The following is a 72,089-nucleotide window of genomic DNA, read 5'->3' on the forward strand; positions in this document are numbered from 1 at the left end:
CTGAAATTACGGTGTACGTTTCTGTAATTATAATGTACCTACAGTATTAAAGCACGTACGTGTAGGGAGAACATATGTTACATTGTGATAATTGGGCATAACAACCAGATACGCAACCTGCAAAAAACTGTAAGCAAACCTAAGTTACGGTGTTAACAGGTATCTCTATTACTGTGCCAGGCATAAATCATACGTTTGGTGTATTTACACGTAAGCTTTTTTAAATTACTGGTAAAATACACTCTTGTTCCATGTAATTACAGGGTAAGTGCGCCATCTGCGGGCTGTAAATTAAAGTGGCGATTGTTACCCCCTTGTTCAACGAAGTTACAGAGTAGGTACAATACATATACGCACAATCTGAAAATATATCTAAAATATATCTGAACATATTTTTTAAAGTTGCTAATCTCACTCCTACCACTAAACCTAACGTTAACTATGACTGTACAGTAATAAAAATATAAAAGACAGGAAAGTGCAATCATAATCATTTATTTATTGCAAAAATGTCAACAGCTGTACAAAAAAGTAATCCAAATAACGATGCGTCTGCAGCCACAGTCCTCTCTGGCGGAATACTGTAGGTTTGAGGTGCAGTAGGATGAGAGCAGAATTTAAATTGTTAATCGCTGAAAATATTATTCAGATTATTGTCTTGATCCACTCCTCAAAGGCGCCCACGCATCATTTCAACACATTTCACCAGAAAAACGGCATGTCGTAATCTGTGACGAATGCAGGCGAGAGCCAATGAACGTCCGATTTTCCTGTCGCAAAATTCACTACAGCACGGGTTTATGGCTGATGCTGCTGGACTCGCTGTTCGAGATGCAGATGAAGATCGCCGGATAAAGACTTGAAATTGGGTCTGGTCCTCGCAAATCGTATGGATTCTGAAGATCTGGGTTACAGCACACGAATAAAATTGTTTCATTTTGTAATTAAGATGCGTGTTCCGTGTATTTTATGGTTCTGTTATTAGTCACAGCATGTCAGAGAAAACGCCTTATGTGTCCCACCACGGCAAACGAAGTTAATATTACATGAATGATTAAACGATTGCAGAAATTTTATGTATTTTAAGGGTTTAAAGTGTAGTCTTGATAACATTATGTAGACCTATAGTTTAGTGTCTGTAAAAACGTAAATAAATGTATGTTTTGTAGAACCACATTTTACGTAAAATACATACGAATTATTATGAGGTCACGTTGCTATGTATTGTGTACCTACCCTGTAACTTCTTTGAACAAGAGCGGAACAATCGCCACTTTAATTTACAGCCCGCAGATGGCGCACTTACCCTGTAATTACATGGAACAAGAGTGTATTTTACCAGTAATTTAAAAAAGCTTACGTGTAAATACACCAAACGTATGATTTATGCCTGGCACAGTAATAGAGATACCTGTTAACACCGTAACTTAGGTTTGCTTACAGTTTTTTGCAGGTCGCATATCTGGTTGTTATTCCAATTATCAAAATGTAACATATGTTCTCCCTACACGTACGTGCTTTAATACTGTAGGTACATTATAATTACAGAAACGTACTGTACACCGTAATTTCAGTATACTTATGTAGTTCTTTGCAGGTTGCATATCTGAGTTGTTACCCCCTAATTACCCAAATTTAACATATTCTTCCCTTATACCTACATGTACGTTCTTTAATAGGTACACTATAATTACAGAAACGTACACCGTAATTTCAGTATAGTTATGTAGTTCTTTGCAGTTTGCATATCTGGTTTGTTACCCCCTAATTACCCAAATTTAACATATTCTTCCCTTATACCTACATGTTCGTTATATATAGGTACACTATAATTACAGAAACTTACACCGTAAATTCAGTTTACTTACTTAGTTCTTTGCGGGCTGTAATCTAAAGCGTTACCAATGGATTTTCAGCATTAAAAATCGCTTGCAGTAGCTCTGCTATTAAATTAAAAAAATATGTATTCCTGTACAGCTATGATAAGCTGTTTCTCCAACTTGGCAGTGCTTTCAATGTTATTAAGGAAAAGGATGAAGCTGATTGGTTGGTTCCACTGATCTATAATAGAGAACTGGATTGCTCATGACGTCATAAACGTGAAGCCACTGCGTCGCCACATTAGTATTCCCTAGTATTCGCATACATTCCATTGAATGAATAGGAAATTATACGATTTTAATGAGAAAACATCACATAACAAGTCAGCGTTTTTTTATATCTGAAGTCTCACTTCACAATAAAAACGTCCTAAGCATGTAAATGGTTATTTTTTTGATGTAGGGAATTCCCTCTGCTTATAAAAAATGTGCGTTCGTATAGCCTACATTACAGTCACGTACAACATAAACATAATAAACACTGGACGTTCAACATATGTTTACAAATTACAAAGCGTTCATTCAGAAATCTGAATGAAGATTTATGCTTTGTATACATACCTTAATTCACCTTGTACAGTTATTCACTGTTTATGTAATTTTGTTATAGCCTGTTTTTATTTCGTACAGTAGGCTAACTGCATGTTTCAACAATACTTTCGTTAATAGTATCCATTTTGAAGCAGGTATAATTTGTTTGTTAAATTAATAACTAATACAACATAATACATAACATTTTACTCACATCGAAACAGTAATGTTCCTAAACCATTACAGAATTTGCGTGATCTTTAGGAGTCTGAAATAGATGTTGTTTAATCAGGCACATTAAAAATATACACACAGTATAACTCGGAGAATATACCGCTGACTATTTAAGATATGGACTAAAAAACATAAAGCTTTATTTCAAAGATTTGGATTTCAATACAATGAGAAATATAGTAACAGAGGCTTGTATTGTATTATTTATTGTATATTCGAATCAATTTCAGATACTAATACCAGATATATGGTTATGTTTATTGTTTCCTGCATAATTAAGTACATAAAGAAATATATTTTGTGTTGGATCAGTTACCTGTTTCTGCAAGTGCGCAGCTGACACACCCACCTAAACGATTTCAATATATCGCTTATCCAGCCCGAAAAGACCATAAACATTCCAGATAACAAATTAAGTAAAAATGAATTTACATACACGTATCCTAAAAACTAATCCAGTGTGAATGATACGCTTCAACTCGGGTGATTTTAGGTCAGTGATTTGCATATAACTAACCCTAACCCTAACGGCAGTTTAGAACGCAATGAGCGATCCAGTCATTATATAGATCAGTGGTTGGTTCATGTCACATGAGCTGTGTTGCGCTTGCGGCATTCTGAAAAATTGAGATGTTTTTATCTCTATGCGGCGCGAACGCGCCTGGAAAAAACGAGCGCGTCGAACCGTGTGCACATCGCTTCCATTATGAGCGCGCATACCACGCGTCTACATTTGAAATAACGAACTTGAGCGCGCAAAAGATGCTACATGTGAACGGCCCCTAATCCAGCCACCCCGTCTCCTCCCCCGGCGGTAATGGTACGGACCAACCGAGAGGAAAATCAGAATAATGAGTCATGTTTTATGTTTGTTAAAAAAAATCTTATACAGATGCCACAACCTAAACTTGTAGAACAGAAAATTGAACAGAGAGACAATTATCTGTTTTTGAGGTATTTGAAAAAAACGAAAAAATGAAAGTTTGAAGTCAATTTTTATCTGTTTAATTTTGATGGTGCAAATTGAACAAAGAACTGCAAACTGTTACACGGACCGTCACCATACTTGTGCCTTGCTCAAGGGTCCACCTCAGTCGTGGTATTGAGAGTGGAAGAGAGCACTGGTTATTCACTTTCCCCACTGACAAACCCTGATACTCAAACCCACAACCTTCAGGTTACAAGTCCGACTCTCTAACCATTAAGCCACGACTTCCCCCTTAATTCCCCAAAAGAACCATTCATCTCTTTCTTACCTTAAAGTAATCTGAAGAACCTTCTTTTGTCACAAAGAACCTTTTGTGAAACAGAAAAGTACTTCAGATGTTAACCCTTTAGAACGTACGATCACACCGGTGTGATTTGTCTTGGCTGGTCCCTGGAGCGTACGATCACACCGGTGTGATTCGAACGTTCGCCGCATCACGTGATCAGCTGCTGAATTCAAATCTGTTTTGGCGCTTTTGCTGGCTCTGAGCCAGATCGGACGCGCTGAGTGCTTGTCATATTATCACAACTATTAAGTGTTTTCAACCATATAATGCTTATTTTAGGTTTCAGATATTTAAATACACATAAGTACTAGCAAAACCATGCATTTATAGTTTGTAAAATACACACTGATGTCTATGGAAGCGGCAATAATGATCCTACAAATATATTCTGACAACATATTTTATTGATATCATATACAGATTATGTAGGTAACTCTAAAGTTCACTCTCCTCTTCTCCCAGCTCACCAGAGACTTACTTTAATGTCTTTCGGGAGGAGAGGATGCATTTGCGTGTGTTAAATCCCACAGCTCGGATTCAGCGCGAACAAACATGGCGGCGCCCATCACCCAGTATAGAATAACTAACATGGTCATAATAAAAGTGTTTGGACTTTTAAATAAATTTACTTGCACATATTTCGAAATCGGAATATCAGATATTTCATAATATAGCGAGCATGCTTGTAAATATTAATGATAAAAAAGGGAAAACGAAATAAAAGCGATCCATGTGTCTTACAGTGCTGTTGTGGCTGCGGTGTGTCACATGACGCGTCGCCATGGAAACAGTAATGCCAACATTCTAAAATAACGGTCGCCTAAAAAAAACTCACTCTTTGGGGTTAGATAGAATATTTTAAACTCACGTGTGAAAAGGTTAAAGGTCCTTAATGGAACCATTTAGACAAAAAAAGTTCTGCTATGGCACCGTAAAGCACCTTTATTTTTAAAAGTGGACTTGGAACAAGTTGATTGGTTCATGTTGCATATGCATCCAATAACCTTGATGCTTTACATTCAAATGGCTAGTTATCATTTTCTAGAGTAGAGTTCCTCTATAGCCCTCCACCTTCCCCAGCTCCACCTGTATAGAGATGCTATGAGTTATTATACTGTATATGCTATTTGTGCAGCAGCAGTATGTCTTAAAACTCACAGTATCAAGTTCCTTTGCTTTGCAGCACCAGCAGTAATAATCTACAACAACAGCAAACTACAGCAGCAATTCATCAACGTAGCAGATCTGTTCTGCCAAGACCAAATACATTAACCCTGTCATATCAATTACAATGCTAAAATCCTCAGAGAGCTGTCACGGTAGAACTTCCTTTATGTTCAGCAGAAGAAACAAACCTATACAGATTTGGAACAACAGTGTGAGTAAATAATGACAGGATTTAAATTTTGGGTGAACTGTCCCTTTAAGCAGAATTACAACTTAAAGCTCACATGGCATTAGCTGTTCCAGGAAAAGCAGATATTAGTGACGTTATGCACTGCAAATCCCTTCATGTCAATTTCTGAACATGCAGTTGAGGCCAGTGGCACTAGTTCTATAAAAATTGAACTTCGTTTAGTAAGGAATTTAGAGATGCATGAATGAAAAGTTTCGAAGTTTGAAGTTGTTGTATGGTTGACTGCAGGCTAGATTATCTTCACATTTATTGTAGGCATACTTTAGGTTCAAATGTGTTATTATGTGTTAAGATTGAGGTTTGGATTTATTCAAAGAATGTGTATAAGTTTGAAGTCATTTGCATAAAATACATGCAGATTAATATTAAATTAAACAAAACCATTCATGGCCTTGGGTTGGTGTGCTTTTAAACGGATCTGTTGAATTTTTCCACTCCATTCAAAGATCAATGAATGTATCAAACTTGATGTGTGAAAGAGCCTTGGGCAATACATGATGTTACCAGCTTTTTAATCAAAGTCAGTGTCATTGTTTGCATGTCTAAAAGCTGCATTCAGTGACTTTTAAATACGTAGAAAGAAAAATGTCAACATTTCATTTTTTAGAAGTTTTCATGCATTCATTTTAATAAGTAATGCAATAAGTAATGAAAACAACTCAGAAATTGGGCTTGACATAGAGAATAATACTATGGTTCCATATAGGTTGTATTCCTATAGGTATACATGGATCACCTGAGCATCACTGAAACTCTGAAAATAAAATACTGATACAATGACCACAGCTACTGAAAGAGCTTATAGGTGGCTTAAACCAAATGTCGTTCCAATTGATTTTCCCTACAAGGAGTTTAAACGGCATGGAAATGAGTGAAATCCATGCTGAGAAACTCCTTAAGTGGCTGCGGCATCATGACAAGCATCGGCATGTTTACATCCTGCCAGGATGGCATCTAGCATTTCTTGTCTCTGCCATTTGTAAGCTCTTTCAGTAGCTGTGGTCTACTAAAAGCCTCAAAGGCATCAGTGCTAAAGTTGAAGACTCCTCTTCTTATCGCCAAAAAAGCAGTCACTTCTCTACATCACTTCTCTTGTGGCCCTTTTTTACTATGCACATTGTGGGATTGTATCAGTATTTAATTTTCAAAATTGTATGGCGGTAAAAATTGCAAGAGGTAGCGGCAGTAGCTAACTGAGTATAGCCTTGTCATGTCATTTAAAGAATGGTGCCCCCCATAGTCCAAAATATGCATAAAATGATGTGGAATTTTGTAAACAGTGTAAGTCTTTCATAGGTTTTCTGCCATATATTTCAGTAAAAGACATCATTTATGTTATATTAAGCCATACAAGTCTTAATACCCCGGGTTCCCTCTAAGAATGTTCAGCGTCATGTCAATTTCCTCACTTTAATCCTAATACATCATTGTTTTGTTATTTTTTATTTGCAGGTGTGACATGAATACAAATTTGTAAATGTATTAAAACTGTAGTGAGACAAAAGGTCAATAACCAATAGGAAACTCTATTGGCTGAGTGATTTTCCTCTGACCTGTCCTCAACGCTGATGTTTCAATAATGAATCATTTGCTTAATCCCAAAACCAAATCTTCTAAAATCCATCAAACAAGCAAGTTGTTCTGCATCTAACCCACTGGAAATAATCCTGTATGTAAACAATATGGAAAACTAAAGCGCTCTGGAAAATGAACAGTGGGATTTGACAGATGTACAGAGAAAACTCTGGTAAGACTCATTAGATGTAAACAGAGGCTCGTCAAAAGGAGTGAGAAGGATGAATGGCTAATTCAGACAGAAAGAGAAAGGATAAACTCACTGGCAGCAGACAGACATTTAAAGACATAAATATGCTTAAGCTTGATGAAGCCTGCATCACACAATGTCTCGATGAATCTCTGTAGAGCACCAGCAAATGAAACACATCAAAACCAAAGAAGGTTTTGTTCAGTTCCAAATATGGCTGAAAATCGATTTGACTAATGTAGCTCATTAAAGCCAGAACGAGGTGCGACGACACTAAGCTCTAAAGGTGGAGAGTTGCAAACGCTGAGAAATATTAATGTTTTGTATCTTCTTTCCCATATTTTTTTAACTGGTGCATAGGTTTGTGTTGAAGAAGATATTGCACTTATTACACACTGTCTTGTGTTTATCTGAAATTCAATAAACACATTCCCTCGAGAAATATATTTATTTGTCTTCCTAAATTTTCTGAACTGAGATACAATCAATCTGAATGACTTTTCTTATTTTTTTAAAGAGAGCTTATTGTTTATAAAGCACACTGCAACAATATTTACTGCATTTGAAGTCATTTAACAGATAAGACCTGCATAATGGAAAGAATGCGCAAAAGGTCTTCTAGAAATCTTGGCTGCTTTAATGCATGTTTATTTATCGGGACTAATTTGCAGGGATGAGCGAGACAACGCTTTACCCACCCTTCTCACCAGATGGGCTCTGTCTGACAAGCACAGCTGAAAACAGATCATCTGAATTTCTGAAATGCATTCCGGTTTATTTTTGGAATCAAAGATTAATATTTGATCAGGTCAAATACTTCAGACAAGACAACAGAAATATGCAACGGAGCTCAGTGTTTGGGTTATGCATAATTCATTATTTTCAGCTCTCATTTATGAAGGCATTGCAGAACAGGAAGGGTGGAAAATAAACAGAGATGTTCAAATGATGTGGTATGTGTTCTGTCTCATGAAATGAATTAAAAGTAGGGTAAATATTTGCTGGCTAGTCAGGACTAACTAGCCCTGACTATTTAACAGCAGTCTTTCACAGATATTTCCTTACTGCATGCAAAATTGCTGAACGTACCATGTAGTACATTTTTTAAAGACTAAAGTCATTATTTTGCATTTTTACATTTGTGCCTGACCAAGAGCCAACATTAATTGTGAAATAATGGTTTGACTGGATACCTTGGCCTCAATTACAAATGCACCCACCTTGTGTGACGCAAAGTAATTAGATCTTCTCAACAAAGAGAATTGCAAAAATGTTGACTCAGTTCATTCTAAGGCACCACAACATCATGTGTGATATATTTTAGAACAAATGTAACTAAAAATGATAATAAAACAAATTATAAAATGACAAAGATTATATGACACCACTTATATTTCCACAAAAAAAGAGTGAATGAATGTTTCATTTTAAGGAGAAAATGAACTCTAGATGTAATAAAATCAAAGTTACTCAACCTTACAACAAAAGCAATGATAAAACAGTGTAAATAGATTTGGAAAACAGCAAAAAAAAAAAAAAAAAAAAAAAAAAACACAACCTTATTAATTATTCATGCCCAATAGTTAATGATGGGAACAAGAGTATCAGAAAAGTTGAGTATGTTTTACTTCATTGTATAATGTTGATATTTCTACAAGCTAGAATTGAGTACTAACATAGAATTTATTTTTTAATTATTATTCTTTTTTTAATTATTGTCCGAAACTTTTTTTTTTTTTTTTTGGTAGTATTTACGTTACCACAGAATAATTTTTTATCAGTGCAGCGCACATAAGCCTTTTGGTATATTATAGGCAGCAAAACATACATCTACCTTTAATAGATAAAAAAGGTCATCTTTGGAATTTACGTAAACACCACAATGACATACTCTTTCCTATGTTTACAGTCTGGGAATAGAGTATTTTTAAGACTGTAGACAAACAGTGTGTTCCAAATGGCATAAATTACGCACAGCACTTAAGAGGAAGAAGCAGCTGTGTATAAATGCTGTTTCAAAGATGCGTCAAAAATAACCACATTAAAGGTTGTTCAAAACAAACTACTTCTTAAAAAATGCTTCTCACCCAGTGTTCTCTGTGGTGCTTCAAAAGTTCTTAGTCATCACTAGGTAGTCAATGCGTAGGGTGTACTGGTTCCTGTGAAAAACACAAAATCATGTCTATGTCTTTCTCAAGCATCCATCATAAAATCCCAATCCTCCACTGGGCCCTATTCAGCCTTATTCTTTGGACACATGTCCATCCATGAAGTTTTGTACATAAATAATTATGCATAAATGAACATATACAGTTGAAGTCAAATGTAAAAAATATGGATCATACAAAATTCATGTTATTATTTATTTAGTACTGACCTGAATAAGATATTTCACATTAAAGATGTTTACATATTGTCCACAAGAGAAAATAATAGTTGAATTTATTAAAAATGAGCCTGTTCAAAAGTTTACATACACTTGACTTTTAATACTGTGTTGTTACCTAAATGATCCACAGCTGTTTGTGTGTGTGTGTGTGTGTGTGTGTGTGTGTGTGTGTGTGTGTGTGTGTGTGTGTGTGTGTGTGTGTGTGTGTGTGTGTGTGTGTGTGTGTGTGTGTGTGTGTATGTGTGTGTGTGTGTGTTTTGGGTTTAGTGATTCCCTTGTTTGTCCTGAACAGTTAAACTGCCCGCTGTTCTTCAGAAAAATCATTCAGGTCCCACAAATTCTTTGGTTTTTTAGTATTTTTGTGCATTTGAACCCTTTCCAACAATAACTCTATGATTTTGAGATCCATCTTTTCACACTGTGGAAAACTGAGGGACTATGCAACTATTACAAAAGGTTTGAATGCTCACTGATGCTTCAGAAGGACAAACAATGCATTTTAATTTGAAGATCAGGGTAAATTTACCTTATTTTGTGTTCTGGTGAACATGTAAGTATATCTGTAGCTTCTGAAGGGCAGTACTAAATAAAATTTAAAAAATTATATTTAGGCAAAATAAGAAAAATATACACATCCTATTCGTTCAGAAGTGTACACCCCTGGCTCTTAATGCATCTTTTTTACCTTCTAAAGCATCAATGAGCCTTCAAAACTTCTGTAATAGTTGCATATGAGTCCCTCAGTTGTCCTCAGTGTGAAAAGATGGATCTCAAAATCATACAGTCATTGTTGGAAAGGTTTATAATACAAAAAAATGCTGAAAAAACCCAAAGAATGTGTGGGACCTGAAGGATTTTTCTAAAGAACAGCAGGCAGTTTAACTGTTCAGGACCAACAAGAAACTCATGAACAACTATCACTAAACAAACAAACAAAAAAACAGCTGTGGATTATTTTAGGTAACAACATAGTATTAAGAATCAAGCGTATGCAAACAGGGTCTTTTGTATAAATTCAACTATTATTTTCTCTTGTGGACTATATGTAAACCTCTTAAAAAATCACATGTATTTTGTATGATCCCTCTTATTTTGGTAAAATAATTACCATTTTGCAGATTCTGCAAGGTGTATGTAAACTTTTGACTTCAACTGTATATGACCCATGTTTCATGCAATAAAACTGCTCTTCATGAATCTGCATATGGTTTACCAAGTGTAACAAATGAACTGCTACTGCAAACACACTCTGGTTCTATAGGCAAACATGGTAAAAACCCTTCATCTGTGGTTTTATAAAAGCCTTGTTCATTATTATGAACTTATAAAATCCTTAAACGCCAGGCTTTTTTGTTTTTGTAACTTTTATAGCTGTTGTTATTATGATGTAAATCTGTTTGATCTGTTATTCCAATAAAGTAGGAGAAAAACGCAGTATTAAAGAAGCACATGCAGCAATTTTCTAAAAAAAAATATATATATATATATATATATATTTATTTAATAAGAAACATTAAACATCTTTCTTCTTTCCCTCCATTTCATTAACTGATTACTATGATAAATTATTAATTAATCAATTATTATTTAAATAAAAAGAAATACCCTTCCAATGAATAGGGCATTAGCATGATTGCTTCTGAATGTTACACACAGGCAGATTCCGTCTAAGCAGTTATTTCTTCACATGGCACAGCACAGAAGACGAGGTCAGAGGGTGAAAAAAAATAACGCACAGCTGCGAGCAATAAATGTCCATTTACCGTTCAGCCCCATGGCTGAGACAGCTACCCAGCTCTTGACCTGACCTGAAAACAGAGTTGGAAGAATGGGTACCTTTACTGAATAAATAATAAAAGAAAAGCTGGAACAATAGCACATAATTGTTTTGTGCGGCCTTGTGGCCGACCTTGTGATCGTGCTGCACATGTGAGACATGCGAGTTTAATAATGGCTGCTCGATAGCGGTGCTAAAAGAGAAAGGCGGCAGGGGAGTATAACTTTTTTTTTTTTTTTTTTTGCTTCTATTGTGCATTAGGAATAGATTTCCAGCTGCTCTGTTCCAACTTCATGTTCATTTGCATTTTCAGAAAGCCTGGCTGAATCGTCACTGATAAACTGAATGAATGAGTAATTCAAACAGTGCCGCAGATGAATGTCATCATTTACGTCCAGTGTTATAGCCTTCGATGCATGGTGCATAAAACAATCGGCAGGCTTATTCATTTCTGGCTTTTGCAGTGGACCTCTACTGATAACAAATCAGGAGCTTTTGTTTTAAAAGACACTTTCAATGTGATTCTAATTTTTGCATGTACTATTTAAATTATTGTGGATAACTATGGCTCATATTTACGTCAGCCGTTCAAGTTTAAGGTACCTATTTCTGGACTGTTGCAATTCACAGTGTAAAATCCATTACAGATTCAAACTTGAGACTTCCATAAAAGTGCCACTGCACAAAATATAGAAACACGTGTACTACTCTCTAAGTCACAACATCCGATTTGCATTTCCTTTTCTGGCTCCACCAGACTTTATGAATCTTTTTTTTTTTTTTTTTTTTTTTTTTTTGCATTTCCAGCTTCTCAGAAGTGAAAGTCATCATAGTTGGGTAAACTTGGAGGTGAACAGAAACTACAATAAATATATTTCTTGTGTATTATAATTTCCCCTAATAGCAAAGAAAAAAACAACAACACAATAGCTGACTTCCCAAATCTTCTTACCCATCACGCCCTTCGCTGAATTAGAAACACTCATTAACCAGTTTTCAGAAATTTAATGGCAAGGTAATAAGACAAAAAGTGTAGTGTATATTCTTGGTTACATGGCTTGAATGTTCCTGTTCAATGTTGGTGATAAATTTCTCTCTTTAAATCTTTGTATATAAATTTGGTTTTAAAAGCCGGCTCTCCTCTACACTTGCTGTAAAGCAGAACCATTTTTTCTTTGGTTTATCCCTTGCCAGACAAAGATTGAGTTTAGCCCTGACCCAAGCTTAAATTTGATACTGATTTCTCCACACAATCCACGGCATCCGCTATGAGACTCCCAATTACAATCTCTCCCTTCCTCTTTCTTTCTTTCCCACTTCTCGGAGATATCCAATTTTCCTCCCCTTAATGGCCCTTCCTCGCTTTATCTTCTGGGACACACAGAGATCTCACAGATTGTCGGAGGCCTGCAGTACCTCTATGGCTGATGCTTGAGATGACACATTGAACAATAGATTGCACCTGTAATTACACTATGATGCTGTTATATATTATAGTTCCTAGTTTTTGGTGACATACTATCTGTAAGTAACATTGCTCTCTTTTTTTTCTTCTTCCAATTTCTAATGTACAGGAAATATGTTCATGTAGCTCAAATGGATAGAGAAGGGGGTTCTGGTAGCCAGGATTGCTTTAAATTTAGATTTGGAGGAGAAAATGACTGAATTTAATTTACTTTTTGTGATGCAAAATGATTATAAAGAGATTCAACATAGGTAATGCATGTTGGGAAAGTATTCTTTCATCCTGGTCAACAAATGAAGACATCATATATATATATATATTATATATAAAATAAAAAAGAGTTCGTCTGGGATTTTTCTTTTATTTTCTTTTAAATAAGCATTTTTATCAGGCTTCAATAAAAACAACATTGGATATTTAAAAAAAAAATATATATATATATATATATATATAAGTAAAGAAAAGGCATTCAATAACTGACTAATAACCTTTTCATTGACATTAAAGTGAAATTACTGAACCTAGAGCTGCATTAAGAAAAAATCTCAAACAGTCAGAGGTTTTTGCATCTTAAGTCTTTAAATGTTATTTAGAGTGTCTATTTACACTAAATGTAAAGAAATGAATTTATTACAAGTGTAAATAGCCTGTCTTGTTGACAAAGACCAGTTTATTATTATAAATATAAGTAAATTATAAATAGCCTTAGCATTATTTACTTTACATAGCATTTAGCATTTAAATATAATCGTTTACACTATACTTTTTTATATTGAAAAGCCCCCACTAAAGCTAATCTATGAAATATGATAAAATATCTAAACTAAATAAAATTTTCAGTCCCACTTTATATTAGGTGGCCTTAACGACTGTGTACTTAAATCAAAATAAATACACTGTACTTGTTGTGTTTATATTGTATTGCAAAACACTTTTTCTGCTATTGAGGTGGTATTCGGGTAAGGTTAGAAACAGGTTTAGTGGTACATGCAGGTATTTTTTTTTTTAAATATACAGTCAAGCCTGAAATTATTCATACCCCTGGCAAATTCTGACTTAAAGTTACTTTTTTTTTCAACTAGCAAGTTTTTTTGAAATGACACAGACTTCTCCCAAAAGATAATAAGACAGTGTACACGAGGAAAAAAATATTTCTCAGCTTTTATTTGCATTTGAACAAAAAGTGGCATGTCCAAAATTATTTATATTACAGCAATCTAACTTGCTCCTATAATTGCTGACCAGCTTTTTGCATGTCTCCACTGGTATTTCTGCCCATTCATCTTTAGCCATAAGCTCCAACTCTTTCAGGTTGGAGGGCCTCCTTGCCATCACCCTGATCTTTAGCTCTCTCCACAGATTCTCAATTGGATTTAAGTCAGGACTCTGGCTGGGCCACTGCAAAACGTTAATGTTTTTGTCTGCTAGCCATTTCTTCACCACTTTTGCTGTGTGTTTTGGGTTGTTGTTGTGCTGAAATGTCCACTGGTGCCCAAGGCCAAGTTTCTCTGCAGACTGCCTGATGTTGTTGTTGAGAATTTTGATGTATTGCTCCTTTTTCATGGTGCCGTTTACTGTGATTAGGTTCCCTGGTCCATCGGCTGAAAACACCCCCAAAACATTAGGTTCCCACCACCATGTTTGACAGTGGGGACGGTGTTCTTAGGGTTGAAGGCTTCTCCTTTTTTACGCCAAATGAAGGCTACATCATTGTGGCCAAACAATTCAAATTTTGTTTCATAAAACAGAAGATCAGAAGTCTTCTTCTTTGTCCAGATGAGCATTTGCAAAGGCCAAGCGTGCTTTTGTGTGCCTGGAGAAGTGGTGTCCTCCATGGTCTGCGTCCGTGGAACCCAGCGGTGTGCAGTGTCCGTTGGACTGTCTGCCTTGAGATGTTGCCACCAGCAGAGCCCAGATTCATCAGGATGGCCTTGGTGGTGATCCTTGGATTCTTTTTTACCACTTTCACTATCCTCCTGGGCAGCCCAGGTGTCACTTTTGGTTTCCGACCACGTCCTCTGAGATTTTTCACAGTGCAGAACGCCTTGTATTTTTTTAATAATACTTTGCACTGTAGCCACTGGAGCTTCAAAGCATTTAGATATGGTCTTGTAGCTCTTTCCTGACTTGTGAGCAGCCACAATGCACAGCCGCAGGTCCTCAGTGAGCTCCCTTGTCTTAGCCATGACTGTCCACAAACCAACAGCAGAGAGCTTCTGTTTTTCACCTGTTGAGTTGATTAAAACAGCAGTTCGCAATGAATGAGAGTAATTAGGATGCTTTAGAAACAGGGGTGGAGTGGGGCACTAAATCCCCCCCCCCCCTTAATATAATACTAAATCTTTTTTTTTTTTTTTTAATCTGGATGAAGACCCAGATTATGTTATGTTTCTTTTTGTTTCTTTGTGTCTACGCATTTTGTAAGGATTTACTGGATATATGAACCCTGGCCACTAGATGGCACTAGACAAATACACATTATTGACAATAAAGTGTAGGTTTAAAGCTTTTATGGGGTTTCCATTAATAAACAGAAGCTGAAATATAACATTTGTATACATTTGCATTATCTGTGTAGGGTCATGCCATTAGCACCGAGCTAAGCATTATAAGCATTAGCTCATTTATTTTAAATAGACTTGACCTGCAATCGGTTCATTGGATAAACGCATTCCCAAGAGGTTTTGCTCCATTCTACATTAGATAGATAGATAGATAGATAGATAGATAGATAGATAGATAGATAGATAGATAGATAGATAGATAGATAGATAGATAGATAGATAGATAGATAGATAGATAGATAGATAGATAGATAGATATACTTTATTGATCCCCAAAGGGAGTTCAAGAACAAACCATGACAAAGATATAGAGAGTGAGCAACTGATATAAATATTGGTTGGACGTTTAGGGGGGAGTATGTGCGAGTATTTGGCTGCTATTCGCGGAGAATTTAGTTTGATTCTATTAAGCTCAGGCGGGTCGTGTTCGCCTGGTGCCCGCTCAATTTGTGATCCGCTGTGTAATCCTTCAGCCGGCCTACTGGGAAGAGTCCCGGTCGTCCCGATTGCCACTCCGCCCCTGTTTAGAACAGCTTGGACTATTTGGAATGGTATAGAACTTTGGATTTTCCCATAGACTGTGACAGTTTGCAAAGGGTATGATTAATTTTGGACATGCCACTTTTTGTTTAAATGTAAATAAAAGCTGAAAAATATTTTTCCACAATGATGCCTCTTGTACACTGTCTTATTGTCTTTCTGTCTGCTAGGTTTTTAGATCTTTAAATTGCAATGCAAATTAACCAAGTCACGTTGCATCTTGTCATTACTTCCTGCTTTTGGTTTATTTAGAAGTAGCCTATTTGGTCCGTGTTGCGTTCATATTTTGTTCAAACCACACCAGAGTTTGTGTGGAAGCGGACTGAGACCCATCTTTTTAGCAGTCTCTGTCCACTTGTTTGGTGCGCACTAGGGTTCGGATGGCAGCGTTCACACTTACTCAAATGAACCACACTAACAGAGCAATCGCATGTTTTGTTTTAATCAAACTAAACATGACAAGTGTGAACATTTTTTTAAGATACAGTTCTCAAGGGAATGCATGAAGTGGTAAAAGCTTGTACCAAATGCATACCTGTGTAATGTTAATGTATAGATGTACATTCTATTTAATAAAATACCAAGGTTGTTATTCACAAAAGGTGTTCTTTGTGAGAAGTAGAAATACAAACAACCTTTTAAATCTGCTTAGGAATGTCAAAACAGTCTGTTAAGTGTAGCACTGCTTGTTCAAAAATGTGTCAAAATGCATGAAATTAAAAAGGGAATCCCATTCATATCTTGTCTGCTGCTCACTGTGAACAGATCAGTGTATATCAGCCCTGTTCTTAGACTTGAAATATTACACTCTATGCATCACCTTCTCATCATCGTGTTCCTGTCACACTCTATCATCTCTTCTTTTTTCTTCTCTGTGGAGGCCCATCACCCTTCTATTGTGTCCTCTCTCTCTCTATTCCCTCTCCTCCATATTTCCTTTCGTCCTCGCTGCCCCTTGAGTAGGCTTTCGGCTCTATCTAAAGGGGGTCATTTGATCTTAGGGGCAGATTTTCACTATCTACACTATGTGACCTTGCCATGACTTTGTCAGCGACTGTGTGAAAACAAGCACCTTAAAGCACAGTTTATCCATCTGCTGGATGAGAATTAATCCCCCTATGATAGGTATTAGCTAGGAAAGTTTAATTAGCTGTGATTAAGCACGACACGGAGTATTTAAAAAGTATCATTTTTATTGAGGCACAGGCAGAGACAGCTTATTTTCTGCAGAAATATATCTCTGAGAAGTTTTCCATGATTAAGAATTTGTCCTTATTAACTTGATGCTGCCAAAAATGTATACTGTCTCTCAAGGAAGATATAGGAAGATCACAGAGTGAAACTTCTACTTTAGGGACTCTTCATAATGTTCATTCAAATCACCTCCAAGTGAAATCTATTGTCACATGTATTAGTGTTATATGCTTGAACCGCTTTAGAAACATTTAAAGAACCCCCATTTTAAAATAATGTACCATCTGCACTACACACCTAAACCTATACCCGATAGCGATTCGTACCCAAGGATTCTGAATCCTAAGTCCAATTCCATGTTGGCTGAGCTACTGAGCAAGATTGTTATATCCAGAAAGCGAAACATACAGAGCTGTAATCATAACTGTGACCAAAAACGATTACAAGTGTTCGCTGTTTTACCACCTCTAGTGGGCATTTCTGTTGGAAACGGCAGTGATACATGTACCAATTGTTGCATATTTCATGTCTCACGAAAATGTTCCCACAGGTATGTTTTTATCATTAGATCAGGAGGACATTAACTTGTGCATCTTACACAATAACACGCAATAATAATGATGAATGATTCAGTGACTCATTCATACATACAGTGGATGCGTCAGATAGTTCAGGGGGTGTCCAAACTCGGTCCTGGTGGGCCATTGTCCTGCAGACTTTAGCTTCAACCCTAAACACACCTGAACCACCTAATCAAGGTCTTACTAGGCATACTAGAAACTTCCAGGCAGGTATGTTGAGGGATTTTGGAGCTAAATACTCAATCATTGACTGTTTGCAGCATTCCCAGTGAAAGTTTTGTTCTGGAGTCGGTAGAGCCAAGATACGACCAAGATTTGCCTGAGGCATCACATTTGAAAGACCTGAATTTGTTGATGTCCATCTTTAGAAGAGTCCAAGTCTCTAATCAGCTATAGTAAATGATTCAGTTGGTGTATCTCAATCTAAAAATCTGCATAGGTCCTAATGTTTCTTGGCTAGAGTCCTCAGAATTAAAGAATGAGTAGAACAGGATGGTCTAAGAACTCTACATGGCAACGAGGGTGTTTCTGTACTCTTGGTCATAGCACATTAATAATGTTTAAAATTAATTTGTGATCTTTAAAAATCTGATATTTCTAATAATATAAAATGGTGAATAACAACCATCTGTGGTCTCCCAGTACATTACAGACAGTTTAAGTCAAGTCAAGTTAAAGCAGTGTCAAACAGGAAAATAGTTTGTAGATATTGCAAGAGGACAATAACAAACAGTCCAGTTTTCAGTTAAAGTCAGTTCATTGTTGATTCAGTCATCATCCAGTTCAACTCTCTTCCAATAATGTCTGTGCAACCAAGTCAACAATGTTGCCAGTAATTGAGCATTATGTGATTAATTTACAACAAAAGAAAATATGCCCTAATCTACAAAAACAATTTTGTATTGCATTTCATAATGAAATTGGACACACTCATTTTCCATCAGTTCTTTTTTGTGAATTGAAATGTGTGCCAGAGGACTGTGGGTAATTGGTGGATGCAAAGGATACACTTGATACATCCTTCACAATATTCCAAATTAAGGATTCAAAATGAAGGCTGCCATCCAAGGACTTCAAACTGAGTCCTTCGGTGTAGCTTGGAGACATAGCAGATAAAGTATACAGCCTTTCTAAGATGCATCCTATTTGTTGCCACCTACAGGTGTAATAATGCAAAGTGTTGAAAACTAAAAATCTATTTTTAACACTAATGGGTAATATTATATTTAACACTATTGGGTAGGTTTAGGGTTGGGTTTGGTATAGGGGATATTTCCAACATGATACAGCATTAACCTTTAGCAACACTCCCCAGATATTTGAATTCTCAATAGCCGCAATACGTACCTCAAGCAGCATAATAAAAATGCAGCAAAATGTGTCTGTACCAATGTAATAACAGCACGCCATGTATTTTCATTGGCCTGGGTTGTGAATTAATCAGTGTTTTGAACAAATCAGCTGAGTCTATCTCTCTCTGATCCTTAGCTAGCGTTATGTCGAAGACATCTTTCACAACTTGTCTCCATGCTAAACAATTAGTGAATAGGGTCTTGACAATTCTTGAGGTCGTCTTCAACTTGCTTTACCCATGTCTTCTTCGGCACATAGCAGTGTACCTTCCACATTGGTGGTCCTCAGCCCCAGAGTAGTTTGAATGGCAGTCAGGCACTGTCTACTCGGCACACATGCCCGAACCACTGGACCCTTGGTCATGGTACAAAAATAATATTCAAAATTAATTTGTGAAAAATACTTTATCTTTACAAATCTGACTTTATAATCATGTAAAACTGTGAGTAACAACCATCTGTGGTCTCCCAGTGAAGCACATTATGGACAATTTAAGTCAAGTCAAGTCAAAGAAGCTTTACAGTGTCAAACGGGAAAATAGTTTGTAAATATTGCAAGAACACGATAACAAACAGTCCATTTTTTAATTAAAGTCAGTTCATTGTTGATTCAGTCATCATTCAGTTCAGCTCTATTCCAACAATGTATGTGCAAACAAGCCAACAATATTGCCAGAAATGAAGCGTTATGTGATTAATTTACAACAAAAGAAATATGCCCTCATCTCCAAAAACAATTTTGTATTGCATTTCATAATGAAATTGGACACACTAATTTTCCATCAGTTCTTTTTTGTGAATTGAAATGTGTGCTAGAGGACTGTGGGTGATTGGAGGATGCAAAGGATACACTTGATGCATCCTTCACAATATACCAAATTAAGGATCCAAAATGAAGGCTGCCATCCAAGGACTTTAAACTGAGTTTTCTTTCGATGTAGCTTGGAAACATAGCAGGTAAAGTATACAGCCTTACTAAGATGCATTCTATTTGTCGCCACCTACAGGTGTAATAATGCAAAGTGCTGAAAACTAAAAATCTGTAGGCTCATTGGAAATAGGTGCCTCTATATACATTTCGGCAAAACTGAAAAAAAACAAAACATACCTATATGTTAGCCTGGGTGTCCCCATGCTGCCTTCCGCGCAGCGCGATTTTATTCACGCTGGAAGGTAGCATGGAAACCATGGACCAAATTTTCACCTCAGATAGGGAACCAATCACAGAACGGGGAGGGAGCAGCAAGATGATGACGCCTTCTATGCGTTGCGACTCACCGAAGCAGTATGTTTATAACTATGGATCCAGCATGGCAGCAAGTTATCATTCGATGCAGCCGTTCACATGACGCGCCTAAAAACGCGTGGAAAACGCTAGGCGCGTCGCTTTCTCCTTTCCAAACCGCTCTGTAGCTTGCGCATGGAAAACGCGAGCGCGTCACAAACGCGTCGCTTCCATTATGCGCGCGCATACCGCGCGTGTCTACATTTGAAATAACGAACTTTAGTGCGCAAAAGACGCGACATGTGAACGGCCCCTTAGATAGTGTTCTAAGTAGTTTAGAACGCAAGTTTATTTTGAAAAAAGAGCAACTTTTGGCGTTAAACCATCGCTCTGTATACGTCATCCGGTATGATTGAAACGATTGGCTATGAGCTACGCACAGGCGCATTTGATAGACATTCGTAGCGCCCAATAAACGGCTCTGGGCATTCGTAAACCACGCCTCAAATATGAGAAAATGAACATGTGGTTCATGACGAAGTCATAACGTGGTCTGGTGTTAGCCAGGCTACCTATATGTACAAATCACTGCAGTTTTCAGTTGAAATGAACACTAGAGGCAGTAAAACTCTGACAACTTTTATTCCTTTTCACACAAATTATGATTTACAACTACAAAGGTACTAATTTTCACACAATTACTTGCAGATTATGTTATGACTTCAAAACTGTTTTAACATTCTGCACAATTTGAAAACTGATACTTTTGAACGTTGTTGTCACATATATAGCTTCATATGCATGAGTTTTCTAATTCAGTAGGTTTGCTCGGTAGCTCACGCAATACGGCATTGCACTTGAGTAACAAGCTCCGGTACGAACCCCATGAAATGACAAAACAGCTAACAACCATCTGTGGTCTCCTAGTGGAGCACATTATGGACAGTTTAAGTCAAGTCAAGTCAAAGAAGCTTTACAGTGGTGGGAAAATAGTTTGTAAATATTGCAAGAGCACGATAACAAACAGTCCATTTTTCAATTAAAGTCAGTTCATTGTTGATTCAGTCATCATCCAGTTCAGCTCTCTTCCAATAATGTCTGTGCAAACAAGCCAACAATATTGCCAGAAATTAAGCATTATGTGATTAATTTACAACAAAAGAAAATATGCCCTCATCTCCAAAAACAATTTTGGATTGCATTTCATAATAAAATTGGACAAACTCAGTGCTGACTCATTTTTTGTGCGCCAAGGATTGTGGGTGATTGGGAGGATGCAAAGGACACACTTGATGCATCATTCAAAATACTCCAAATTAAGGATCCAAAATGAAGGCTGCCATCCAAGGACTTCAAACTGGCAGGCAAGGTATGCAGCCTTACCAAGATGCATCCCATTTGTCGCCACCATACGTTTCTTCATACGCAGATTAACCAATCAAATTCAAAGTATGGAACCTACTATTTGCAATAAATAAAATCTTACACATACTATTGTTCCTATGAAAGGAATTTCAACGAAAGAATCGTTTGCTATATCTCTTCTCTTACTGCTTACACATTCATGCTCATCTGTGTTTTAAACCAGGAAAACATCCATAGAGTGTGTGCTAACAGGCACACACTTGCCAGTTTTATTATTCTCTCCTGAGCCATAACTTGTCTTCAGCACATTATACGTAACCGTAAACAGAAGTAAAGGAGCAAGAAATTTATGCTGACACCTCAATAAGCAGCCACAACGATGGCAGAATGAGCATTGTTTTGGGTCTGTGAGAAATATCTGCTGACTTAAGAATGTACTGGAGGAATTATACTCCAGGGACTCAACATAAAAGACAAAAAGCAATCTGACTGCATATGGGGGAATGCCTATAAGCATTTATCCAAAAACAAAGTGTGAAAGGCATCATTACAGACAGATTTGTGAAGTAGACTTGGAAATAGCTAATCGTAGTGTCTATATTTAGTAATCCGTTTTAATTGTAATAGTAACCTCTAAACAGTTCCCCAGTGGTGTGCTGAAACTCATAGATTGCTTAAACGTAAACTTATTGCAATGGCTGCATCACAAATGGCCCCCTCAGCCCTTGCAATCTTCTTCCGATTCTAAATGGTTAGTATTTCATTAAAAGTTGCAGTGCTATAACACACTCTCAATATTTTAGTGAATCACTTCAACTCTAGTGGTCGCTCAGAACGGTTGAATCTGATTCATTGTAGTGAATCAGTTTAAATAGTCCACTCGGTAACACTTTAGAATACTGTTTCTTACTTACTTCAGAACTAATAAGGAATTATTGAAGAACTAACAGCTAACTATTCATTAACACTTAACTCACTACTGTTAACTACTAAGGAAGATGTGGTAACTAATCAGTGTGTAATACAATTTTGTGAATGTGTTAAGTAACAGGTACACTGTAACCGATTTTTGTAATTTGAACAGTATTTTACTGTAATATCTACAGTAAGATACTGTAAAATGTATATACAGTATTTGACTGTAAACTGCAAAGGATTATGGGAAAATATATGATCACTACTGTAATTCTCCACTACTGTAAATCCGTTTACAGTAGTGAACTTGCCCGCGAAAAATTTACCAATGGCAAGGGAGATTTTTTTTTCTCCTGTTGAGAGGAAGTGGCGGTAAAAAGGACAAAAGAGAAATGTTGCATTAATAACTCGACAAAAAGGTTAGTATATTGTTTCTGTTTTATGAAAAACTGAACAATTTTAATTTGTTTTCACTTGTTAACAGCAAACTAACAATATTCATCGTGTTTTTCATGTCGGTAGCCTTTTTTTTCTGACTGACGGCCGGGGCGCCGCCATAACGGTGAAAACATGGACTGGTGAGTAAATTAAGGTGACCTATATTAGTCGAAATAAACTTTATTTAAACTGAGAAACACGTTTGTATATTCGGCTGCCCTTTAATGCAAGTTAGTTCGTCTGACGAGCCCTTACTCAAGCTTAACAGCAAACTGAGGTGAAATACTGAGGTAAAGTGCGTTAAGCAACACCACTGTTTCTGTGGAGATTTTAAACTGTATTTTCAAGCCCTTCTTTTGTTTGTTATTTTCAAGTTTCTGGTCTGGATGTCGTCTGTAACGTCGGAGCGCGGAGGTGTATTTTGGATCTTCTTCTGTGAATGACTGCCATAGTATCGACGATAACATGAACTGGTAAGCTAATAATGTCAGTAAGCCGAAGTTGACAAACTTAACGTTAGTCACAGAGCAGCATAATATCTTTTAAACGCTGCCTGTTTATAGCTAGCAAGGTAATTCTCTTCAAATTATGTTTAAGTAAGAAATGTGTGTATGAATGTCGTATGTAACTTTATAAGGATCGCTAATGTGTCGTCATCATGACGTATTCTCAGTGGGGAACGCAAAGCATTTTGGGAATCCGCGGCACAAACATTAGGCGCCAGACTTGACTGCATGGAGGGAAGAGTTCAAGATGCCGTCTACCTGCTGTGTTATATACTGCAATCCATAGGTTCCATGTGACGTCACTGTAGTTTATCGCCGCCATTTTTGTGTCCGCGCTACCTGTTTCAGTCTATGGTCACAGCAGCCGCAACTACCAGAGGAAGATCAACAAAACTCCCAGACTGTTCACAACAAGTATACAATATGCCCGGGATATGTTGTTCAGTTAGCTGTAAAAACAGTCATCAGAAAAAAAAAACTAACAACAGTTTTATTAGATCTCAGCAGTGCTCGAAGTGGGTCGGTATGCATATAGCGTACCGGTGTCATTCACGCAGGTGCTTTCCAAAGCAGGGTTTTTTTTTTCGGCACAATAAGAGTACTGGAATAATAATTAAATATTGACTAAGATTGTGAATCAGTACATTATAACGAAAATAATGCCTTAAAATGAAAAGAAAAATTTTTTTGCGATTACATCATTTTGAACCGATCAGCTCGTAAGTCCAAAGATTTAGTAAACAAGAAAGCATTCAAAGAGCAAGTTCAAAACAGTGCTAATGCAGAGAATAGTGACTTACAGTACATCCAGATGCCGTAAATTATTTGTTTTCATTTGGCTTAAGAGCAAGAGTGTTTTATAGTTGAAGGTGTTTTAGATTATGCGGTGTTTAGTGAATTATGAAAATTAAATAATAAACGCTAAACTATTGTACTACATAGCGTTCGTCATTGCAACGCCTGCAGTAAAGTATATACATGTAAAAGGGTTCTCAAAAATAATCATATTTGTTTTGCTAAAACTATTTATGTACAATTACTCTAAAAATGATTTGTCATACAAAAATGGCACACAAGTTACACACAAACCATCGTCCCAAGTAAATGGTACCATTGTGAATTGTGACTGGCTGCACAAGTGGTGTAATAAACTAAATTAAACTAAAATGTTATTGCAGCCATATAGCTTGAATGAATAAAAATGCATATTTTAAATAAAGAAATCTCATGCTTTTGGTGCTTGAATTTGTGCTTCAATAATGAGATCCAGTTTTAGGAATACACAAGACGTGAAAGACGTCTTCCCTCAGGTATATTTTATGTTTTCTTGGCTTGCTGGATGTTGCGCTTATGCTCAATAATCTCATTTTTTTGCATTCGCCAAAACTAATTTGCCGACATCTAAGCGCGGACTGTGGGAATTAGTGCCGTCAGCGCGAGTCCCGTTCGCTGTGAAGTAAGTTAGTGACCAGCCGGCAGAGGATTCTTCAAGGTCTTAAAGCCTTCATCGAGCGACTACGTTCACAACAATTTACACTTTTTGTCCTAAACATACAATCAAGTCAAATACACAGTGTGGGAAGTAGTAGTAAAAAGTAATTTCTTATTTCAATTTATTATTAAATCTCATTGAGATGCGCTGTGTCTGTTGTCATATCGGACACAAACATGGCGGCGAGCATAGCGGAAGTGACGTCTTTGGTACCCATGAATAGTCGTTCTCACGATAGAAGTGGCTTAAAGCTTAAGAACGGAATATCCTTTTATCGTTTTCCAGCGTGGAAAAATAATTGTACAAGCCATGTTTTAGAGGTGACAAAAAGGCGACGAATGGCATGGATAGCCGCAGTAAGGAGACCCAATTTGTTTCTGTGATCAAAGCTGAATTTTCAGCATCATTACTCCAGTCTTCAGTGTCACATGATCCTTCAGAAATCACTCTAATATGACGATCTGATGATCAAGAAACATTTATGATTATCAGTGTTGAAATGAACATCTTTGATGAATAGAAAGTTCAAAAGAACATCATTTATTTTAAATCTAAAGCTTTGTAACATTAAACACTACTGGTCAAAAGTTTGGGGTCAGTAAGAATTTTATTTTATTTTTGGAGGAAAGAAAAAAAATAAATCAATACTTTTATTCATCAAGTTAAACTGATTAAAAGTTACAGTAAAGACATGCAAACAACAGGTGAGCTTCCCCTTTCATCAATTTAACTAAGTTAATGTTAACGTTACTAAATTAGCCAAATTAGCCACAGGCTGCTGTTCTCCACTGACTTGCAGAACAGGTTAACTTTTTAAAGAGAGTAACGAGCTAGCAATATATTAATATAGCAAGTTTTGCTAATAAATATGATAAATGCTTATTTTATTAAAAATGTAAATTTTATTACTGTACAGTAGTTGTCTTTTCTGATCATAAACTATAGTAACACTAAAAGGGTGTTGTGACACTGTCTGTTACAGGAGATTTCTCCAAGCACTAACTGGATGCTGACCATCAGATGCAGAATCATCGTACAGCCAGCTGTCCATTTTACAGACATGCAGAATCAGGTAACCCAAAACACATTTTGTTTTACATTGCATTTACATTCATGCATTTTTCAGATGCTTTTATCCTAAGCAAGTTATATTGTATTTATATTGTTATTTATTGTATTTCGTAAGGTATTCATTTCCTGGGGGGTGTTCCATAAAACAAGTTTACCAAATAAGTCAGGCTTATTTCAGTTAGTCTGACTTATTTTGTGCCAAATCAAGTGACAATAAGTCCGACTAACTAAAATAAGCCTGGCTTATTTGGTAAATTTGTTTTATGGAACACCCCTCTGCTTAACGTGTTAACTCAGCTGTTCAACTTTTTATTCTTCCTGTCTTACATATAGTTCTTCTCCGTTCCCTTTTGACTCCAACCAGCCCCATTCTCTTAAAGAGCCCCATAACAAACACAGAATAAACAAATAATAAATCACACCACAAGATCTTACATTAAGAAATTTCACACAGGGGCTTGGTAGCTAAATAATTATTTGTAATAAATGTAAACATGTAAATAAATAAATATAATATATGTATATGAAAAAAATACAATTTGTAAAATTACTCATGGGGTATGCCTAATTTTACATAGTTTGTTATATCAGGGCTCGAAATGAACTTTTTTTTTTTTTTTACTTGGTATCACTGGTGCTCCCAACTTCAAAAAGTTAGGAGCACAAAAAAAGGGAGCACCAACTGAATATTAAGAAGCACCACTGCCAACTGAGCAGCAGCAGCCAGCATTCGCTGTATTTCTTTTTAGTAACGCACCGATTTTGATTAGTCATGGTCAATTCTGAAAGCCTTTTTTTAATATTTATTTTACGCCATAAGCCAATGACAAGAATGAAATGTGAGTACATGAACAATATGTTTATTTTCTCTATTGCATAGAGCCATTTAAATTAGAGGCAACCACTGCATTTTTAAACAATCTACAGTATAAATTAGAAAAAATAAACGACACGGTTCTTTCTTAGTCGTATTAAGTGCAAACAATAAATGCAGCCATAATCAAGGCTAGTCTCTCAATATTCAAAGTTCAAGAGACCGAATTTTTCAAGCATGATACAGAGCTATAGACAACTACACAACCTATTATAGCCTACAGCCTAGATATGTGATGTAGCCTAATTTGCGTGCATTGGGAAGTTGCTCTCTAAACATGGGGTATTATTGCTTTTGAATGCGCGTGCGCGTTTTACTTTCGGTTCTGCTTTAACGATTGCGCGAAAGTCTCTGTGTCACGATCCAGGCGGGGTTGAGGAGTGGAGAATGATGAGGAGAACCGGAGTAAATGAAAACGTAAATAGTTTATTTAAATAAAACACTGTAACTAATACAAACAAACAAAAACCGGGAGTATAAGATGAGCACATGAAAACAAGCAAACAGAGGTAACAGAATCATTGACGGACAAATGGGGAGTGCACACACAGACTCTTAAATACACTGAAATGGGGGCGTGGTCACTAACAAGATAACAAGGGGGAAATACAAATATGGGCAAGACTGAACTAACTAAACATAACCAAAAGGGGGAGACAAGGACTAAACCATATAAGCTAGAAACATAGGGGAAAAGACAATAGGAAAACATGACAGAACACAGACATGATACTGACACTCTGCAGTGCTGAGCGTGCATGCTACATTAAATTAACAAAAAAAAAAAAAAAAAAAAATGTGTGTGTAAATCTATATTTCTGACCAACTTTTTTGCACTTTTAATGTTAATTCTAGCTAGAAATCTGTATTGTAGTATAGTTAAATATTCATTCAGTTATAATCAGACCAAAGTTAAGGAGTAAAATACAAAAAAAAAAAAAAAATTTGGTATTATCAATAATCCAGAGTTTTTGTGATTTTTTGAGGGGCCAAGCACCATTGGAGTCATTGCTCATATGTTTGTTTATTTTGGTTTGGTTGTTACGTGGTTTAACTACAATCAGGTTTTTTTTTCTATATCCCTTAGTAAACATATTATTTGTCCTCGTTATTTGGGGTACAGACACAGTCTCTATTGAATGGACTACATATACAACAGTATCATTGAGGTGGAAGGAACACAGGCCATCATAACTGTAATTTACACTACTGTTTAAAGGTTTGTGGTCAGTAAAAATTGTTTACATATTTGAAAGTCTCTTGTGCTCACCAAGTCTGCATTTATTTGAAAAAAAAAATAAATAAATAAAGTAAAACAGTAATAGTGTAAAATATTATTAAAATTTACATTAGCTTTTCTATATGAATATATTGTAAAATAAAATTTATACCTGAAATCAAAGCTAAATTTGTAGCATCATTACTCCAGTCTTCATTGTCACATGATCTTTCAGAAATCATTTTAATATGCTGATGTAATGATGCTTGAAATTCAGCTTCGATCACAGCAACAAATTAAAATATACAATATATTCACAATTAAAATTATAGTAATATTTCACAATATTACTGGAGTGTCACTTATGTCAAGTCTTCTTATAATAAGTGTAATTAAAAAATATATAGTTTTGCAAAAGAAAATAACAGATGCATGGTATATTGTGAAGAAACATATTACGTTTTTTTAATGAGCTTCTTCAGTTCACCTGTACTTCCTAATGTCAGCTACCCTGGAAACCCAGAGGTCTCACGAGAGCACAATTTGAATTGTCTCTGCAAGACACTCTGGTATCGAGCAATGATGCATGTTACTGCAATACGTAAGCAATTCTGGGAACCAATCAAATCGGTGTATCTGATGCCAGAGGCGAGCTAAGCTGATGATGACAGCGCTGCGACGTCCGTAATCATTTAGTTAACATTGAAAGAGATCTATAGATGAAAACCAGTTGTTTGAAACGGCTTTGGCTGCTACAATGACCGAGTTAGACTTGGCTTTTCATTTAAAAGAGGAACAGAAAACCGCGCTCGAATCGTTCCTTTGCAAGAAGGACGTTTTTGCTGTTTTGCTGACTGGATATGGCAAGAGTTTAATCTATCAGTTAGCTCCGCTGGTAGTTAAGCGTATGGGGCGAACACGAAAAGGAACGGATCTGAAGCGGGCAATGCCAGATAGCATTCGGCAGTCTCGAGTCCTGGCTGTTAAAAAAGAAGTGGCGATAAATGTTATCGAACAAGGTCTACTGGGACAACCTGATAGGGATTGTGGTGGATGAGGTCCATCTCATTTACAAATGGTAAGAGTCACTTGGTAAACTTACTGTAACGAAAAACTGAACTATTCAATAGTAATGCAGTAGCCTAACTTGAACAGGACGATATGTCTCGCTGCTGAATGAAACGCTTTGTCCATTCACAAATTAGTTGATAAAATGAATAGTTTGATCGGACCTAATTGTTTTATGAGGTTGATTCGGCTGTCGTAATTAATAGTTATTAATCTTGTCACATTGTTTATGTTATAACATTGAAATCCACTCTTAAATGTTCACCGTCGCTCTGGATACGTCACACCATGTATTGTTGTGATTGGTCGTGGCGTTATCCAATTGCGTGCAGTGAGAGTTTCAAATGCACGCTTGGTGCCGCCCCTCGAGTTAGGTCCTTTTCATTGCTCAATGCCAGACCCTTAATCTTAATAGATTAGGGTCTGGATTTTTCCAGGCTAAATGTCAGCAGCTCTTATCAGAAATTTTGAAATCTTGTAACTTTCCCTGTTGCCTCTGTTGTAGACAGCTTTTGTCTGTCGCTCCTGAAATCACAGAACAATTTTCTATTAAAATATGTTTTCCATGAAAGCTCATAAAAGCCTTTGAACTTGTTTTCAGGCGATTTTCGTGTTCCATGTACACACAGAAAAAAAATGGTGCTTCAGCGGTTCTTCAGCGGTTCTTTGGTGTGATTGTGGTGCTATATAGCACCGTTAGTGTATAAAGAACCGGTCAAGCCCCTGTCTGGTTCTTCAGTGGTTCTTCAGTGGTTCTTTGGGATCGTTAAGGTGCTATATAGCACCACTGCCATACAAAGAACCTGTTAAGCCTCTTGATAAGGATCTCTAACTCTCTCTTAAACTGTTCAGTTGGGGAAAGGATTAAAAACAACATTAACATACAGTGTATTTACTGAAGATCTTTTTGCCCCTAAAGCCCCCATAAGGAAATATTTCCCACAAGTCCTTTTGACCTTAGAAAAGCATAAAAGTGATTCAAGACATTTTGCCATTGTAGTAAATATATTAATTAACATGCAAGTGAAATAACATTTAAAATATAAGGAGGATAATGGGGTGGTGGTGGGAAGCAACAAGACGGTAAGAGCTGACAGTTGCAGCTAAAATTGTGTGATAGGAGGAAAAGAGAAAAATCTAAAACATGGTGATCGGCTGTAGTCTTTAAATTAATGTAAACTGATAAGAGACTTTACAGTAGGTGTGTGCGAAGTCAGTTAGCCTATACCGACATTATATCACAAACTTAAAAAGGAAACACTTTAGATTACAACCAGCAAAGAACGAAGTAAACTGAATTAACGGTGTATGTTTCTGTAATTATAGTGTACCTATATAGAACGAACATGTATAAGAGAACAATATGTTCAATTTGGGCAATTAGGGGGATAAAAACAAGATATGCAACCTGCAAAGAACTATGTAAGCAAAACTGAATTTACGGTGTGCGTTTCTGTAATGATAGTGTACCTATTAAAGCATGTATGTGTAGGGAGAAACTACATTTTGGTAATTGGGCATAACAACCGGCAAAATCTTGTGTTAAAATCCTGGTGTTAAGGATTTATAGAGTAAAGTGTTAAACTTGTGGTGTTGAATTTTAGAAGATTAACACTAGTTAGTGTAAACAGCGCCCTCTGCCCGGTGTTATCAGTCACATCCGGGATATTTGCTCGTGTGCGCGCCTCGCCCATCTGAAATATTTTTCACAGACGCCATTTTTTTGCTCGCGATGCGGAGCATATGAGGATGGGAAACAGCGAAATACATCGTTTAATCTTACTCACAAATGTGTTTTTCAATATCATATCGTTTAATAACGACATGTGTGTGCTGTATGCGGTTAAACTTTTTTCAACAACATTTTTTTTCACTTCGCGATACGGAACAGACCAGAGTGCTGTATACATCCCTCCCTACTAACTTTTTCTCAGAGATATTTTCTTTGACTCACGATGCGAAGGAGACACATGTCATAACACATCGGAAACACCGAAAGTAAGTGTTTTATCTCAGTTGCGATTTGTATTTTATAAGATAATAATACTTTACGATATTCATAAGTTATGCTGTTCGCGCCTAAATGAGCCTTAACGTTTCTCACAGATTTGAATTGAGATGCGGTGCTGCTGACGCAGAGGTCGCTTTTAACAGGGAAACGTAAGTGTTTTACTTAATTTAAAATATGTATTTTATAATGTCATATTTATTTATATTAATATTTTTGTGTTGTGCACTTATAAACTTTTTCTCAGAGCTATATTTTCTTTCACTCCCAATGCAGAGCAGCCGGGGAAGCTGGTTTTATCAAGGAAACCACAGGAAGTAAGTGTTTTACCTCACTAACATTATGTGAAGTATAATATTACTTTATGACAATATTAATATGCTCTGTGCATCTAAACATTTCTCACAGATTTGAATTACTATGCGGTGCTGATGCAGAGGTCGCTTTTAAAAGGGAAATGTAAGTAGAAAGTGTTTTACCTCATTTAAAATACATATTTTATAACATCACATTGATTAATAGTGATATTTAGTGAAGTTTGTGCACTCTTAAACATTTTTTTCAGAGATATTTTATTTCACTCATGATGTGGAGCAGACGATGAAGTTGTTTTGATCAAGAAAAACACAGAAAGTAAGTGTTTTGTCTCATTTACATTATGTATTATATAGGATATTACTACTTTAAGATGATAGTTGTATGCTGTTTGTGCCTAAACCAGCCCAAATGTTTCTCACAGATTTGAATTGCGATGCGGTGCTGACGTGAAGGTCGCTTTTAACAGGGAAACGTAAGTATTAAGTGTTTTACCTGATTTAAAATATATTTGTGAACATCATATTGATTTATAGTTATATTTATTTGTTGTGCACTCGTAAACTTTTTTCTCAGGGAGATATTCTTTCACTCGGACAATGATGTGCTTGAAGAGTATACTCTAAGTGGGATGAGAAGAGCTTTGTTAGGACACATGCCAGATACATGGGTAAGCCACAACTGCATATTTTAAGATTATTGATCGTCATGCCAAATGTTTTGATTATTAAACAATAATAATAAAGAGTCTGATCTCCTTCCAAAAATGTATCAAATGTAAGTTTTTGGTATGTTTGCACTGTCGTTTATTTATGTGCTGTCCCATTTATGTACATTCATTTTGATAGGAGTCCATCTTCAATGCAGAGAGAGATCAGTATGCAATTATGACTTTGTTGCATCATAAGAAAGAACGGCATCTACACTAATACCAGTCTGTTTTGTTCTCATTCCGAGGCCACCGTAGACACCCAGATCCAGACTGTATCCAGATCAGATGGTCACTGCAGTCCACTGGATCCAGTCTGGATCCAGTCCAGATGGTGGATCAGCACCTAGAGACGACCTCTACAGCCCTGAATGTCAGCGGAGACCAGGACAACAAAATGAGCCCTAGAGACAGGTTGCACCCTAGTGAACACCTCGTCAACTACACACCCATTGGCACAAGACCACAGGAACCAGACAAGTCCTCAATTCAATCTGACTTTATTGCAGCCTAGTTTTAAACTGCTGGTTTTGTCAGGCCAGAGGAGAATGGAACACTATTTCAACACACTATTTACCTTTTTAACACTGTAAACCTGCTTTGACACAATCTGCATTGTAAAATGCGCTATATAAATAACGGTGACTTGACTATTGTACTTGATACTTGTCTCTGATATTTCACCTGGTAAATGGATGTGAAATTATCCTGTTTTTTAGATTTTTGTTATTTAGTTTTCCAATTTTACTGGAGCACTTTTGTGATGCTGCAAATGTGAGTGGCTATCTAGCTTGGCTAAAAGCTGCAGAGTAATACATCTCGTCATGCTGATACAAAGAATGAGACTACTCTCTCCAACGAGGTCCAAACTCTTAGCAAAGACTGTTGTTTAAGCTGATAAATGTAAGCATTACAAACCTTATGACATTAAAAGCACATATGGACCAAATAAGAATTTGTATTTTGTGCATTTGTATTGATTTGCCTTGACATTATGATGTTTTAATTGTTGTAAAAGCGTGTTTTTTAAATGTATTGAAAACACTGAATGTGAAGACATTTTGGTGCAGGGAAAAATATTTAAAATATTTAAATTAAATAATAAATAGATGTAACGTGTATTGTTTTGTGGGTGTATTTTATAATATATTCACATGAACACTGGTGCAGTGTTGACCAGTTAACCCATGAGTGTTAATTTTGAACACCAAACTTGGTGTTTTTTTTTTTTTTTTTTTTATCATCCATTCTGGTGTTAAAATTCTACATTGTAAGAGTTTGTTTTTAACACTGTTAGGGTGTTAAAAATGTTAACACTTTCAAAAGTGTTAGTTTAACACTTTACTGGTGGTATCCAAATATACACTGGCAAAGTGTTAGTTTTAACACTGAAAGAGTTAAATTCACCCTTTAAAATTTGCAGTAACAAACCTAAGTTACGGTGTTAACAGGTATCTATTCTATTACTGTGCCAGGCATAAATCGTACCTTTGGTGTATCTATACGTAAGCTTTTTAAAATTACTGGGAAAATATACTCTTGTTCCATGTAATTACAGGGTAATTGTGCCATCTGCGGGTTGTAAATTAATGTGGCGATTGTATATGGTACATCTGATGGTTCTACATAGAACCATTTGACAAAGGTGCCATATAGCACCTTTTAAAATAGGTGCTATATAGCACTAAAAGTGGTTCCCCTATGATTACGAGCCAAAGAACCACTTTTAGTGCTATATAGCACCATTTGTTTTTAGAGTGTAAGTGATGTCAGTACAGTGTATGTTGTTGAGGTTCAATAAATTAGACTGCCAAATTATTAACAAAACCTTTACAACTATCAAAACCTCATATATACAGAAAATTTTAATTAAAAGCCCAAAGTGCTCCTTGCTTGAAAACAGTTGAGATGATAACAGACTTTCTCAAACACACCAAACCATTTATATAAAATAAATATACAACATTAATTCGTCATTTACAAGAAAGAAAAGTGTCAGGGACATCTGTATGTATTATTTATGTGATTTCAAGGACTAAACCTTCTTAAAAGCAGTAAAAACAATAAGGCTATGTGGGAGACAGCTACGATAAGTAGTGTAATGATAAGTAGTGAATTTTTGACACACAAACATTAATGATAAATGTATGTTTTTTATTTTAATTGTAAAAATTGTAATATGTGATCTGCGATCTGCAAATGGCTCAGTCTGGCACATTTATATAACAGTGATGTCAATGTATGTATATTATCCTTGATGAATGAATAGATGAACAGATAAATGGATAGAACAGTTAATTTTTCCATTTTTTATTTATTTTTACACATGCACATTTTTATTTTTATTTTTTACAAATGAACATTTTTTATACAGATGCACAGATATTTTCTTACTAATACAGGGAGTGCAGAATTATTAGGCAAATGAGTATTTTGACCACATCATCCTCTTTATGCATGTTGTCTTACTCCAAGCTGTATAGGCTCGAAAGCCTACTACCAATTAAGCATATTAGGTGATGTGCATCTCTGTAATGAGAAGGGGTGTGGTCTAATGACATCTACACCCTATATCAGGTGTGCATAATTATTAGGCAACTTCCTTTCCTTTGGCAAAATGGGTCAAAAGAAGGACTTGACAGGCTCCGAAAAGTCAAAAATAGTGAGATATCTTGCAGAGGGATGCAGCACTCTTAAAATTGCCAAGCTTCTGAAGCGTGATCATCGAACAATCAAGTGTTTCATTCAAAATAGTCAACAGGGTCGCAAGAAGCGTGTGGAAAAACCAAGGCACAAAATAACTGCCCATGAACTGAGAAAAGTCAAGCGTGCAGCTGCCAAGATGCCACTTGCCACCAGTTTTGCCATATTTCAGAGCTGCAACATCACTGGAGTGCCCAAAAGCACAAGGTGTGCAATACTCAGAGACATGGCCAAGGTAAGAAAGGCTGAAAAACGACCACCACTGAACAAGACACACAAGCTGAAACGTCAAGACTGGGCCAAGAAATATCTGAAGACTGATTTTTCTAAGGTTTTATGGACTGATGAAATGAGAGTGAGTCTTGATGGGCCAGATGGATGGGCTCGTGGCTGGATCGGTAAAGGGCAGAGAGCTCCAGTCCGACTGAGACGCCAGCAAGGTGGAGGTGGAGTACTGGTTTGGGCTGGTGGGGCCTTTTCGGGTTGAGGATGGGGTCAAGCTCAACTCCCAGTCCTACTGCCAGTTTCTGGAAGACACCTTCTTCAAGCAGTGGTACAGGAAGAAGTCTGCATCCTTCAAGAAAAACATGATTTTCATGCAGGACAATGCTCCATCACACGCGTCCAAGTACTCCACAGCGTGGCTGGCAAGAAAGGGTCTAAAAGAAGAAAAACTAATGACATGGCCTCCTTGTTCCCCTAATCTGAACCCCATAGAGAACCTGTGGTCCATCATCAAATGTGAGATTTACAAGGAGGGAAAACAGTACACCTCTCTGAACAGTGTCTGGGAGGCTGTGGTTGCTGCTGCACGCAATGTTGACAGTGAACAGATCAAAACACTGACAGAATCCATGGATGGCAGGCTTTTGAGTGTCCTTGCAAAGAAAGGTGGCTATATTGGTCACTTATTTGTTTTTGAATGTCAGAAATGTATATTTGTGAATGTTGAGATGTTATATTGGTGTCACTGGTGAAAATAAATAATTGAAATGGGTATATATTTGTTTTTTGTTAAGTTGCCTAATAATTATGCACAGTAATAGTCACCTGCACACACAGATATCCTCCTAAAATAGCTAAAACTAAAAACTACTTCCAAAAATATTCAGCTTTGATATTAATGAGTTTTTTGGGTTCATTGAGAACATGGTTGTTGTTCAATAATAAAATTAATCCTCAAAAATACAACTTCCCTAATAATTCTGCACTGTACACAGATAATCTCTTACTAATGCTCATATACAAATTAAGTGACTGATTCTCTACGTTGGGCTTCAACCATCAATAGGCTCTTTTGTGATGCCTCAAAGCTCTTTGCCCCAGATGTAATGGTTGTCGTTGAGGGGCATGAGGGTTCTGCTGCCTCCATGAATGGGGCTGGAACCTTGGATTTGCTCTTGGGTGAGGACTATGAGGTCTTTGCCCCAGATGCCATGGTCGTGATTGAGGGGCATAAGCATTCTCCCACTTCCACAAAGGGGGCTGGAACCATGGATGCGCTCTTGGGTGAGGCCTATGAGCTGTTTGCCCTAGATGTGATGGTTGTGGTCCAGGGGAATGAGGGTTCTGATGCCTCCACAATCTGGGCTGGAACGGAGGATGTGCACTTGGGTGAGGCCTCTGAGCTCTTTGTCCCAGATGTGATGGTTGTGGTCGAGGGGCATGAGGGTTTTGCTGCCTCCACAATCTGGGCTGGAATGGGGGATGTGCACTTGGGTGAGGCCTCTGAGCTCTTTGCCCCTGATGTGATGGTTGTGGACGAGGGGCATGAGGGTTTTGCTGCCTCCACAATCTGGGCTGGAACGGGGGATGTGCACTTGGGTGAGGCCTCTGAGCTCTTTGTCCCAGATGTGATGGTTGTGGTCGCGGGGCATGAGGGTTTTGCTGCCTCCACAGTCTGGGCTGGAACGGTGGATGTGCACTTGGGTGAGGCCTCTGAGCTCTTTGCCCCAGATGTGATGATTGTGGTCGAGGGGCATGAGGGTCCTGCTGCCTCCACAAAGAGGGCTGGAATGGTGTTTGCACTCTTAGGTTAGCCCTCTGAGCTCTTTGCCCCAAATTTGTTGGTTGTGGTTGATGGGCATGAGGGTTTGGCTGCCTCCACAATCTGGGCTGGAATGGGGGATGTGCTTTTTGGTGAGGCCTCTGAGCTCTTTGCCCCGGATGTGATGGTTGTGGTCGAGGGGCATGAGGGTTTTGCTGCCTCCACAATCTGGGCTCGAACGGTGGATGTGCACTAAGGTGAGGCCTCTGAGCTCTTTGCCCCAGATGCCATGGTTGTGGTCGAGGGGCATGAGGGTCCTGCTGCCTCCACGAATGGGGCTGGAACCACAGATGTGCTATTGGGTGAACCCTGTGAGCTCTTTGCCCCAGATGCCATGGTCCTATTTGGGGGGTATGAGGGCTCTGCTGTCTCCAAAATCTGGGCTGGAACCATGGACAGGCTCTTGGGTAAGGGTTCCATTGAGCTCTCTGCATTTGGTCTGCATTTGGCAGCTGACGGGCACAAGAGCTGTGCTGTCTCCACTGCTGACTTCTCCTTGGAAGCTGATATACATCTGAGTTGACCTGTTAAAAAAAGACAAAGTCATGCAATGCTTCAACCATTTAAACATTAGTGGTCTATGAATAAAAACGGTTTGATACCAGTCACAGATTAAAGTATAAATTGAATTAAAAAGAGTTTGGTAATACTTTAAAATTAGGTACACATATTTACTATTAACTAAGATTTTTCCCTCAAAAAACTCTTAATTACTGCTTATCAATAGTAAGTAAGGTAGTTGTTGTAGTAGTTATGTTCAGGTATGGGGTAGGGTTAAGGTATCTAGAATATGAACAAGGTCTTACTTGCTGCCTTTGGTTCCTCTTTTCGTCCTCTGGAAAACCCACAAGCATGGGTTCGTCCTCAGGGGAACACACAAGCATGGGTTTGTCCTCTCTGGAACACACAAGCATGGGTTCATCCTCTCGGGAACACACAAGCATGGGTTCATCCTCAGGGGAACACACAAGCATGGGTTCGTCCTCTCTGGAACACACAAGCATGGGTTTGTCTTCTCTGGAACACACAAGCATGGGTTCATCCTCTCGGGAACACAAAAGCATGGGTTCGTCCTCAGGGGAACACACAAGCATGAGTTCGCCCTCTAGAGAACACGCAAGCATGGGTTCCTCAGAGGAACACTGAAACATGGATGCTTCCTGTGGAGAACAGTCAGGCATGGGTGCTTCTTTCTGAGCCTTGGCAGGTTGGGATACTCCCTGAGACATCCCAGCCTTACTAGATGAGGACCTGTAGGATTCTATTGCCTCCACCCTTGCTTCGTCATGAAGGGCTGCCAGAAAAGACAGGCTTTGTGGTGTTCCTGTGGGTATGCATGCTTCCTGAGGGGAACACTCAGGCATGGCCACTCCTTGTAAAGAACTGTCTGGCACAGGTGATTTCTGTGTGGTGATGATAGGCAAACGTGTTCTGTGCGTCAAGGAGGCTTGATACTTATGCAGCCGGTACTTCTTTGTGGATAAGACAGGTATAGATATTCCCAGGGTGAACAACTTGGGCATGGGCGCTCCATGTGAGGAGCTAGAGGCCATGGGTGTTCGATAAACGGAAGATGCTCCATGAGGGGAACCTTCGGGAATGAGTGCTTCCGCTGGGAAAACTTCAGACACAGGTTCCTCCTGTAGGGTCTCAGCTGGTGTTCCCTGAGAGCAACACTTAAGCACATTTGCTTCCTCTGAGGAACACTCCTGTGGGGAACCCTCAATCACAGGTGATCTCAGAGGGGGCTTAACAGGCTCGGGTGGTCTTTGTTTCAAGGACGCTTGAGGCTCCTTAAACAGACATGAACGCTGTGATCGCTCTTTCCGGACATGGAAGTTCCTTGTGGAAAAGGTGGGTATAGATAATCCCACAGTGAACAATCTGGGCATGGGAGTTCCTTGTAGGGAACACTCAATCACAGGAGCTTTCTGTGGGGAACACTTGGGCATTGGTGCTCCCTCTGGAGAACACTCAGACAAAGAATCTCCCTGTAACACGGGAGCTGCCTGTGGAGAACACTCAAGCACAGGTGCTTCCTCTGAGGAACACTCCTGTGGGGAACCCTCAGGCACAGGTGATCTCAGAGGTGGCTTAACAGGCTCGGGTGCTCTTTGTTTCAAGGACGCTTGAGGCTTATAGCCTTGGCGCTCCTTAAACAAACATGAATGCTGTGATCGCCCTTTCCGGACACGAAAGTTCCTTGTGGAAAGGGCAGGCATAGATAATCCCAGAGTGAACAATCTGGGCACGGGAGCTCCCTGTAGGGAACAGTCAATCACTGGAGCTGCCGGTGGGGAACACTTGGGCATTGGTGCTCCTTCTGGATAACACTTCGATGCAAGATCTCCCTGTAACACAGGAGCTGCCTGTAGGGAACCCTCAAGCACAGGTGATGACTGTGGGGGCTTAACAGACTTGAGTTCTCTCTGTCTCAAGGAGGCTTGAGGCTTATACTCCCGGCGCTCCTGAAACAGACAAGCCTGTGATCGCCCTTTCTGTACCTGCCTCTTCCATGAGGAAGAAGCAGGTACAGACAATCCCAGAGTGAACAATCTAGGCATGGATGTTTCCTGCGGGGAACAGTTGTCAGCCATGGGTGCTACCGTTGTAGCTCCTTGCCTGAAATAGGCAGACATAGATTGGCTGCTTCAAAGGATGTAAGATGGTCAATCTATAAAATCGTGGAATTGTGCTTGTCTGCTTGTGTCTGTAACACGATCTGTGAAACACTGAGAGAAAGAGAAAGAAGAGATATGTTGAGTAAAATCACAAAATCCCACAACTGGTTGCTTTAGGGTCCTTCTGTGAACTTGACATGGTATTTTAAAAATGTGGCACTGAGCATGAGACACATTAAAAGCAGGGTGAGTGACATTAAAAGCACAGTGCAGTGATAACTGTATTCATTTACCATATGTTAACATTGAAAAACTATTTAAATGAGCATAGTTGAAAACACACATGACTTTTAAGTTATGAAAAAGTTAAGTTTTGCATGAGACCTTTATACATCTTTTTTTGTACGTAATTTGTTTTTAATGTCATGACTTTGATTATATAGTCTGATCATATTATGATACTCATATGACAGTATGATTATATCATATGATAGTACTTTGAGATGCTTCATTTATTTATTTATTTCATTTATGTTTTTATTTATTTAACAGGGAAAATGGACAGTCAGTGACAGCTCCAGAATTAGCTAAAAAGCTGAATTTCATTTGTAGTCCCTTAAATTATCTTTAAAAAAACACGTGAAAAAAAATCTTAGGGGGAAAAAAACATAGGACAAACCTTATATAAACTGAATTTTAGAAATTTCAGCCAAATTTTGCATGCAAAAACAGGTCCATTGTCAATAGTGTAGAAATATGAAACAGTTCACATAGAAACATTCAAACCATTTATGAACAACTAAAAGCATTTAGTTTTTCATGCTTGTTCAATAAGCCAGAAACAATTATTCCACATGCATTTGTGGAACAGACATTTACAGATTAAAGGCGGTAAGTATTAAGGACAAGGTTACAAAAAGTTATGACAGACACCTTTCTACCGGCTCTGAAAAAACATTAAAAGAAAGATTCCCTGATCACCTGTACTTAAAACAGCTTGTATTTGTCAAATGTTTGTAAAACTTGTTCAGTTTATGTCCCAATTGTTGAAATTGTATGTTAATTTAAATTTTTACATGTAGAAATTTGCTGCAAATAAAAGCAGTTGCATGTAAGAGAAAGTTTCTTTTTTTTTTTCCGCTGAGCTGATTTAGCTTCAGTCTCATTGTACAGTGTATTTTAGCGTAAATACGCACATAAAAATATTAAAAACTATTGAAACTATTTAGAAAAACTGTAGATGGAAACCATACTTACAATCACTCGCTGATAACACGGTACAAATGAGCCATGAAAGTTTGAAGTATTCATATAAACCGAACGTTCTAATTAATTACTGTGATGTCACAGATGAGCGCCTTTGCGAGGGAGGAGGGAGGGAGGGGAGGGGAGAGGAGGGGGAAGGGGAGGGGGAGATGGTGAGAAAGCAGCGCCTTGTCGCGATTGATATTTCCTAGTATTCTCATTCATTATTAATATAGGAAATTGTATGATTTTAATGAAAAACATTACCCAACCAGTCAGCGTTTTTATATCTTTAGTCTTCCTGTACATTCTTACAACATAATTGTTCCAAGCATATAAATGGTAGGCTATATAAATTAATGTCGTTTTCGATTTTGCTTTAAAATTCAGTTTCTTTTTTATTAGTGTCATTAATATTTTTACATTTTTATTTTAGTTTTTATGTTGTGAACATATTTCTATATTTTTTTCTTTATATAGGCTATAGTTTAGTTTCAGTTTTAATCTACCTTATAACCTAGCTACAGAAATTTATAGCATGCTGAGATTGATAAAATGATAAATGTATGCAAATATGGTAGGTAAATTTCCCTATCAACCTCCGATTCGGTCATCCCTATGCCTATTCCTGATTATACCTTTCCCAGTGCACTCAGGTGATTTTGCCAGAACCTAATGATTACGAAAACGTTTATTTTTAATAATAATTATAATATTTCAGTTAGGTTTTTCAAACTGTTGTTAGTTTCGTTTTATCTTAGTTTATTGTTTACATTATATTTTTGACATTCTTTCTTTCTTTCTTTCTTTCTTTCTTTCTTTCTTTCTTTCTTTCTTTCTACCTTTCTTTCTTTCTTTTCGTTAAATAAAATTTTTAAGCCAACATATTTTACTATTTAAACATTTACAATATTTCTTACAACTCATTCAGAAAGAATTTTCAGAAGTAAAAATTTTATAAATAATCGTCCGAAAAGACCAATACAGCTCGTTTAGGTGATTGACATTGCATCTCTTTAGTTTGCTTTGCATTAATTAAAATGATTTAGCCTACATCAAATAAAGTTTTATAGATTCAATGAAACATATTTCCCAAAAAATGCAAATCGGCGGCACTGAGAACTACTGAAGAGAATGCTAAATATCCGTGCTCATTACAACAATTGTTGCGACTTTTCTGTCCCAGGAGCTGGCTACACAAAAATTTAAAAGCTAAAATGTTTGGGTAATAAAATTACCACGTTTTTTTCATGTATTTTTGAGGACATGTGCACACTATAAAAGCAACTGATGCAAGCTGGTTCCATGTGGTTTTAAATCAGATACTCCATATCTGGACATCCGACCTACGCCATCAGATTCTCACCCTGATCACATTCTGAAGTTCTTCTCTCTCCCTGTGGTAACTAAGCTTGCTGTGATAGATGGTGATGACGGTGATACCAGTGTGAAGCACCGCCAGCCACCATCATTTTGATGGTTTTTACAGTACTAAAAATAATTTAGTTCAGAGAACCGACATACAATTAAAAACAGTCGCAAGACAGATCAGATTTAATTTAACACTTGAGGAGAATGAGTCCAGCTGACTGACAATAAGACAGAGGTGAGAAAGACAAGATCGATGATTTAGTTTCAAAACGAAATACAAAAGTGCCTGTTTGGCAATATTTGGATTTCAAAAAGCCTGCTGATTTCTGCCGTTTGTCTAAGGTGATATTGGAAGCTTTTTTAAACATTCGTTTATTTGGTTCCTCAGTTTTCGCTAATTTTTACTTTTATTTAAACTTAACTTGTAATGTATTTATTTTATTTGACATCAAGGTGTATGCCGTGTCTCGTTTTGCTAATAAACGTTTCTTATTTGGAGCCACAATGTTTAGGCTATATTGTTTTGTATATTTAGACTTTGTGAAAGTGATTTATTTTATATTACACTATAGCATGGTTCTATTTTGTTGTTGCTTGAATTGCATTAAAAGCAAAGGAAAGCGAAGAAAAGAGGGAAAATTCAAACAAACTAAAAATGAACAATTGTGGGCCAAAAAGTTGGATATGGTGAAAAGATCGGATCTATGCATTAAGACTTTAAGGCATTTCAACGTTGATTCACCGTTGAAACAACGTCAGGTACCATGGTTGGATCAACGGTGAAAAACCTTTCGGATTTGCAAAAATTTTCAACGTTGATATTATGACGTTGATTCACCGTTGAAATAGCGACTTAGTTTCACCGTCTTACATACCTTTCAGCAACAGTAAATACACAACTGTACGTTCAATTAGAACCAGTTTGCAACATATCCGTGCTCATTTAGATCAACACTGTACATATTAGTTAAAAAAACAAATGGCTAGCAGCAATGGGTTTACTGTCAACTTCAATAAACTAACACATGATCAATATTATAAAACAAGTTTTATTTTGGAAACATACACTGTATAAATCAAAATAAAAACCTGTCGAAAACATTTTCCAAAAACAATACAAACACATTAATTCTGCTCACATGTTATTGTAGCCCAGTTTGTGATGAATACAAAGTAATCAGACTTTAGACATTACCACTCAGAAGTTTCTCACAGTAAAATTAAAACAAATGTTTTTTAAAGTCTCTTCTGCTCACCAATCCAAAGTACAGAAAAATTTAATAAAATATATTTGTACTATTTATAATGTTTTTCATTTGAAGATATTTGAAAATGTAATTTAATCCTGTGATGTCGAAGCAGAATTTGTATCATTACTCATGATCAAGTCACATTAACCTTCAGAAATCATTCTACTATTCTGATTTGCCGCTCAAAAAAGATTGGAAACATGTTGGAAACAGCTCAGTAGAATTCTTTCAGTTTGCTTTGATGAACTGAAAATAAAACAATTTATCTGATATAGAAATCTATTGTAATATTATAAATGTCTTTACTATCACTTTTGATCAATGTAAAATAAAATAAAAGTTTGCTAAATAAAAGTTTTGAAGTATGGTATATAATTTTACAAATGATTTTTATTTCAAGTAAATGCTAATCTTTGGATCTTACTATTCATCAAAGAATCCTGAAAAAAAAAAATCTACTGCTTAAATATTGATAATAATAAATGTTTCTTGAACAGCATATTAGGATGATTTCTAAAAGTTCATGTGACACTGATGACTGGAGTAACAGGAATAAATTACATTTTAAAATATTTTAAATATTAAATATTATTTTAAATAATACAAATATTATAAAGCAGAAGGAAATTATTTAATAATAATAAAAAAAACCTTACTGTTCAAAAACTTTTGACTCGTAGTGTATTTTTTTCAGATACTGAAAAAAAAAAACACACACAGATGTCAGGGTTTAAACTTCTCCAAATTCCTAGACCCCAGAAGGTTAAAGACTCAAAAGTTTTTGAGCAATAACATGCATATTTTGCGCTGCACAAGAGAAACCTTTTTTGACTAAAACCACTTGATCTCTTATTTGGTGGTTAACTATGGTTCTGTGAAAACAGGTTTACAAATGTGTCTCATTATAAGAGATGTGTACATTTGTGCAGTGCAAATGGGTAAAAGACTTTGAGAATGGAACCTGCAACAAGAAACCATGTCGGTGGTGAAGGGATCAAAAAGCAATCGCCTTAAAATTCTTTATACAAGAAATATCTTAAATGAAATGTATTTATTATTTTAAGCCAAAATGTTTCTTCAAATTCTGATAAAAACAACAGCCTTGTGCAAATATCATGGTTGTGCTTCGGGTGATCTTTGAAAGAGTCCCAGCTCCAGGTCCTTTCTGATGCTGTCCTCTCCTCTCTCCCCCACTTGTGTGCTTTCTGTACCGTCCTGCATAAACAAAAACACCAAAAATAAAATTTCATAAAATACCAACGTTGATACTGTTGAATATCTTTAACTGAAAAAAACTCAATTCAAAACAAATCTTGCACAATATTTTTACTTTACAGTCCAATAACAGTGGAGTTGGAAACAAAGTGCACAACACTTCATTAAACACATTTTGATGTATTCAGATTAAAATTTAAAACAACATGGTTTTAATCACAATTCTAACAAAACAGTATACTTAGTGAAACAAGTAAAATCATATTGAGTACATTTGTATTACATTAAATAAACTTATAACAAAAGACCAATGAATCTCTACCAGAACTGACAGTGCGAAGTAGCAGATGAACTATTCCTTACCAAAATACCAAAAAGCTGGATCCTTAATGACTCTAAAAGGAGAAAGAATAAATGGTTTACTGAAATTTTCTTAAAAAGCTGTTTTTCGTTTTAAACCATTCCTTTAAACAATCTTAATTATTTTTAATTAAAGATATTTGCCATTATATGATATTCAGAAAAGAAAGATAAAGTATGTCATCTTTAGGACTGTTATTATAGGATTAAAATGTAAACACATCTGCAGTAATGCATGGCATTTATATCGACAAAATGTGAATCTCTAAAAGACAGACATTAACAAATACTAGCAACACACAACACCAGATATATATACGACCAGATGAGCTAATATTGCTAGCGGGCTAAATGCGATTAGCTTCTAACTTTTGCTGTCTGTGATAATAAAGCAGCAAATACACACACTCAAGTATTTAACTTCTGCAGTTTACATGTCCTTTACCAATTTGTAAACTCTTGTACTATTTTTTAAAAAGGTAATAATAAATACTTATTGTCTTACCTGATTTAGCCAGTGCTGTGTACGTTTTCATGGACTCGCAGCTCACGTCTATCTCCTCTGTGTTCTGGTTTTTGTTCTCCGTTGGGATCTCACAATTCAAATACGCTCAAAATAAAAATATAACAGGAAAATATAAAATAATTCGGGACCAACTGAATAATTTCGGTAAGCAGCAGCTCTCATACAGTCTATGCAGCTCACAGCCTCACAAGAAAATGCGGTAACGGTCGAATTTTTTAAAATTACAAAGGCGCGCGCAGTTTGTCTGTCAGTTTCCTGAATGACAGCCAGATGAACCAATCATGATCAAAGCAGTAAGGTAAAACAACCAATAGGAATTGTTTCAACATATGGTATCGAAATGTATTTAGTTTTATTGTTGGTGATGATTATATTTAAATACACTTATATTTTATAATAAGTTTCATGAAATAATAATGTCCATAATCATTTAAAAGGCAAACATTTCTTTGTATGCTGAATCTTATGTTGATTTATAAGTTAACCTTGTTAATTATTTTTATTATTAATATTATAATTTAAACACTTGCTTTTGAAGGCATATATAACCGTTTAGCAATTAAAGTTTTATTAAAGTTTACAACAACCAACCTAATTTCAAACAAATTTCAACGTTGAATTTCGGTCATGTGTTGACTGATCTTCAACCATTGAGCATTCAACATCACATCAACGTTGTTTCACTGTTGAAACAACAACTGACCTTATTTCAACCAAATTTCAACGTTGAAGGTCGGTCATGTGCCGGCTGGGATAACACACTCGATAGGTTGCCAAATATGCAATTAAATTCTATTATTACAACTGAGGGTGCTATTGATTTTGTTTGAGGGTGCTTAGCAGAACCGTAGAACCGGGCCTGGATGAGAGAAAAAGAAAAAAAAAAGTATAAAAAGAGTATAAAACAATGCCAATATTATAAAATATAACATTAAAAAGTGTATAAATCACTCGTTTTTCTAAAAAAAAAACAACGCGACACCAGCAGGTAAAGTTACTGCGGAGTCCACATCTCTCACCTCCCCTGAGCTCACTGAGTTTTAACAGACCTTCTAAAAGCATGAGGTGAGTTTGGTGTGGGGAAATTGAATATAATTGGGGAAGCTCATGTGAGAGACTGCCTCCATGCCATGTTATTGGATATTGTCACCTTGGAATTATAAGGTTCTATCTGCGTTCCGAGTGGTTTTGAGATATTGACCTTCAAAGTTTTTGCATTCTATATAGCAAAAATGATATGGGGAACAAGTCTCTTTCCTACATGAGAATGACGGAGACCCTAAATGTATTCTAAATGTACAATATCAAAATCCACTCAAATTTTTTAATTTGGGAACAGGTCAAATGCAGATAGAACCTTCTAATTCTAAAAAGTCGTTTTCTGCTTGGAATTATTAGGTTCTATCTTGCAAAACATTAATTAAAGCAACAATTTTCAAGAAATAAAAGTAGTTTACTTATAATTTGTTTTAAAACATAAATTACTGTTGTAACAATGTGTCAACATGTATGAGAATTTAATGTTTTAATGCTGTCTTTATCACATTTATTTAATATTTTAGGACAAATATTTTTTTCTTGTTTAAGATAGGCATAAAAGGCAGTGCTGAATATTTTGTCCAGAGCAGATGTTAATTTTATAATTATAGTGGGTAATTAAAGACATTATTGCAGAAACAGTTAAAAAAAAAAAAGCAGCTCCATCTGACCAGGACTTCCACAAAAAGCCATATTCAACCATATTCGCAAAACTATCGTTTTCAACATCTTTAATAACAACAGTTTGATCGCTATTGACCACATTCAACATCAAACGACAGTGACACTTATATTTCATTATGTACTTTACATTATGCAATTGCTCTGCAGTAAAGCCATTCAAGCCAGTTGCAGATAATATTATTTGTTTTATGCCGGTAATAATGCCGGTAGTGGTAATTATGAGTAAAAAAATATCACGCCATCATTATGTTTTAAACAGTGCCACTTTGAGGAATAAATGTGAATTGCACTCATTGATTCTGCAGAAGTGTAATTGTTGTTTTACGTTTAATCGTTCCTGCTGTTATGGAGCAGTCCGGCGACATGACAAAGAAAGTTGATCCTGATTGGTTCTCTTGTTTGCATTCGAAGTGCTGATTGGCTCACAGATAGAACCTATAGAACCAAGTTATAGTTCGACTTTGTAGATAGAACCTTTTTCTTTTCTAAATAAAAAGTCGTAAAATGTACACAACTTTAAAAAAACAAACAAAAAACATCACATAATGTAAATAAGTGGTCACAGAATAAGAATATGTGATTAACTCAATTTTGACAAAAATGTCAGATAGAAAGCCTCGGGTTTCGTATGAAACCCTAGTTCCTCGAGGGAACGAGACGCTGCGTCACTACGCTTTGGGAACGCCTCCAGTGTAACCACGCTCTGAAACACTAATCGGTCTAATCAGTCCAATAGGAAAACGCGCTGTGACGTCACGGACGGGGTGACGTCATGAACCAGGAAACTATAAAGCACATGCGGTGAATGCAGCCGGCAGCTTCTGCCACCAGGAGCGCTGCAGGGATGCCGAAATTATGGACAGCGACGCAGCGTCTCGTTCCCTCGAGGAACTAGGGTTTCATACGAAACCCGAGGCGTTCCCCTTCGGGAACGTCGAGCTGCGTCACTACGCTTTGGGAACGATATAGCCACGCCACCAGAATTTCAAAGACCTGCTGAATGTGTAGCAGGAAAAAGGGGGCATGTATGCCCAATATTGACTGCCTAGTAGGCAGAAAAAGGCGAAAGTAGCCTGAGAGATAATGCCCTAAGGCAGAGTAATAGCGAGTCTTCGCTCATAGAAATATAAGGGCGAAAGTAGCCCGAAATAGTTGCTGCTAACAAAGCAGAGTATACAGAGCCTCAGCTCATTGATAAATAAGGGCGAAAGTAGCCCGAGATAATAACTGCTGACAAAGCAGGGTAGAGAGAGCCTTAGCTCATAGATAACAAAGGGCGAAAGTAGCCCGAGATAATTACTGCTGACAAGGCAGGATAGAGAGAGCCTCGGCTCATTGATAAATAAGGGCGAAAGTAGCCCGAGATAATTACTGCTGACAAGGCAGGATAGAGAGAGCCTTAGCTCCGAGATAATTACTGCTGACAAGCAGGATAAGCAGGTGGGGGGGGGGGAGCCCCACGTTAAAGGGCCCTACTCGTGGTAGGGGCATCAGAAAGCAAGGCCTGAGAGCCTGGGGTATGAGGGAGGTCTAACTCGTAGAACCTCACAAACGTAAGTGGCGTGGACCAACCCGCAGCGTTACATATGTCCTGCAGGGAGACGCCTGACAGGAAAGCTTTGGTAGCCGCAACCTTGCGGGTAGAGTGTGCCTTGGCTTCCAATGGAGAGGGAAGGCCCGAGGACTTATATGATAAAGAAATGGCATCCGAAATCCACCGACTTAGAGTCTGCTTAGAAGCTGGAAGACCTTTGTTATGAGGACCGAAACAAACAAACAATTGGTCCGTCTTCCTCCACAGAGCAGCTCTGTGGATGTATGTGTCCAGTGCTCGCACTGGACACACACAGTTAAGCTTCTGTTGTCCCGGTTCTTTAAAGGGAGGAGGACAGAAGACCTGAAGCACTACAGGCCGCGGTACAGCAGAGGGCACCTTGGGCACGTAGCCCGTTCTGGGGTGCAGAAATGCCTTGACCATTCCAGGTGCAAAGTCTAGAAAAGAGGGGGCCACTGAAAGGGCCTGAAGATCACCCACTCTCTTAAGGGAGGAGATAGCCATAAGAAAGGCTGTTTTAAAGGACAGCAGTTTGTCAGAGATATCCTCAATAGGCTCGAAGGGGTAGTTAGTGAGAGCCTCAAGTACCACGGCCAAGTCCCACGTAGGGACGCAAGAGCGCACCGGGGGCCTCAGCCTCAGCGCACCGCGGAGGAAGCGTGACACCAGGGGAAGTCTCCCGAGGGAGGTAGCGCCGAAGGGAGCATGGAAGGCATCTATGGCCGCCACGTAGCCCCTCAACGTAGAGTGTGCATTACCGGCCGTAAGGCGGGCTTGCAAAAAGTCCAGCACTGAGCCTACTGGGCAGTGAACTGGGTCAATGTGGTGTTGCGTGCACCAAAGAACAAACACATTCCACTTCCTGGTGTATAACTTCCTCGTCGAGGGAGCTCTGGATTGGAGTATGGTCCCAACAACCTCGGTTGAGAGACCTGAAGCTAAGAGATGTGCCCCCTCAGGGGCCACACCCACAGCTTCCACAACTCCGGGCGGGGGTGTAGAATCAGACCGCCCGCTTGTGAGAGAAGGTCCCTCCTGACGGGAATTTCCCATGGGGGGCCGTCTAGGAGAGAGATTATGTCCAAGAACCAGGTCCGACCTGGCCAGAATGGGGCCACTAGTAGAAGGCGAATTCCATTCCGGCGTACTCTTTCCAGAACTCCCGGGAGCAGAGCGATCGGGGGAAAAGCGTACAGGCGGAGCCTCGGCCACACCTGTACCATAGCATCCAGCCCCAGGGGAGCTGGATGAGTCAGAGAGAACCAAAGGGGACAATGTGTTGTCTCCTGGTTCGCAAACAGATCCACTTGGGCTTTGCCAAACTTGTTCCAAATGACCTCCACCACCTCTGGGTGGAGTCTCCATTCCCCGGGCCTCAGCCCCTGCCTCGACAGGACGTCTGCTCCCACATTGAGATGTCCAGGAATATAGACTGCTCTTAACGAGAGGAGTCTCCCCTGGGACCACACAAGGATCTGGTGTGCCAGCTTGTTCAAGGGGCGCGACCGCAGACCTCCTTGGTGGTTGATGTAAGCGACCACCGATGTGTTGTCGGTGCGGACCAACACATGGTGATTCTTGATGTCTGGGAGGAAGTTTCTCAAAGCTAGAAACACGGCCTGCATTTCCAGGCGATTGATATGCCACGACAGTTGCCGTCCACTCCACAGACCTCGGGCTGAGTGGCCACTCATGACCGCTCCCCAGCCGGTGAGGGAGGCGTCTGTAGTTAGAGTCAGACGCTGACATGGAGCTCCCAACACCGGGCCCTGAGACAGGAACCAAGGTTTCTTCCATATGTCTAAGGCACGAAGGCAGCGCCGCGTGACCTTGATCATACGGAACGGGTTGCCCCTCGGGGAAAACCCTTTGGTCCTGAGCCACCACTGTAAGGGCCTCATGTACAGCAGGCCAAGAGGTATAACGTTGGACGCTGCTGCCATGAGACCTAGCAGAACCTGGAACTGCTTTACAGTGAGTGAGTGGCCTAGTCTGACTCTCGCGACTGCATTGAGAACTGACTGTACCCGTGCGGGAGACATTTGTGCCCGCATCGTGGTCGAATCCCAAACTACTCCTAGATAGGTGGTTCTCTGTGATGGAGAAAGAACACTTTTCTTGGAGTTCAGTCTTAACCCTAGAACTTCCATGTGGGCAAGAACGACATCTCGATGTCGAACCGCCATTTCTCTTGACTGTGCTAGGATGAGCCAGTCGTCTATATAATTCAATATGCGGATGCCCTGGAGTCGCAACGGAGCCAGTGCCGCATCTTGGTAAAAGTTCTGGGTGAGAGTGCTAGACCAAACGGAAGAACCCTGTACTGGTATGCTTTGCCCCCAAAAGCAAACCTGAGGAACTTCCTGTGCTGAGGAAGGATGGAGATATGGAAGTATGCGTCCTTGAGATCTATTGTGACAAACCAGTCCTCGGACCTGATTTGTGATACAACTTGCTTGACAGTAAGCATTCTGAACTTGAGCCTCAGTACTGCACATTTGAGCCGCCTGAGGTCTAAAATCGGACGCAGACCTCCATCCTTCTTCGGAACAATGAAGTAGCGGCTGTAAAACCCGGACTCTCTGAGATCTGGAGGGACCACCTTGATGGCCCCTTTCTTTAGAAGAGTGTCTACTTCTTGTTCTAAAACCAGAGCCTGCTGTGGGGCCACCGTAGTGGCTAGAACCCCTTGAAAAGGTGGCGGAGGGCCGCCGAACTGAATTCTGTATCCTTTTTCTACTGTTCGCAGGACCCATTGAGACACATTTGGCAGAAGTTTCCACGCTGCTAAATATTGGGCCATATATGGTACGCGGTACGAGGAGCGGGTACTCGGATGGGCGTTGAGCGGTGAGGAAGAAATCTCTGGAATGCCGCCGCTTGTTGCCGTGATTGTTGGAACCTGTCGACGACAGTCGCAACTGTATCGCCGAACAGGCCGGCAGGGACAAGCGGGGCATCTAACAGATAAGCCCTGTCACGGCCTCTCATATCGGACAGGGTTAGCCAGAGATGTCTCTCTGCGGCCACCATAGCTGCCATGGACCGCCCAATGGCACGGGCGGTTTCCTTGGTGGCGCGCAGAGCGAGGTCAGCAGTGCGGCGGAGCTCACTCACGTCGACCGCTGCCCCGTCCTCGCCCTCATCAAGCTCCTGCAGCAGGTCGGCCTGATATGCTTGGAGCACACCCATAGTGTGTAGGCATGCTCCAGCCTGACCTGCTGCCAAGTACCCTTTCCCCAGCAAGGATGATGTAGTTCTGAGTGCCTTGCTGGGGAGTGCCGAGGCCTTCAGGGACGATGCCGTGCTAGGGGACAGATAACTAGAGAGCGTCTGCTCAACCTGCGGCATCGCCCCGTAACCGTGCTCACGTGCCCCCGCCACATTAGAATAGATGGCGGCGGTGGGGGAGTGAACGCGGGTAGAGAACGGTCTAGACCACGATCTCGACACCTCAGTGTGGAGATCGGGAAAGAATGGGAGGCCTCGGCGTGGAGGTGTGTTCTTAGATGGTAAGAATCTTTCATCTAGTTTTGATCTTGTGTCTGTTTGAACTTTAGTCACAACGTCTGGCCACTCGATCTTTAGTTTGGCGACAGCACGTGTGATCATCTCCACTAACTCCTCGTACTCGACAGGCTGGGAGGGCGTGGGACCAGCCTCCTCGACCATCTCCGCGTCCTCCTCCTCAGAAGAAGACAAACGGAGGGTCGAGCGCTCCTCCTGGAGGGAAGAAGCCACAGAGCGGGCTTCCACACCAGAAAGGGGCAGCGATCTAGCTGAGGAGGATGGCTCGAAGGCTGACTGGGCATGCCTCGCCCCCAAGCAAGATACACAGAGCGTGTGTGTGTCCTCAGCCGTGATGTATCTGGGGCATGGAGGAACACAACGCTTGAATCTCTTGCTTTTATCGCCCATTTTTTTTTTTTTTTTTTTGCTTTCCTATCTATCTCAGCACTCAAAATAAAGTAGAGAAAACTGGCTCTGAAAAACAGCACTGAGAGGACAAACACATTCAACACAGAGTGCGACTGAAAGACAGAAGCTGCCGGCTGCATTCACCGCATGTGCTTTATATTTTCCTGGTTCATGACGTCACCCCGTCCGTGACGTCACAGCGCGTTTTCCTATTGGACTGATTAGACACGTGTTTCAGAGCGTGGTTACGCTGGAGGCGTTCCCAAAGCGTAGTGACGCAGCTCGACGTTCCCGAAGGGGAACCTTATAATTCTAAGGCAACGATATGTTATGTTTGGCTGTTATTGGTTATAATTCGTTAATAATTCGTTACATTTATATAGCGCTTTTCTAGACACTCAAAGCGCTTTACAGTGTCAGGGGTATCTCCTCATCCACCACCAGTGTTAATGTAATAAATCCACTTCTTGTGTTTATGCAGGTTCTACGTTCGCGAATCAGTCTGAATGAACAATATAATGGTCTTGATGGGAAGACTAATTAAAAAAGTAAGTGAACAACTCACACACTTAGATATAACCACTTTAAGTCAAAATAATACTAAATATAGCATGAAGACATGATTTGTGGGAGTTTATAGTGAGTAAATCTCTGTGTTTATCACCAGTTCCTGGTGAAAAAAACAGCTAATACCAGCCTAGGCTGGTTGGCTGGTTTTAGCAGGTCAACCAGCCTGGTTTTAGCTGGTCAAAGCTGGAAGGCAGGCTGGTTTTAGAGGGGTTTTGGCCACTTTTTTGTCTTAGCTGGTCAGGCTGGGAAACCACCAGCTAAAACCAGCCTGACCAGGCTGGGAGACCAGCTAAAACCAGCTACTTCCAGCTTAAACCAGCTTAGACCAGCCAACCAGCCTAGGCTGGTATTAGCTGGTTTTTTCAGCAAGCTTTGATTACTGATGACCTGAAAGATTGAAAAATGCTTAAGTTAAAGGAAAAAAAGGAAAGGATGTGACATGAGGCCAAGTATGGTGACCCATACTAGAAATTTGAGCTCTGCATTTAACCCATCCAAGTGCACACACACAGTAGTGAAAACACACACAGTAGTGAAAACACACACACACACACACACACACACACACACACACAAACAGCCATTGCTGCGGCGCTAGGGGAGCAGTTGGGGGTTCGGTGCCTTACTCAAGGGACTCACCTCAGTCGTGGTATTGAGGGTGGAGAGAGTGACTAAATGTACTAAGCATTAATTCATGATTTTAAATGACTTAAGTGTCTCTCCCAGCCTTGCAATAAACAGATGTAGTAGTGCATTATGTAGTGAAGCCCCCGAGATAAAGACTTCTCATTAGTTATAAAGAAGCATAACCTTGTCTAAGATTGAGAGGGCCTTTGTGGTTTAATTGTTCTTGCCCTGTCTAGATCACCTCTTCATTGCTCAAAATCACTTCACAAGCATGTAAGGTGCTAGAGGTTGTGTGTGTGGGTACACTCATTGTCTGCCCATGAAATATCCTAGGCCGTGTCCCAGATGCCGCACTTAATATGGGCTTTAGGTCTCGTGGTCTTTGATGCATGTGTTTCTGAAGTCCACAAGGCTGCAGGGTGTCCCATTTGTCATTTTAGATTTCAGAATAGTGCTTGTGTTGAGGAAGCTGCTTTGAAACTATACCTTGGAAAGCTACTGTTTTGAAGATATAGTTACTTACTAGTTACACTACAAGCTCTGACGATACTGCAATATATAACCATCCAGTAATGTAACCTTATAATTTAAAGCAGAACTAAATTCTATTATTTACTCATTTGACCAAAAAATGTCTGACTTTCTTTCTTTTGTAGAACACAAAATAATATATTCTGAGAAATGTGTGTTGTTTTTCTTCATACAGTTTTCTTCAAACAGCATTCTTCAGAATATCTTCTTTTGTGTTACACAGAAGAAAGAAAATCACACAGGTGTAGAACAACTTGAGGGTGAGTATGTGATGACAGAATTTTCATTTTTGGGTGAACTATCCCTTTAATTAGAACCATATATGTGACCCTGGACCACAAAACCAATGTATTTCAATTTGGTAATACAATTTTGAGAACCTGTTAAGTAACAGGTAGCTAATCAATAACTAATGTATTCTGTCATACCTCCTGAAGAACTACTATTAATTATCTAGTAGTTATGGTTCAAAAAACATAACTATGTAATAACTACTACAGAACAGTTATATGCAAATAGTCACCATAATAATCGGGCTGTGACCCACAAATCAAGTACTTGAGTAAAAGTACAGATACCACAATAAAATATTACTCCAGTTATTAGTTATTAATATTAGTCCAATTATAAATAGGCCTATTCATTTTCAAAACTACTTGAGTAAAAGGACAACTACAGTAGTAACTTTGTTAGGGTCTACTACTATTATTAGCCTATAATGAAAATGAAATATACTCTTGTGAAATTATCTGATAATTGTTTATTAATTACTAAAGGGTTCACTATAATTTTACTTTAGAATAGGCCTATTGTTGCAGGTTTGAAATAAGTCTTGCAGAATTATTTGATAATTATTTATTAATTACTAATGAGTTCACATTGTTTTCACTTTAGAATACTGTTTCAGGTTCTAAGTAATTCCTGCGTAATTATCTGATAATTCTTTATTAATTACTTAAGGGTTGACTATATTTGCGCTTAAGAACAGGTGTACTGTTGCAGGTTTGAAATGAGTCTTGCAGAACTATTTGATAATTATGTATTAATTACTAATTAGTTCCCTTTGTTTTCACTTTAGAATACTGTTTCAGGTTCTAAATAATTCTTGCAGAATTATCTAATAATTCTTTATTAATTACTAATGGGTTCCCAGTATTTTCCTTTTAGAATAGGCCTATTGTTTCAGGTTTGAAATAAGTCCTGCAGAATTATTTGATCAGTCTTTTGACAATTCTAATTCTATTTACTAATGGCTTACCTGTATTTTTACTTTCCCTCAGTCCTGGCCTTACATACAGGAACTGAATTAGTATGATATATGCTGAGGACACACAGTACTTTATACAAAATATAAAAACTACAGTAAGTTATCGCATGGCACTGGAGTGGTAGTTGGGTTCCTATCAGAAGCTAAGTGAATTTCTTACAAAACATTCACAAGACAATTCAATACACAGGCAAAACCTGTGAAGTTTATTCCATTTATTAATATTGCATTTGCATACTACTACTACTACTGCTAATAACATTTATATATGAAAGGGTCACAACTCAATTTAGTTGTGTATGACTATTCATTAGTAGTTACCTGTACTTCATAGTTATTTTTCTTGAACCTTAACTATTAGATAATTACTAGTAGTTCTCCAGGAGGTATGACAGAATACATTAGTTATTGATTAGCTACACTGTAAAAAGTTTGCTGTAAATTTTACAGTAACTTACTGGCAGCTGGATGCCAGTAAGTTACTGTAAAAATGTTTACAGTATTATTACTGTAAGTGCATTTACAGTACTAAAAGACCTTTACTGTAATTTCATTTACTGTATTTTTATTGTAATTTCATCTACAGTGTTTTACTGTATCTTCAATTACAGTATTTTTACTGTATTTTCAATTACAGTATCAGTACTATAGAGTTTATTTTCATTTATTTAAAACTTTTTTTACCTGTAAAAACAATCCAATTGTCGTATAGCACTGTATTTTAAGATTTTTACCACCCCAACCCCATAAAAATCACAATAACTCATAAGCATTAGTTCTGATAATATTCTTTTTATTTGTTGAACATTTTCTTTTTAAAAGTACAAATTACAAATGTTGACCTCTAGGATACAGCAGAAAAAAGGGCATCACCACAGTCCCCTGGAGACTTTGTATCATGGCAAACATACACATACTGAAAAGCAAAAATAAGTAAGTACACTACCAGTCAAAAGTTTTTGAACACTAAGATTTTTTTAAAGAATTCTCTTCTGCACACCAAGCCTGCATTAATTTGATCCAAATTACAGCAAAAGCAATACAATTGTGATAAATTATATAAATGAACTGCTATTTGAATATATTTTACAATTTAATTTATTCCTTTGATCAAAGCTAAATTTTCAGCATCATTACTCGTCTTCAGTATCACATGATCCTTCAGAAATCATTCTAGTATGCTGATAAACATATTTTATTTAATTTTTAAATTTTTCAGGATTCTTTGATGAATAGAAAGATATTATTTAGCAAGGATGACTTAAATTGATTAAAAGTGATGATAAAGACATTCATAATGTTACAAACTATTTCTATTTCAGATAAATGCTGTTTATCTGAACCTTCTATTCATCAAAGAAACCTGAAAAAAATCTACTTCACTGTTTTTAGCATTATATTAATCTCAGCAACATCATAATAATAGTTTTTGAGCAGAACATCAGATAATTAGAATGATTACTGAAGGATCATGTGACTGCAGTAATGATCCTAAAAATTCAGCTTTGAATTAATGACATTTTAAAATATATTCAAAAAGAAAACGGCTCAAAAGTGTACTGTTTTTGCTGTACTTTGGATCAAATAAATGCAGGCTTAGTGAGCAGAAGAGACCTACTTTAAAAACATTTAAAATCTTACTGTTCAAAAGCTTTGTCTGGTAGTGTAAATAAAATAAAATCATACAGTAAAAATGAGTTTGTGTTGTGTTAAATTTTAGTAATTTTGAGTCAAAGTTGACAAGCTCTCTGATGAGAAACAGCAGAATGGAATTCAGGCTGATGCTTGTTGTTTGCACCCTCTTTCCAGAAGTCCATCTGATCTGTGACTGTCAATGCATTTGCTGCCACAAAGATTGACTGTCTGAACGAACCTGCAAGCACAAGAAAAAAAAAAGATTTTTTTAAAGCAGTGTTTATAGAATTTGCCTCAACTGTCGAACTTGATGCTGTATGCATTTTTTTATTTTTATTATATACTACATATTAACGCTGTAGTAAGAAAAAAAACTGAAGAATCTTTTTATTGAAATTTTTTATAAAGAATTTTATGAATGGGCCAGTGAATCACTGATTCAAGGTGTTTAAAAAAGGTAAATTCATTCAGTAATTAAACACTGCTGTGTGCAGAGACGCAAGACATGGCTTTGTTTAAAACCGTTTTTACTAAATGGAGCACAAAGACAATATTTTCTTCATGATTTAAATGACTTAATATTACATTCTTGTTTATCTAATTTTGTTGCCCTGACACTTAGTAAAGTCTGCCACAGACCATGCTAAATGCTAACTAATCTGTTCATATAAACATTCTAAACGTGTGTTTCCTAGAAAGTCTGTGCATATAATAAGCCTACTACGATTAAAAAAATCTCTATTTGTTGCTTTACAGTAACAATAATCTAAATTTGACAGATGGTAAGATTGCTATTATGAATTTAAAGGTTACAGTAAGGTAAAGACACCTGAAGCAGCTGCATTTTGCTGTTTAAATGCTGGTTTAATATAAATAATTTTAATGCGCATGCAAACTCGATCTTGATGTGACAAGACATGGTAATAAAAAACATTCCCAGGGGGGTGTTCCATAAAACAAGTTTACCAAATAAGCCAGGCTTATTTCAGTTAGTCTGACTTATTGTCACTTGATTTGGCTCAAAATAAGTCAGACTAACTGAAATAAGCCTGACTTATTTGGTAAACTTGTTTTATGGAACACCCCCCAGGTCTCCTCTCCTTTGTTGAATAACACGACAGATCTTACGAACGGGCAGTCCACTCCGCACAAAACGACCGGCTGACTATACATTTGATTATACAGTACTTGAAAAAGTACTTGACTTTTATTTTGAAACGTCTAAACGCGGAAGTTGGGTTCACGTGTGCTTTGCTGTGTTGCCAAACAAAACTCGTGCTCTGACAGCACAAACTAATGATGTCCCATATGTAATGTAAGTAACGTTAAACGATTTAAGTGGAAATAAAAATAATTACATGCATATTTTGACATCTTACTAAATGACTTTAGTTTTGCAAATCTAACACGTAATGAAGATTTGTAAACTGCAGGCGTACACTATTTGGTCTCACAGACAATATCAAGGGCACGCATGAAATCATGGTGTGAACTGCGTGTCTCTCTAGAACTCTCCAACACACATATTTTAATCATTAAACTTTAAGTTAAAATATCTATCATCAGCTTACAGGTATGACGGTGGTGAATCTGTCATTTGCTGCAGCTGGGTTTTTAGGAGCATATCATCTGGGAGTAACAGAGGCGTTACTGAGACATGGAAACAAGCTGCTGTCTTCTTTAAAAGCCTGTGCTGGAGCTTCAGCTGGTGCTTTAGCGGCCACTGTGATGATCACTGCTCCTGATAAACTACAGGTAAAGCCATGCAGTATCACCCCAGAACATATGAAGAAACAACAACAAAACGTACTCGGTTACTTTCGTAACCTCGGTTCCCTGAGATACGGGAACGAGTACTGCGTCGTTAAGACGCTTATGGGAAAAAGCTCCTTTTTCTCCTGAGACTGAAGTATTTCAATAACGCAGTGTAACTGCACGACCATTGGTTTGTGCAGTGAGATGAAAACAAACCAATGGCTCGGCAGCGGAGCTGCACGAGCCTGTGGCAATGATTCGCGCCCGAACGCGCCAAAAGGGGCGGAGAATTCGGCTATATAAGCGTGCATTTTGCCACAGGATCTCAGGTTCTTCGACTGAAGCGACGACTGAGTCGTGCAGCTACTTAGCAACGGCAAGCAACGCAGTACTCGTTCCCGTATCTCAGGGAACCGAGGTTACGAAAGTAACCGAGTACGTTCCCTGTCGATACTACACTCGTACTGCGTCGTTAAGACGCTTATGGGGAACCAGTACAATCCCGCCGTTGCTAAGGTAGAGGAACGACTGTATGGCCCTAGCACAGGATGGGCTAGTAGGAGCCAATTTGCTCAATAGGATAACCTAATGAACATTCCGTTCCAAGGAAAAACGATACACTTGGAAACTCCCAGAGGCCAAGTGCATACATAGCAATACTGGTAACAGAATTCCTCATGCAGAAAGGACCCTAGTCTGCAAGACAGGGACATCTAGATTATAAAACCTAGCAAATGTGGACGGTGAGGCCCAGCCTGCCGCCGCACATATTTCTGCAATGGATACTCCGCTGGACCGGGCCCATGACGAGGCGACGCCTCTAGTCGAATGGGCTCTTACCCCCATGGGACATGGCAGACCCAAGGAAGAGTAAGCCAGCATTATAGCTTCCACTATCCACTTGGATAGTCTATGTTTTGTGACCGATAACCCTTTGTTGCGGCCTCCAAAACACACAAAGAGCTGTTCTGACTTCCTAAAAGAAGCCGAACGCTCCAAATAACACCTCAATGCTCTCACGGGGCAGAGGGGATTAAAGCCTTGGTCTTGCTCCGAGGGGGGAAGTGCCAAGAGAGAGATAACCTGGTCTCTAAACGGTGTTGAGAGACTCTTAGGTACATAGCCGCATCTCGGCTTCAGGATGACTTTAGAGTCATTTGGCCCGAATTCTAGGCATACAGGATTTATGGATAGAGCCTGTAGGTCGCCCATACGCTTGACTGATGCCAATGCTAGTAGCAGGGCAGTTTTTAGCGTTAGAGGTCGAAGGTCAACAGACTGCAGCGGCTCAAATGGAGGGCTCTTCAGAGCTCTCAGCACTGTGGGTAGGTCCCAAGTAGGAACTGTGACGGGGCGAGGAGGGTTGAGCCTTCTCGACCCCTTCAGAAAGCGAACGATCAGATCGTTCTTTCCCACAGACTGACCGTCCATAGGGACATGAAATGCCGCTATGGCCGCCACATAAACCCTGAGCGTGGAGGGAGAGCGTCCCTTGTCCAACAGCTCCTGAAGAAATGACAAAATCAATGATATGTCACACAAACTCGGGTCTGCACCGTGGGTGGAACACCAGGCGGAAAAGACAGACCACTTGAGTCCATAGAGTCGCCTGGTAGAGGGTGCTCTGGCCTCAGAAATAGTATTTAAAACGGTCTCGGGGAGATCTAAAGGCTCCCGTCGAGAGACCAGACGTGCAGCGCCCACAGTTCCGGTTGGGGGTGCCAAAGCGTTTTGTTCGCCTGCGTCAAGAGATCTCGTCTCAACGGAACAGGCCACGGTGCTGATGACAGCAGCCGGTGGAGATCTGGGAACCAATGTTGGTTCTGCCAGAAGGGGGCCACTAGCAGGATTTTGAGTCTCTGTTCCCTGACCCGCCTGACTACGTGTGGTATCAGGGCGATCGGGGGAAAAGCATATAACAGGAGATTGGGCCAGTCGTGGGCCAATGCATCCTGCTCCTTTGAAAAATAAATTGGGCAGTGACAATTGTCTTTTGAGGCGAACAGGTCTACCTGAGCCTTGCCAAAGACTGCCCATATTTCCTGAATCGTCTGGGGATGAAGCATCCATTCGTCTGAGGAGACGTTGCTCCGAGACAGCATGTCTGCTCCTTGATTCAGCCTGCCAGGCACATGAGTTGCTCTGAGCGAGCGAAAGTTGAGCTGAGCCCATCGCAAGAGACGTTCCACTAATGTGAAAAGGCGTCTCGACGAAAGACCTCCCTGGTGATTTATGTACGATACCACCGTCATGTTGTCCGAGCGGACTAAGACGTGGTGTCCCTTTAAGACTGGCAGAAGTGTATGGAGGCCTAAACACACTGCTAGCATTTCTAGGCAGTTGATGTGAAGGCGTTTTTCGGCTTCTGACCACTGGCCGAATGCCGGCTGGCCATCGCACAGAGCTCCCCAACCTGAGTTGGACGCATCTGTCGAGACCATCTTCCTTCTGCACGCCATGTCCAGGGGAACGCCCTGTTCCATCCAAGAAAAATTCTTCCAAGGAGTCAGCGCTGTGACACAGGTCTGATCTACCTTGATGCGCAGGCGTCCTAGACGCCAGGCCTGAGACGGAACTTTCGGTTTCAACCAGTACTGCAGAGGGCGCATTTGAAGTAGGCCCAGCTGGAGTACTGGAGATGCTGAAGCCATAAGACCCAGCATCTTCTGAAAAGCTTTGAGAGGGCGAAGGGCTCCGATTTTGAAGGAGGCCGCGAGCTTTCGGATGGCTTGAGCTCGCTGCGGCGCAACCATTGCCTTCATTTGAATGGAGTCGAAAACTGCTCCCAGGAACGCAATACGTTGGCTGGGAGACAGAGTGCTCTTGGCAAAATTGACCCTGAGTCCTAGGCATTGCAAGTGGCTGAGGATCACGGATCTGTGATGTATTAGCTCGTTCTCTGACTGGGCCAGGATGAGCCAGTCGTCGAGGTAGTTCAAGACGCGGATTCCCTTCTGCCTCAGGGGGGAAAGAGCCGCGTCCATGCACTTCGTAAATGTGCGAGGAGCTAGAGACAGTCCGAACGGAAGGACTGTATATTGATAGGCCGCTCCCTCGAAGGCAAATCTCAAGAATTGCCTGTGGTGGGGGGCAATCTGGATGTGAAAGTATGCATCTTTCAGATCCAGCGAGCAAAACCAGTCCTTTGTGCGTATGTGCGAAAGGATCTGTTTTAGCGTGAGCATTTTGAATGGCCGTCTCATGAGGGCGCAATTCAAACGCCTGAGGTCGAGGATGGGCCTCAGACCGCCATCCTTTTTTGGGACGAGGAAGTAGCGGCTGTAAAAGCCTGACTCGCTCTGTGCTGGGGGAACCGTTTCCACGGCACCTTTTGCCAGCAGATTCCTCACCTCTGTACGCAAAACCTCTATGTTTTTGCTGTGAACTGAGGTGGAGACCACTCCGCGAAAGCGGGGTGGTCTTCGAGCGAACTGCAGTGTATAACCTCGTTCTATTATGCCCATAACCCATTTCGACACCCCGGGGATGGCTTTCCAAGCCTCGGCCCGTGTGCTGAGGGGTTGCATTGGTTTGAGCGGTTGGGTGCCGCTTAACAACTCTGGAAGAGGAAATTTGCTCTCTTTTTGAAAATGTTTGTTTTTTATTTTTTCCGCTATCACAGCGGTAAGCTGTAAGGGCGCTGACAGAAAGGGCCCGTGAGTTACAGCCAGTTTGTTTGGAAACATGCAGCGCTCTGAACCCGGAACAGAACGGGGTGTTTGGAGGCTGAAGAGAGACATCTTGGGGGCTGGTCCGGCTCTGGCGAGACTTGACCCCTTCCTCTTCCTGTTTTTTTAAATCAGGAAGACGCTGGAGGCGCCTGGTCCAACACGACCTTGGGTCGGGGTCCCTGACGTCTAGGGAAAGGGTAGCGTCTGGCCGAGCGGGAGCGATGACGTGGCTCCACCTGGGGGGCTGGCTGAGCAGCTGGCGGGGCGGTCTTTGCAGGCTGCTGAGTCGGCGCCGGTTTGGGGCGACTAGGAGCCGTTGCAGAGCTTGTGCGCTTTGGCAGGAAGTGTCGCATAGCCTGGGACGACTTCTGAGCGGCGGTGAAGCGCTCCGCAAACCCCTCTACTGCTGGGCCGAACAGACCGGTAGGAGAGATGGGGGAGTCAAGGAAGGCGACCTTGTCAGCGTCCTTGATCTCCGTTAGGTTTAGCCACAGGTGGCGCTCCAGCACCACCAAGCTGGCCATCGATCTGCCAATCGCCTGTGCCGTCATCTTAGTAGCACGCAATGCCAGGTCGGTCGCGCTGCGTAGTTCACGGAACGCAGCGTCGTCCATGCCAGCCTCATCCATACTGCGGAGGAGTTTTGCTTGATAGACCTGGAGGACCGCCATTGAGTGCAGCGCTGATGCTGCCTGTCCAGCCGAAGAATAAGCACGCCCAGCGAGAGCTGAAGTAGTTCTGCATGGCTTGGACGGATGAGTAGCCTTTGCCTTCCAGCCGATGGCAGTGGGCGGGCACAGATGCGCGGCCACAGTCTCATCTAGGGGGGGCAACTTGTCGTATCCTTTCTCTTCAGCGCCGTCAACCGTCGTGAGGGCGGAGGAAGAAGAGGTACGAAGGCGGGCGGAGTACGGAGCGCGCCAGGATTTAGAGATCTCACCGTGAACTTCCGGGAAGAACGGTGAAGCTCGCTGACGAGGGGCTTGGCGGCGCCCCGGCAGGAACCACTCATCCAAACGACTCCGTGCAGGCTCCTCAGGAGGAGACCAATCCAGTCCCAGCTCTTCAACAGCCTTAGATAGAACGCGGAAGAGTTCGGCGTCCATACCAGCGCTGGCGGTGCTGGGTTGAGCAGATGGACAGGGGGCGGGGTCTTGCGGCGAGCCCGACAGATCCTCTCCATCAGATGCAGCCAGAGACATGCTGTCATCCATGGCTTCCTCCTCACTCACTCCAAAAGAAACCAGATCGCTCGCGGCAGCCGAGGGATTTTGGTCTGGATGCGTGAAGAGAACAGGAGATTCCTCTTCATGTGGTGAAGGTGAGGCACGCGGGGGATCAGCCGGCGTGAGCTCACCAATCACCGTGCGCCGAGTCGCTCTGCCCCGCTGCTTTTTCTTCACAGGCTCTTGTGAAGAAGAAAGTGGGAGGGCGCGAGGGGCGGGGTCGCTTTCTGAAAAGAAAGCTAGCCGCGAGCGCAAAGAGGAGAGACTCATGTCCCCGCAGTGGGAACAATCCGTCTCAGTGAGCGCGGCTTCGGCATGGGCGGAGCCCAAGCACGAGACGCACTCAGCGTGACCGTCAACAGCGTGCAGAGGGGCTCTGCACGAGCAACAGAAACGCCGTGGCATTTGAAACAACGCCAGTTGAAATTTGCTCTTTGGAAATATGCTCTTTCTATCGCCGGATCGCGGCAGGGAATCGCGTCAGCTGCTTGAAGCGTCAAACGACGAGCAGGCGGATCCGCTGCGAGGCTCTTCAACGGCGAGAGGCTTCTTTCTCGAGCGAAGGTCAGCCAATGTCAGCGAAGATGTGATGTCGTCGCTGAAGGAGAAGGATCTGAGATCCTGTGGCAAAATGCACGCTTATATAGCCGAATTCTCCGCCCCTTTTGGCGCGTTCGGGCGCGAATCATTGCCACAGGCTCGTGCAGCTCCGCTGCCGAGCCATTGGTTTGTTTTCATCTCACTGCACAAACCAATGGTCGTGCAGTTACACTGCGTTATTGAAATACTTCAGTCTCAGGAGAAAAAGGAGCTTTTTCCCATAAGCGTCTTAACGACGCAGTACGAGTGTAGTATCGACAGGGAACTAAATATATATAGCCTACATAAAATATCAAATATATAAAAATCACACAGAAAAACCTTTTTTTTTTTTTTTTCATTTTAACTCGTAGTGCTTTAGAAACAGATTGACCTGTTTAGACTTGAAACAGATTGATGTGTGAAGCCAAGAGATCTATAGAAAATACAGATTTCTCACAGTTGCATCACCAAGTCTAATGCACATAAACTGACTGAGCTCTTTACCTGTATGTTCTGGATTTGTGTTTTCACACAGCATTGTAAGGAATTCACCTACAGGTTTGCCAGCAATGTAAAGAGTCAGAGGTTTGGAGCGGTGACGCCAGGATATGACTTCATGCTTGAACTGAGGTAAATGCAGCTCTCAGACATCATTTTTTGATCCAACGAAACACGATTCAGTAGGGTGTTGAAATTAACCCCGGAGGGCTTTTTGAAACATTTTTTTTTTTCTGCAAAGCAGAATTTTAATCAGAAAGGCTGTCTAGGTAAGATATCCTACTCAGCTGTTTTGTTCACACAACTGATATTCACCTCATTTCAAATCAAATTAAATTTTCAAAATGGTGTTAGAATATTTGATAGATAGTACCAAGACTGGATGTAAACGATCCTGCACGGAAACTCCTCATAACACACTTTCAGAAATTTCAGTGTTTTTCCTTCAAGTTAATTGCAAATGGCTCAGAAACATTTTTTTATGCTGCTGTTGTCATGCTTTCATGTATTCCCATGTTGCCAAATGCATTACGTTTTAAATAAAATGCATTTGTAAAATAATTAAAGGTCTTTGTCCTATATATATATATATATATATATATATATTGTTAATGAAATATGCAATTTTCCTGTTGCAAGTATGTCCTTTTCTTCTATACCACACTTGTATTGTATACGTTTTATTGAAAGTAGTTTATTAAGAAAGACACCACACACTTGTATTGTATACGTTTTGTTGAAAGTGGTTTGTTAAGAGAGACACCACACACTTGTATTGTATACGTTTTATTGAAAGTAGTTTATTAAGAGGGACACCACACACTTGTATTGTATACGTTTTATTGAAAGTAGTTTATTAAGTAAAACACCATACTTGTTGTTTTAAAGCATTTATTAAGTAAAGGTTTGTGGCATGTACTAGCAAGAACATAGCTAGGAAATAAACATGTATTAGAAAGAGCTTTGCTAAAAAGAATGACCAAGAGGAATTCAAATGTTACCGTCGAGTGTTCTGTAGTAGACAGGCGTAGAGTGAAGCAGAGGAGAAGAATCCGGAGAAGATAGAATGCGAAGATGTAGAGAGGTTATATAGGTACTTTCTTAGGGGATTTCCAAAAACTCATGGTATCTCAGGACATTGGAATGCACCTGCTGGGTATAAAAGGCTGAAGTACGAAGAGGACATCAGATGCTGGTTCTGCAACAGCTTCTCCGGTGCCAGACGACCTGCCATGACGACCTGCCATTCAAGCCTTCGAACGACTAAGATAGCAATTTATTTTCTTTTGTATTTCTTTATTTTATATATTAGTATTTGTATGTAAATTATATAACCTATAGACAATAAAATTATACTTTATTATAACCAAGAAGCCTGCCTGCCAAGAGACTCTGATTGATAGACTTGAACTGAACATACCACGGAGGAGTCTTCTGAAGCCTATGGTGTGAGTATGAAAATTACTTATACGATAGGGCAGATTCGACTATCTTTACCTAACCTGAGAATAAACAAAATAAGGTAGAAGGTGTAGGAAATTGAGCACCGCTAAACATGGCGCCCAACGTGTTGGGGGGGCATATTGACCATTGATTTCTGGCCAGGATCAATGATCACTTGCTCAACTCAGCTAATACGATTTAGGCACGAAAATATAGAGTTTAATAGGTAGGGAAAACCTATAGGAAACTCGAAAACTAAAAATAATTCAAAATGAGTTATTTATACGACCCATAAAGGGTTGTGTGCGCGCACAAAACTAAAAATCTCTGAAGGGAAAGCGCTTCCTGAGATTAGCTAAGTTTTTGTGAAACTTAGAAGGGGCTATAAAACTGTCAAGTGGGGGACGCTCCACTAAATGATGGTGAAGCCCAGAAACATACAAGTATGTAGGACGAAAGATTCTTAAATACGTGTATGTTAGAGTAGTGCCGTAAAAGAAGAGAATGTTGGTTTAAAGAAGAAAAACGATTTGGGATAATTTGGTAACCATCCAGAGACATTAAAAACTGTAAAGTTTAAGAAAAATGAGATAGTGATTCTCAGTTTTAATTATATTGAATTTTTATTCAATAAGAAATAACATAGTAATAATAGAGTACGTAATACAGTGCGAAGAAAGTGGGTAAAAATGGAGAGTAGTAAAAAAGAAGATAAGAAAAATAATTAGCTTAAAAACTGAAGAAGAAAATCTTTCAGGAAAACAAGAGGTTAAGAATAGTAATAGAGAGAGTTTAATAATGCCAGAACCAGGATCGGTAATTAGGCTGAATAAACAGGGATTAAAAATTGGCAAAATTGAATTTATAATGTATGATGGTTTAATAGAAGAAACTAGAGGAGGAATTGTGGTTATTGAAAAAGAACCCGTACAGATAAGTGCCGTTTCTAGACTGCTAGAAGAACAGGCGTAAAGAGAGATAGAAAATACACAAAAATAGTTAGGTATGCAGAGTCCAGGATCCTTTAGAATTACGACTGGATCGCCTTACTGGAATTTTGTAGTGCATGCCGTAATGACAGACTGCATGGCGAAGTTGCGTACTATAAAATACTCAAAATTAAAAGATAAAACAATAATGTAGTCCTTGATTGAAATTGCAATCAGTAGAGAGGTTAAAATAATACATTTAACCTTAATAAGGATAGGACAGTTTAGACATTTTGGAATAGCAGTGATAAAGGAATGCTAACTAGAAAAAATAAGTAGACTAGAAAGGCATTGGATAAAATAAGCCTGTTAATGAACAACAAGAATAGAGAAAACTAAAAACAAACTTACAATGAGAGAAAGGGAGTAATAAAAACCACTGAACGGCAGTTTTTGCCACAGAGAGATAGAAGGGAGCTCCGAAAAACCAGTAAGAAATAGAAATGAGTAGTAAAGAACAAAAGAAAAAGACTCTTATTAGTCAACACTAACCTAAAGAAAGTAAAAGTAGTGAAATACAGTTAGAAATATGATAAGATACAAGACTACATTAGAAAAAAAGGAGGTGGATTGCAATTAAGAAGAGTGACCAAACAAATTTAAAGTGAATGACCAGAAATAGAAATTAAAGTAACTAAGTATAAAGATCCCACTAGCAATAAGAAAGGAAGAGATTTAAGAGGAAAATGAGTTAGGAAGATTGTTCCTGAAAATAATTTAACTTACAGGCAAATGCGAACAGCAAGCCAGTCACCTTATGCCACTAAGATAAGCGAGGTAAAATGAATGGTCAAAAATAGGAAAACAAATTATATGCCAAAAGGGTTTGAATTTAACAGAAAATAATTAGAGAGATGGAAAAGAGATAAAAAGCTTAAACGTAGAACTAAAGCAAATAAGGAGGGAGTTGAATACTGTGAGGGGTCGGCAGGCTATAGCAAAACTAGAAATCAGGGACTTCAGAGAGTTGTGAGAGCGAAGAGACAGACCAAGAACGGGAAAAAGAGAGAGGTCCTTTTACACCTGCCACTGGAATGTGGGAGACTCCAGCGAAGCGATTAGAATTTACAACTCCAAAACAGAGTAGAGAGGAGCAAAATGATATACAGGCAAAGTTATTAGAACTTCAGTTAACGGAGGCAGTTAGAAAGCAAATAGGATCTAAAAAGGCAGGAGAAAATCATAATGCTTATACAGATCGGATTATAAAAGCGGCAGAGAATGCAAATTTAGGTTGCGGAGCTATAACTCGCCTTAGTCCATACATGTACAGGTCATGCAATTTCAGCAACAGTTATAGAGAGGGTGAGGAATTTAACCGTGACAGAGGACAAATGTACGCAATGGAAGGAAATGTTAATAAACGCGTCCAAAGATCAAGTTCCAGAGTTAAGTGTATGGTTATCGATAGAAGAAGAGATACCTATGACAGATAAAGTAAGGTTATTAAGAGATGTAGGATGAAATATTCCAGGCGGATATAAGTTAATAGTAATTTTAGAATACTGTAGCTAAGAAATAAATAGAAGAGAGACTAGCTAATTTGATCTGAGTTCTCACCATGTAAGAATAGTGAAAAGAAGAATCCCAAAATATGCGTAGGCAAAAACAACAAAAAGTTAATCTGTTGAAAAAGCAGAATACAAAAGTGAGTGAAGGGAAAACATATAATACTCATTTTCAAATTAGACAGAGAGAGAAAAAAAAAAAACATGAAAAATGACATAGGAAGTAATCCTGGAAAATCAAATTATATTTCAGAAGATAGATGAAGAAAAATGACTCCAGAAGAAAGAAGCCGTGTGATTCAAAAGTGTAAAACAGAAGAATCAAATTTAATGTGTGTTCAGGCAGTAGATCTCTCATCTTAGACAGAACTATTTAAAAAATAATAATAATAATAATTTTGATAAAGACAATAGTCTAAAAAGATATGCAGTCAAATGTAGGGAATGAAACAGGAGTAATAGAGAAAAAACAAAAAGTACCACAATGAAGGACATTTGGTCTGTTAAAACGGAACATTTATGACCAGAGAGTAATAGAATATGAAGAACATTTATTTGTTGATTTAGAAGGAGAGTATTTTTGGATACAGGAGCAGATGTGACCACTATAACAGAGCCAATACAATTTACAGATAGTATTTTAATTCAAGCTTATAATAGAAATATAGAAAAGAAACAAATAGGAGATAAATTCGGCATTAAGATGTTAAAAGGTATAGAAAACTTATTAGCTGCTAGAAATCTAAAAAAGGTCCTGAGATTAAAAAATGTAGATATCGAACACAGTAAATAGAATATGAAACAAAATGATAGGATCAGAAGAAGCGAAAAATGAATTAATACAATTCATGGGAAAAGCTCCGTATAGGAAATATAAAAATGAGTGTGGAAAAGTAAGTGATAAATATGCACATGAAATAATAGGTGTAATACATAAGCCTCAACGGCAATATCCAATAAATTAAAATGGCCAAAGAAGAATTAAATCGAACAATAGAAGAGCTAGTAGAACAGGGAGTTCTTCAAGAAGTTAAGTCTGCGATAACAAACAGTCCAATACAATTAGTACCAAAACTAGACAAAACGTACTAGTTACAAATTGTAAAGCATTAAACAAAGTAATGAAACCAGATAGACGTTATGTAAGTAATGCTAGAAACACAGTTAAAAGGTTATAAATGGAAGATTTCTAATTAAAGCTAGATTTAGCAAATGGCTTTTGGTCTATTCCATTAACAGAAAAAAAACAACAACTGTTTTTACTTTAAGTAATACACATTATGTATTTAAACAATTGCAACAAACTTAGTAATATGTAAACCGTAATGAAGTTACTAAACTATTCATAAGGAAATACTAAAGCAATTAGAGATTTATGGTGGTGATATATTAATCATTGATAACAATGGAAAAACTTGTAAAAACTGTAAAGAAAGTGGTGAATCGCCAAGCGGAGGCAGGATTGAAACCGAACATTAAGAAAGTAATGACAGATAAGGGTGAATTTTTAGGATTTTGGATATCAGCAGAGAATAGAGAAATTACACAAAGAATAAAAAAGTGAAGTACAAATCTAAAAACTTTAGAAAGGGTTAAAAAAGTACAACAAATGATGGGACTTATGAATTATGTAAGGGATATAGTTCTTAAGTTTAGTAAAAAGCTTAACCAATATGCTACAATGAAAGGTAGTAAATTAGGTTGGACTGAAAAAGCAGAGAAAATGCTACAAAACTAAAAAGACGCAATTCTAAGTTTAGGTCAAAAAAGAAAGGATGAAATTATGAGAAGACTTAAAAAGTAAATTTAGATTGCGATTAAACTGGCTATCAATTAATAGAAAAAAATTAAAGAAGTAATTACAAATACCAATTCGTAAAAGAAATGAAAGCTGGAAAAATCCAAAGAAAAGTTTTTACCTATAAGAAGAAACTAGCAGCAATTAGTAAGAGATATGCAGAATGTTAAGATCTTACACAAGGACAGAAGATAATACTTAATATAGATGAAGCAATAATGGGACATTTAATGAAAAATAAAAGATCCGAAAGCCCAGAATTTGAGATGACAGTGATTGGTTAGGTTCAAACTATAAAATAAAATAGAGGTAGAGAAAAATGTCAGAAAATGAAAGTAAACGTGTTTAAAGGAATAATAGTGTACACAGATAGGTCAAAAACTCTCGTGGACGCTAATATAGCTCATTGGACATTTATCATACAAGTAAAGAAAGGAGAAGAGTTAAGAGACGAAAGCTGTGTTCTCGGAATAACTCAAATTGCAGAGGTAATAGCTTTATTAAAAGCTTGTGTAAGATTAAAATAAGCTAGTAAAAGCCTAAGTTATTCTTATAATAGATAGCAAATATGTTAAAACAAGAATAAATGAGAACGTAGACATATAGGGAAAATTTTGTGGAAAACCTGTTGAACATAGTGAACTAGAAGAAAATTTATGATCTAATAAGAGAGTTAGATCCGATAGTTATTCATCAAACTATACATTCCACAGATGACACAGAAGTAACTTAAGGAAACTGAGAGGTAGACAAGTTAGCAAAATTAAGAAGAAGAATTGTAGTCAGAGAAAACAAGAATAACACTGTTTAGAAAATACATATACATGAAAAATACATGAAAAATCCCAGTATAAACCTAAATAGGCAAAGTTTTATCTGACAATTATATAACTATTGCCAATTAGAGGAAAAATATAGACAAATAGGACTAAAATGTAAAAATTGTATGCAAAGAAAAGATACAATGAAGCTATAAGAAATGACTATGGTAAAATTACACCAGAAAGAGTTAGTCAAGAATGGTCATTAGATAAAGCTGGACCTTTGAATCCTAAATCAAGGTCAGGAAATAAATTCATGCTGATAGCAGTAGATGAATTTTCAAGTCGGATTTGGGCAAAATCCCTAAAAGAGGCATCTGCAAATGTGATTATAACAGCATTAGAAGAATAGACAACTAGTTGGTTTAGACCTCAATCGTGTAAATGTAATTACGCTACTTAGTTCATTCAAAGGGAGTAAGAAGATTGACTTTCAGAGAAACATATAGTTGTATATAAAACTTTAT

The sequence above is a fragment of the Garra rufa genome, chromosome 6, assembly GCF_049309525.1.
Source record: "Garra rufa chromosome 6, GarRuf1.0, whole genome shotgun sequence".
Classification (NCBI taxonomy): Eukaryota; Metazoa; Chordata; class Actinopteri; order Cypriniformes; family Cyprinidae; genus Garra; species Garra rufa.